The following is a 72089-nucleotide window of genomic DNA, read 5'->3' as shown; positions in this document are numbered from 1 at the left end:
CCAGCTGCAGAGCTCCACTGCATCCAGGTGTCCTGGTGTGGTCTGGATCCCACTGTGGAGCAAAGTGAGGTTGCAAGTTACTCCTCTGCGCTGGAGAAGGTGACCAGGTTTCAAAGAGCTTGATGCTTCCACTTGCTCCATAGCACACACCAGGTGTGACATCTCACGTGTGATCTGAGGTCTGTGCAGGCCAATTACGTAACTTAAATCTTGGCTGGAGGAAGATGTTGTGAGTCAAGCTCCCTAAAAAGCCATTTAAGGATGTCAAGACGCCTTCTGTGTCTTGAAATACAATGATCTAAGGCTCTCCATCGAAGTCATCAGTCACACTGGGCTCCTCTTCCCCCCCTTCCTGCCCAGTACCTATGTGAGTAGGAGCAAGCTGAAGTTAAGCCCTGGTTCACTAAGTGTCAAGCTAGACTTGTCAATGACAGACCCATCCCAAAAAATGCCTGTCACAACCCCCAGGTGTGTCCAGATTGCACAGTTTTCCACTCTGAGTAGTCCACATCATATTAAAGACTTGACAACACCCATGCTTATCACAGATCTTTTTCTTTATTTCCTTCTTTTGCTCAGAAATAAGGCTGGAAGTGCCATGATCTGAGAGAACATGAGATGAAAAGCATTATTAGGGCACAAGACAACTTCCAACTAGTTCCTGCGAGCCTTGTACCCTGCACCGTGAAACAGCAGCGTGATGAAGAACTCCTATTATGAGGGCCAGTGTTGGGAAAGGATTGTATTTGCCATCCACTCAATCCAGGTCCAGGCACTGCGCTTCAAGCAGCTCTTCCTTATGATATATTGCAGGGAATGACGACAAATGCAACAATGTCATCCTCCGACAGGGAGGACTGCCACACATGCTGGGGCAAACGAAAATAGATGGGGTGTAAGTACATATTCGAGCAATAAATGCTGTGGAAGTAAATAATCTCTTATTGCTTCATATATCTTCTCTGGAGATGCTTCCTATTTCTTAACCAGCAAAGCCTCCCTAGCAATGCTGATTTTCTTTCTGCTATTCCAGATGTGTTAACATCATTTCTCCAGCTGAAACTGAGACTAAAATGCTGAATATTCTCCCTTCTCCATGACACACTTCCACCTCCTCCCCATGCTCATTTCTCAAGACCTTTTTTCAAGCTAAGAATAAGGTGAAGCGGGAGAAAGGGACACTCTCCTCTGAATGGGAACTGGACAAAACCACACCTCAGTTTTCCCAGCAAAACCCATTTTTTGGCAGTTATCAAAATTTTTCATGGCATGTTTCTTCGCAGGGGTGGAAGCCATTTTTTCTTCATCCGTTTGGTTGTCTTTCACCATGAAGGAGGTTGCTACCTCTGGTGTCACATTTTGTGTTGGTCAGTATTGGGAATATCAAGCAAATAATCTATCCCCATCATCCACAGTTGTTTGCAGCTTGATGCACTACACAGCCACTACATTATTAATAACAGCAACAAAAACAATAATTTCCAAATTTCTATAATGCTTTTTGTATGAGTAGATTCCCTTAAAACTTTTCAGAGAGATATCACGATCTCCATTTCATATTTGGGGAAACTGAGGGAGTAAACCCCATTTTTCAGTTGTATTATGGCAGAACTAAACTCCAGACCTTTGCAGATGAGCTCAGTTTTCTAATCCGCTAATTCCTATAGTGTTTTATGAAGAAATGTCTGTAATTGGGTGGTTTTGGCACTGCCTTTGAGATATAAACATGCATTCCTCTGGAAAGTTGATTCAGTGTAAGTCAAAGGGTCAGTCTAAACTGGTTTAGGATATAAAGTAAAAGACAAGTTAAAAGGAAGGAAAATGTGAAACTTTTTTTCCCTGGGACATAGTCTCCCATTCACACAGGGCAGTGTAAGTTGCAGTAAGGTGTGTGTGCAGCTTGCTTTAGAGCACATCTATGGACTGAGTTTTCCCCAGTTCCAAATTATTTCATATTATTTCTCTAATATTAGGGATATTTGTTTGGAATATGACAGATGAAGAACTTTATCTTACATCCCATAATACAGTAAGGTGCTTAAATTTGCTGTTTCAAATATTTAAGGCTATTCTACATCCTGTGGCAAATATAATGTGACCAGCAGCAGCCAAGAGGAAACTTGATTTTAGTGTCCCACTTTCTCCAGATTGCAACCACAGGGAATAGACTGAATGGTCTTCAGAAACTCCTTCACTGAAAGAGGAGGGTGTAGTCAGAAGTTTTCTCAGGTCATTTAGGTCTTACCTGTCAGTTTTCCAGGGCAGTGAGGGATTCGGAGCTGTCTCTTCTTCAATTCCCCATCCTCTTTCTTATCTTTGGACCACTGACATCTCTTTCCAGCCCTGTACAAGCTCTAGTGCTTCAATTTCGTGCTTTAGGTGGCGAATGCCCAAGTTAGTCTTCACAGAAACTGTGGTATCTCACAGCAAATTAGGAATGAACTGCTGAAATCGCTCCTCCAAAGAGCTGCCTAGGTCCACAGGCAGGGAGAAGTGCACATAACATAAGAGTTTGTCGCTTATGTATTGTAGGTAGCAGCCAGGTAGTTTCACAGAGATTGTAAGAGTGTTGAAGAATGCAAGGCTAGGCAGAGATCTCTGTGGGACTCCTCTGGAAGTGCTCTTGTCCGAAGACAAATTCTTGTTTCTTTTTCACCCGCTGAGATCAGATAGATGCTTCTCTGCCTATTTAACATGCCAGCTTGGTTTTCCACTCTTCTAACTTCTTAATCAAAATATGGTTCAGGACATGTTAAGGAACTTGCAGGTCTATTGTATCACCACGATTAACAACAACAACCTGTTTTTATTAAAAAAAAAATTAAAAAGGATATTTAGTCAGTTTATTGAGATCTAGTAGCCAGGAACAGCAACATACCATCACTTTAACCAGTACATTGCACCAGTTGTGAAAAAGAAACAACATTTTATAACTACTTGCACATAATCTGGCTAGTACTGCTATGTGCAAGAATCATAAAACAAAACCCATTCATGGCACAGATATTCTTGCAGGTCTATTGTATCACCACGATTAACAACAACAACCTGTTTTTATTAAAAAAAAAAATTTAAAAGGATATTTAGTCAGTTTATTGAGATCTAGTAGCCAGGAACAGCAACATACCATCACTTTAACCAGTACATTGCACCAGCTGTGAAAAAGAAACAACTTTTTAAAACTACTTGCACATAATCTGGCCAGTACTGCTATGTGCAAGAATCAAAACAAAACCCATTCATCGTACAGATATTTTAATAGGGTACAGGAGGAAGGAAGAGGAAAGAAGAAAGAAAAGGAAAGGGGGGAGAAATAAAGGGAGGTAGAGAGGGAAGGAGGGAGGTATTACATGAAGTCCTCTTAGCGCTTAAGTAGCTGGATGCCCATTCACTGCTATGCTAGGGACTCTTGCCCAGGGATAGAGTCTCCCTCTATCACTTTTGGATGATGCTACTACCTGTCTGTCCCACCCTTTGTTGATGGTCACTGCCTCCCACTGTGCTGGCACAACCAAACACCTGCCCCACCTCAGCTGCTCCGTTTCGTGCATTGCCTCAAACGTCTCATGAAGGTGAGTTTCTTTTAGGACACTGGGCTGTGAACAAGCACTACTGGGACATGACCATATTTCTTCTTCCAGCTGCCTCTGCTACAGAGCCTGACCTGTGCTCAGAAGAAGACAGCAAGCATCTGGGATGAGCTGACCATGTCAGAGCTCTTTGCTTATTGAACGTCAGTCAAACATCCAAGATAACCAATGGCAAATGATTAGTCCCCAGTGATACTCATCACTCTGGACATTCACCTGACTGAAGCATTTGTACCTCCTCACAACAGGTCAGTATTTTCCTGTGCTTCCCTTGGCAATCCAGCGCTGGCTCTGGTCTTCCAGTACAGTTTTAGGCACAGACTCACGTGGAAGTCATAGAGATCTCAGGTGCTTGAGGCTTCTGGGGCTGTTTCTGACACTGAAGGTATCATCATTGTTTAAATATGTTTGTTATTCCTCTTATCCACAACTTCTTTATCTTTTTAACTCTCTATACTATCCACTCTATATTTTGCTCATTTTTTGAAACTTTCCACACTCCAGTTCTTCAGAGAAAGACTTTAGTTAGGGCACTGTCTTCAGCTCAGCTGTCTCTATAGCATGACTATTGCTTAGTCAGGCTGCAAACATGATATTAATGATTTTGGTCCTTTACCATCTTTCAGACTGCACAGGCCATACCTGTCAGAAGCCCCATCTGCCCAGGGTTACTGTACAGAGAGATGTTTGATATGCAATCATTTTGCAGTTACTCAGAACTCATAAATTGTGCAAAGACAAATTTCTCCCAATTCATCATGAAAACAATTCAGTTTAAATCTGACTGGATGGGTTTAGTGTAGATGGATTAGGTCCTGCAGTGAAACTGGACAGAAAGACAATTCAGTTCCCAGCTTAACTGCCTTTCTGCTCTACATAAACCCACTAATATACCCATACAAAGTAGAAGAAGCATTATTGGAAATCTTATATTTTTATGGATAGGAATGAATTTTTATGGAGCTGATAATGCAGATAGAAGACACAATTGGTCTAGTCAAAATGAAAGATGAATACAAATTGCAAATCGGCTCCTGAGCTATAAAAATTGGTGTAACCTTCTCAGCAATAACTGATTGTTTAGGAGGCTCAAATAGAGTCACAGTGATGTTTCTTCCAGCCTTATTAAGCACCATAGTTGTCATATTAAACCAATGATGTATGAGTATTTGCTTATTGTAATGAATTCTGGAGAGAGTAGCTGGAGCAGCAATACAAAAGAAAGTCAGACTGAAGATTTTTGATATTTTTTTTCTCACTCCCTGAGGGAAATATTTCTCTCTTTTATTTCACCAACATCAAAGACTGTCTCAAATCCTGATAGAGGCAGAACTTCTCCTGAAGCTAAAGCTCTGGGATCTGATGTCCCTTCCTTTTCAAGGGGCTGCAAGTTTATCTCTGTGTATAAATTACGTTCTTCCAGATTTTTGTTTCCCTGGAAGCAATGGAAAAACATTACTACTTTGTATATGACAGACTGAGGATCACAAATTCCTTTCCAAGCTTTAGCAAAATTCTCTTGGGAAATACAATTGGAGGTGTTAGTGGCCATGTTGTTTGGAGGTCAGATACTTGCAGCAGGGTGAGATTTGGAGGACTTTAGAACTGACAAATGTGTGGCACTTAAGGCTCAACTAAAGGATGTTCAAAGGGAGAAAAAACATATGTGTTGTTGAGGAAAGCTAGAGAAAATTTGAGTGAGGAGAAGCAGATAACTGATGTTTGATTAGCTACATGCTCTATGTGTGTCTTGTTTGCTTTGGAGTGAGCAGCAACACACTAAGATGCTTTGATGTTCTCTTAGGTAAATTGAAGGGGTTTTGTGGCTGTGGCAGGAGATATTGCAAAGACATATCTAGTAGCCGTTAACTTCTAAATTCCAGCTGGCAGATCTGTTAAAAGGATTGAGGTACACTGAACCTCCCTACCTTCTGTGCTTGAACTAATGATGGGAAAGTCAAAAAACCTATTAATTTCTTGACAAAGTTCACTATTTCTTCTTCTGTCACACATGGGCACATAGAAGAGCTTGTATTCTCCTTTGAAACAACCTTGTCAAAGCTTTCCCTTTAGTTTTTCTCCTTTGGCTAAGCAACTCCAGCTCTTTCACTCGTTCTTGCAGATCACACTGACAATCATTGCCATTACTTTCCCCTGGGAACACTCCCGTTGGCCCAATCATCTTTCTTGAAGGGTGATATCAAAACCAGACATGGGATACCACCTGGGACAGGCAGGAGAATGTCACCCAGCTGACACAATCGTGCTCTTTGAAATAGCATGAGCATATATATACTCAGCTTCTTCACCCTATATTGTGTAACTGTTTATTCTGCTTTGAGAAGGAAGTTGAAGTCATATTGAATTATCAGCATTTCCTTGTTGCTCCTCCTTTTTCTTTTTAACAGCCAGGCACTTTCTATTCTTCTCTAGTCTTCTGGATCTGCACCATTACAGGAGATATTTAAGCCTCATCCTGTGCTCAAGACAAATCCCCTTTGCCTCAGAAGGTATTCCACCTGAACAGGGGAAGAAAAGAGGAGTTAATTCAAGGTGTATTCACAAGCATAATTTGTCCTTCCTGTTCCAGTGCTTGTCTTGGCAACTAAAAACATTTTTAGAGAGCTGTCATATGTCATTATTAGAAGAGTTGCAGCCATGAGCTGAATTAAAGCTTTGCAAAGCTAGCACATTTATTCTGTATATTTTACAGATGGGGTCTTTGTCCTCAGGGAGATAAATGCTTGCCAGTATTACATAGGCTTCATCTCTACTGTGTTTGTGATTTTTCCAAGAGACAGACCATGGTCCCTGGGACAGGAGGTGGAAGCTGTTTTACATCTATACTGAGCAAGTATCAGCAGTCTTTGGAGCTCAAGGTGTATCTTCTCCTGAGACTTTCAGAGCTCTTCCTGCTGTTTTTCATGCCTAGAGAACATGCAGCTGCTCCCAACCCACTGGGAAAAGCTCGAGGATCGCTGGAATAGCCTCAGAAGACACAAATGGCCTGAGCAAGCAATGTCTTCTGCAACCTGAGTGAATGCTGTTTTCTAGTTTGTGTCATTCATTTTCAACCAGGGAAGGAATAATTTCACACTGGAGCCAACACTGGTTTGAGCTAACATACACGCAGTTATAGTTGTCATGCTAAATAAGGTAGTATTCATGCTGGATTAAATATGATAATAAATCTAATTCAAGTGGAGAAGGGAGAAGTGGTACGCTTTTCCCTTTTCAAATCTTTCCAGATCCTACAGGTATTTTAGAGGTCTCAAGAGAAGTGAAACTTGTCACAATATAATAGTGGCCTGCTGTTAGATAAATGCCAAGACAGGCATTGCCAGGCTGTCAGGGAGTTATTAATGGAGGTTTACGAGTTGCTCTCTGAAGTCATTCTCAGTGAAGTACTAATGTGCATCTTGCCTTGACAGCCCCCCCACACTTAAACACGACTGGAGAAAAATGGGATCCGTTCTGTTTATCATTCATTTCAGCTTTGCTTGGAGTAGGCTTTTCAGGTATCATAACAGACTTCATGAGTGGTTGCTATTTATTGCTGGCTTAAAACGGGAGGCACATGGCAGAGCTTTTTACCAGCGTGCATTACAAAGCAGAGTTTGCTGTGTTCTGCTGTTGCAGTGATTCTTCACAGAATTAAAAAGGTATGATCCTCTTTGCCTAAATCTTAGCCACTTAACAAAGCAGGAAATTTTGCACGCAATGCATTATAAAGCAGGTCAAGATAACATGAGCTTGCACCTGAGTTTCAGACCCAATGTCTGAGATTATCTCATGTGGTTTCTGTGAATCATAGCACTGATAAGATTAAAAGTGTAGGAATATCAGTCAGTTCCCGGAATAAAATTTGGACTCAAAAATTATGTGATTTAAAAATAATGAAATGCGAGATTTAATCTTTTCCTCTTCGCAGAAAGATGCCCTAGGTTCCAATTTGCCATTTTTTTCCTGTAACAAGAAGGATGGCAAGGAAGACAGAAGAGAGAAAGAGCAGGCAACAAGGCAACTCTGGTGTAATTACAGAAACTGGAGCTTTACAGAAAAAAAACAAACAACCCACACCTAATACTATGCTACTGATATATGTCCCTGGGAGTTGACAACATGATGTCAGACATGCAGAACAGAGCGCTTTTGCTGTCATCCACCCTGGCAATTATTGATTTTAAAAGCAAGTTGAATCTTTGCGAGGGCCCAGATACATGTAAGTTGGATTATTTGGACAGTTAACAGAGGTAGTACATAAAAAACACAGTCACCATCTGCTTCCCAAGTCATCAGAGGGGAGGGGAGCCTCTGAGGAGCATAGTTTAATCTCCTGAAATCCAAATCGAAGATAAGGGACCATGTTTCTCTCTGGTCATTTCAGAGTAGGTGTTTCAAGCCTTTCTTCTGTTTTCAAATGCTGTGGACAGTTTACATTGGAGGTGAAGACCCTGAGGAGCAAATTTCCATCTCTTGAATACAGGCTGGCTTTTCTTAGTTATCTTTTGGATTTGTAGGGTCTTAGAGGTGGCGAGCTCCTGCTCAACAGGGTGCCTAGGATAATTAGCTGTGCCTCTGTTAAATGCTGCAGGGTTATCTGGGATGAATCCAGAGCTGATTGCTCCCAAAAGGATGCTCACTCTGACTAGTAGGTCATTTTGAAGCGCAGCTTTATACTGTTGCTTTTGTCTCTTACTAGTTTGAATTTCCAAGGTGTGCCACCAAATTGGACTGAGATCAGTCTGAATGACTAATCAATGTTAATACTTACTGGTTTTACTAGATTCGCCTTTGACTAATCACATTCACACTGGAATGAACTATTAAAATGAAGGAAGTCTTTTTATAAAGCTAAGTGTGAGTAGCAGGTTGTCATTCATGAGAGTGTCACAGCCTCTCTTTTCTGGCAGAACAGGATGTCTATGAAATACAAAAATTCCTATCCTCAGAGAAGTGTCAAAAAAATCTGTTCTAGGAATAGGACTCTCATAACCTAAAACATCCCAGTGGCATCTTTATATATAATATTTTGGGTTATCTTATTTCTTTGATTATGCATCAATTCATTGTCATTACCAGCACTTGGGAGGGTTCCCTTCAGTAAGGATTTGGTATCAGTAGCCTCCACTGGAGCTCACTGGGGTTGGTTTTTCAGGGTGCAATTATTCTCTAAGCAAACAGCTAAAAGACAACAGATGCACCTTGCCCTGGAAATGCCTGTTCTTCTCCATTAGCCATCTAGAGCTAATCAACCCCGGTCTTGTCCATCCAGCTGTGGAATTGGAGGTCCCGTATGGTAGACACACATAACGAAGACAACGTACTTGACTTTCTGATACAGAAAGCATTGTTTGAGAAAAAGACAGCTTTCAGGGAGGCTTTATATTGGAAAGTTCATGTGATTTTGGGCACTATTCAATGTTAATATTTCCTCCCATGCTGGAGTCAGGTTGGCATGCCTGGACCCGAGGAGATGTTTTCAGGCTGGATTGTGAGTGTCTAAGATGATGAAGCCATTGACTGGGAGATGTCTCAATAGTGAGAAAAGAGGTCAGTCAGCAGTAGCTCTCTTGGAAGTAATCTAGAAGACAAAATGAGGGTGCAGAAGGTCAGAAGTTCCTTAGTAGGAGTGAATAGGCCAGTTGATAGCTAAAATTGGAAAAAAAATGCTTTTATCTTGTGTCTGGCGGAAATAGATTGTGACCAGGCCTTTCCTTTTTATATGATGTTGCAACTTAAAAATTTGCTCAGTTTTAAAGGTAAAAAAGAGGAGAGGAGAGGAGAGGAGAGGAGAGGAGAGGAGAGGAGAGGTACTAGGACTTAGTAAGAGAAGTTGTGAGACCTGACAGCTTAATTCTTATCACAGCTAGGAAAGCAGCAAAATTATTAAACCCCTCTGGTTTTGTTGCTTAAATCCATTTTTTCATAGGCAATCGGTATAAAAATGCTGACAGACTCTAACTTGCCTTATTCTTCAATTGCTCTCAGCGTTTATGGTGTAGAGGTTAAATAGGAGTTAGGGAGAAGTGGCTTTGTAAATCAAAGGTCCTGCAACCACTCACATTTCTCTTGCTCTGGGGTAAGCTGGTGGATGGAGAGGGAGGCAGGGAAAAGCCAGGTGACCTTGTAGCCCTGCCAAAGGCCACCATGATTCCTACTGAATTCTGAAATCCTTTGCTTTCTGCTTCTGTGTCACATCAAAGCAAAAAATGCTTTTATAGAATCGCAGAATGGTTTGGGTTGGAAGGGACCTTAAAGATCCTCCAGTTCCAACTCTCCTGCCATGGGCACAGACATTTTCCACCAGACCAGGTTGCTCAGTGCCCCATCCAACCTAGCCCTATGTCACCTTCAAGGCTCTGCAGCCCAAGTGTGGACTGATCAGTGAGATCAGCACAGATCACTAGGAATATAAAATCTGTACAAACTGTTTTGCACTTGCTTGCTTTTGAAAAGTGTGTGAACCGTATCGGGTGTCCAAGGCAATCCCCGTGCACATTTAGTATGTGCTGTAATTAAGGACAGAAATCCTGCACTAAACTCCAGTAATGTTTCTTTATCATCATCTCCCAAAACCTGCTTCTTCTCTTGTTTGCTGAGCGGACTTGCTGGTGTGAAGGGGAAGTTCCCAGATAGTAGTGGCTGACTTTCCTCTAACAAAGCCTGTAGCTCGCACAGCTCAGCTTTTGAGGAGGGGCAGGTGGAGGCTGTGTTTTGATTTACAAACTCTTGAACGCAGCACTTGATTTAATAGTTTAATAATTAATCAGGGAGGGAAGAAAGAAGGCATTTATAAAGGGTGGATAGGAAATCAATGGCAGGGAGAGCACCTCGCTGCTCTGGGTGAAATAAGGACCGCATTACATTGGGCTGAGAAAAAAATAACCCTGTGGGTATTCGTAGAGGATCAAAGTATTCAGTCCCGCTCAGAAAAGGGCTTTGGCTTTTCTACCTTCAAAAGCAGGAGGGGCTGAAAACATCTCTGGCTTTGTGAGGTGAAAGAAAGAGGACATTTGGCTCTTGGGTGCTCTGCCTGCTAGTGATGGAGGGAAGGTACAGCCAAGATCTTCGTCTCCCATGATCTTCTCATCCTCTCTTCCACGCTTGGTGCCCTGATAGATTGTTCTTTTCCAGGGATGCCACAGAGCAGATTTCTTTAGAAGAAAAGGAAGACATATTCTTTATCTTCAGGAAAAGGACTATATAATGCCTATTTGTGCAGAAATCACAATCAAACCTCTCTAAACTATATCTCTGCTACCTAATCCAGCATGATTTGGGGAAGAGATTATTAACAAATTTAATTTTAAAAAATTACTAAGAAACACAAAGGAAATTGTTTTCTAATGTACTCTAGCTTCTCCTTTGCTCAGAGAAAATGTATTTATCCAACTTATTTGAGCATCTTCAGCTGCCTCTCGGGCTGAAAAACAACTGAACTTGACTATGTCTATATAATTGTATTTATTTATTTTGCAGGTTTGCTTCCAGTTGCACTTTTCAGGGTTAAACAGCAACCAATGAATAGAACATGAGAAGCAGTTCCCTGGATTCATTCTCATTTGAATAAGACACCCAGCAGTCTGCAGACCAAAGAAATGCACCAAACTGTTAATTGATTTTTAAAGGAGAATTATGATGCTTTTAACAAGCCACTTATCTTGCTAAGCATTGTTAGGGTAGCAGTCGACGTTCCACTGAAATGGCTGTTCCACAATGTGAGTCCCTAATTGCTTATAAAGCACACTGTTTATTGAGTATTAGCTCTGGCATTGTTGTTTATTATGGGAGTACATTGCTTAATGCTTGTAAAAAGCCATTTAACTTAAATATGCTCTGCCTTGTCTCTTACCCTCCGATGCTCTCATGAACACATGCTCTCCATCACTAAGTTTGCAGCAGGAAGAGAAGGAAAGTAGAGCTGGAGGAGGTTGCCTGGTAACTGGGAAGAAAATAGTCTGACTCGGGGTGGGGGGGTGTATCGACTATATATTATCTCCTGCGCTCTGCCTACAATTAATAGGTCAGTGACCCAATGAAACATTTCGGATGAAGTCAAACTATTAGCCGGACAAATGTGTCTCGAGTATGGCTGTAAGCCGGTTCCATATGATTACGGTACATTATGTGCTGGCAAAGTAGGCATGAATCATTAATGCACTCAGCCGAGCCCGCTGCGTCCTGCAGCAAAGCAGCCTCCCGGTCCTGAGTGATGCCCTGCGTTATCTTCGTGAGACATGAAGCCTTCAGTTAGCGTGATCTACGGGGTGGTTAGTTTGCAGCAGGGGTGCGTTCGCCTTTCTCTTTCGTGGGCGTTTGTCATTCCTCTTCGTGAGATGAGCAGTGCTTTCAGGGGGATGGGAGGGAAATGCTGGGAGAGAGAAGACAAGGGGACAGATACAGTGAGACCTGTTATGTTATAGCTCCTTTTTAAAGGCTATGAATGACTTTTCTAATTTGCTGCTCTTGTGAGGAATGAGTAGGTAGATTTACCATCCCTTAGTCTCCCCCATACAAATGAAGCAGGCAGGTAGGAGGGTGACCAAGTGAGATGTTTGGCTTCTGATTTCTTCTTTCCCATAAAGTTAGAAAACCTCTTCTCTTGTCAAAGGAATTGCCTGAGCTGTAGGAATGGGTGACAAAGTGATTTTTGGGGTCGACTGAGATTGGTAAGCAGCGGTGTGGGATTCACAGAGCGAACAGCTCTTGCAATCATATCTTTTTGCACCACTTGGTTGGTCTTCTTGAACTCCAGAATCAACCTGCACTGTATTTGTGGTGTTCCCTACCAATGGTCACGTCCCACAACTCTTCACAAAGGGATGCAATTAGTTCCTAATTGTATCAGATAACAAGTGTCTCTGAGCACTTAACAGAAGGATAAACAGTCAAGACAGATCTTTTCCTATGATGGACTTGGTTGGAAGAGAAAACTTCTCTAGAGTGAAATGGAATTGATTTGCCAGCGCAGAGTCATGCTCAGTATTTTCCTACAGGAAATAATAAAAGGCACAGAAAAGAAATATCCTCATTTAAAAACATTTCTTGCTCTAAAATCAAACAGAAATGCTGTTAACCTACTAGTGACTTGAACTCAAGATTTGGTGTACGACTTTTGCATTTTGTCATCTGATTATATGCTTCTTGACAATACAGTTTCTCAATTATTTTGTCCAATGAAGCTACTATACTATTTTGTCGGGAAAAAGAAAGTTATGTGAGACTGATATATCTGATTCAGATTTAGAGGTATGAAAGTGTGGTTTGCAATAAAGTTTTGGCAGTTTGAGACCCAGTCAGATCTTTGTTGTCACACTGCATTATTTCTTAATGTATCATCTATCTTGTCGACCTATTCTAATGCAAGATTTCCCTCTATACTTAATCTCTCAGGCACTTAGTTAGTTAGCAGCAGAAAACAATATCGTGTTCCCTCATAGTAGTCTCAAGGGCTTTGTATATCCTCCAAAAGACCTTTAAAATTAGAAATTACCAGCAAACTTTGTGCCACCAAAGATGTGTAATAGTCAATTTCCCAACTGTCTGAAATTAAATACTGTTGCCCCACTTAATGCCATGATTTGGGTAAGTTGATTTCTAAGGGAGATCAGGAAGCTGCAGCAACTTACTTTTAAGTGAAACTCACTTTGATGGAGACCATTTGGGATTTCAAATAGCCTTAAATGGAAAAATCCAAATCCTCAGTAAAACTAAACGGGAAAGTCTCTGGAGATCATGTGTTTCGATGAGCTCCACTCAATAAGCTTATTAAGAAAAATGTCAGCAAATACGACACTGAAAATTCCACAGTGTATTTCTGCTAGCATCAAAAATTCTACAGTCCGAGAGTACACTGCTCTATATTTATATCAACCGGTTAATTAAATTACACTGTGTTAGTTTAACGCACTGGGAAACAATTTTCCTTTGGTGCTAATTTTTGAATTAAATGTGATGACCGTACGATAGAAGAAGCGAGACTGCATCATTTATATATATATATACATATAGATATATATTTACCTTTAGATATATATAATTTCTTACACTGTTATCACTGTGCTAGATCAACAATCTGTGCTAAACTACATCTCTTCTTGCAGACTGATACCAATTCGTGATGCTGAAATCTTGGTAACCCAAGTTTAAGCACTTTATAAAGTAGAAAAAAAAGGTATTTGATCAGAGCTTATACTCTAAAACCTCTATCTTTAAAAACCTTCTAGTATTTATTTACACCTTTGCAACACTATTTAAAGGAGTTAAATGTCTGTTCATTGATCTGGTCAGGTTTGCAGGTTAGGTTGAATATTCGATCAGCCTGGAGTGGACAGATCTATCTCAGTCAAGATGTTTCAGGTATCTACAACCAAACTAGTTGCCCAGACTAGTTTTATAGTCAGTGGAAGAAATGAATACTTTTAGCATATGATTCATCCCATTGTGAAATAATCATCTAAAACAGGTCACATGAAATTTACTCTTGAAGTGCTTGTTTGTCTCCATTGACCTAAATGGGAGCTGAGGGTTAACATCTCAAATGGTAAGCAGTACAACGTATAGTGGAACGCATCCAGCACGCGTGGCTTGTATATCTGATAAGATATCTTCGAATCTATACCATCTGTACCACTGAAAAACAATGGATTTCTCCACAGACAATCAAGTCACCATCTGCTTGATGCAACCTCCGGTTGCTGCCTTGGAGGCTTAGGTCTGGAAGAGGAAAAGCAACATAAGAAAGTGGTGAATTATCTAATTGCTCATCTCTTTTGCACACCCTGGACCTTGTGCATCTGATGCTTGCATCTGTACTGACAGAATCACCAGAGGCTTTGGAAAGTGCAATTTGGATAAGCTTAAGAATCTGGATGGCTGAACACATGTAACCACAAGCTTATTTATTTGTCATTAGTCAAGATTTTCTCTGATATGATCAATTCTCCAGCTGCAGAGATATAAACAGCCAATTAAAATACCTGGCTTTGCAGGTTATTAGTGATGTTTACTGAGTAGCACGGGTTTCCAAATTTGTTCCCTCTACAGGCCATGAAGATAAAACCTCTGGAAACCAATAAAAACAGCATGCCAGTGTCTGTAGTAGTCCACACTGTGAAGTCTTCTTCGGTTTTAAAGCATAGTTTATTGGTTGATATATTGATGAAGTATCTATTTCCCTCCCTATAGGTCCCTTAACAAAAAAGAAGTCATGAGCTGGACCCATGGCAGTCACTAGACTGCTAAGGGTGTTGCATGAAAATTAACAAAATAAAATACCTGTCTCAAAGAGCTGATATCTTGGGAGAAATCTTCTGCAAACAGTACCAGATAGAATGCAGCTATGTGTTGGGTCTGTTATGGAAGTCTTCAGCTTTCTGGTAGCTGGTGAATCATGACTCCAAGAAGCACTGGGTTTTCCAGACATTGAACTTTTGACATAGTTGTCCAAGCCATAGTCGTCCAGCCAAATGGGGTTGGCAGCCATCTGTCTTTGCCCTATGACACATGCTGGAGTCCTGGGAAAGGTGCCCTCAGGAGGCTCAGCTGACACTACATACCTATATGCAGGCCACAGAATTGAGACGTCAGGGGAAACTATGCAGGTCTTCCTGAAAACACCTGCATCACTTCCCAATATCAAATATCTGCAGAATAATTTATCCACTTCGCTTCTGCCATCCCCACCTCTTATTTCCATGTCCTTTTTCTGGACAAAGTGTTTCTTGGGCCCTGCAGTCATGTTTCAGTCTGATGACTAAAACATTGTCCCTGACTGAAAACTTCAACAAGACCGTAAGTTAGGAAGGAAAGGGCTTTTAAATCAGTTTACTTGCACGTAGCTCAGTAGAGCTGATCCATCATTTCTACTTTGTGTAATGGTGAACTGAGTACAAGAGGTCAAGAAATACATGTTTGGTGGATTACCTCAGATCACGAGACATTCCAATAAGGCTTGTGCAACTTTGATGACATTAGTGCAATTACCCTGATATACACAATCAGAATCAGATGAGCCGATAATTACTCACAGAAAATTGAATTACATGGATTGATTTGAGCTGTGGTCATAATGAATGTAACTGTGTGATATAATTTAGAAAAAAAACATAACCTTGACAAGATTAATTGAGATGGGCTGCAGTTACCTATAGACAAAGTAGGCTGGAATGATCTTCTGCTCAGATCTCACACTGCAGAGTATCTTCAGCTTCTTTGTGGAGCCCTCAAAGTCACTATAAATGTCATGAGCCTATGAAGTTTCTTGGGAAGCAAAAGAAGATCTTTGAGTGACATCAAAATACACGTTGGGTTATGCTGTATTTGCCTAAGTCCCATCCACCTCTCAACACTTTCTCCAAGTTGGAAAGAGCATGTGAGTTACTATTCCAGCAATCACATTTGCCTTGTGAGATGCAGGGGCACGATGCAGACACCATAATGCAGCTAATGTCATGTGAGCTGAGTATATGAATTCTCATTACGCTCAGCAGAATCAATAGATGAACAGCAGCAACAAGGCCAACACTTCCATCTGGTGACACCGACATGTCACTTTTAGAAATCCATGGACTCTCCAGGCTATGACAGGACTGCAGATACCCAGCCCACATGTAGTTAAGGAATCAACCCAGTTGTCTAAGCAGAGGTAGCAAGTGCCACTTGAGCCCAACAAGAATGTCCTGCCAAGCCTCTGGTTGCTTCTCTTAAAGGGAACTGGTCCTCTCTAACCCCAGGCCATGTCTGGCACGCCCGTGGTTACGTCCTGTAGCGTCTCAGCCAGTACCCAAGAGCAATGTTTAAACAGACGAATCAGGACTTGTGTGTAGGAATTCAAAACTGACCCCAACCCATTTCCTTCGAGACATGAAACTTCTGCACCTTGTTGGTAGTGCAACCAAGATGGAGTGACCCTTTCTCTCTTTATTTTTACCAGAAGATCATGAGAGCTAAACCACAGATTTAGGATTTTGCTCTAAATTTTAGATCTGCTATCCTCTTTTCTTAGTCAGTGGAGGTAAACATGTTTTACATCCCCTTTTCATCCTAAACTGACCATTCAAAATAGGTCATACCTGAGAAGTATTTTTTCGCTTCCATTGACTCCACTGGCAAGCTCAGACGTAGGTGCCATTTCATCTGTATGTTTATGCTGTATTTCAGTGCATGGTAGTACTATAGTAAAATTCATTTCTAGCACCATCAGGTAAACAGAGCAGGGTTACCAGCTCCAAACAACCTCTTCTCAAATCAATTTCTCTTTTCTGCAAGGTCTTCTTTAAGCATGGGGCCTCCAGCCAAGCTCTTCCTTCTTTAACCTCAGAATAAGCTGTTAAAATAACTTGTTCAGCAAGTCAGTTGTCAAAATTGTGCTTTGATCTGCCTGCATTTTCCTCTGCAGTGTTTGTGTGGGTGTAATCAATTTGTAAGGAAGTATTCATGCTGCTTGTATTCTTTTCCTAAGCCTAGAGTAGATCAATATATTAACACTTTGTGATAGAAATCTTGGAACTGCTTCTAATACAGTATTAACTCTCCCACTGACCTCTTATTAGCATTACTTGTAGATTGCAAAGGAAGGTACTGAAGCCTAAACTACTATTACTTCCAGAAATAGTTGCCTAAATTCAGACAAAGTTGGTCACAGGATGAGAATGAAAAGTGGGATAAGCACAATGAAAGACGACCCTCACACACATAGAATCACAGAATGTTTGGGGTTGGAAGGGACCTCTAGAGATCATCTAGTCCAACATCCTGCCAGAGCAGGATCACCGAGGGCAGCCACACAGGAACAATCCAGGTGGCTTTGGAAAGTCTTCAGAGAAGGAGACTCCACACCCTCTCTGGGCAGCCAGTGCCAGGGCTCTGTCACCCTCACAGTAAAGAAATTTCTCCTCATGTTGAGGTGGAACTTCCTATGTTCTAACTTAAACCAATTATTTCTTGTTCTGTTGCTGGGCAGTGCTGAGAAGAGATTGTCTCCTTCCCCTTGACACCCACCCCTCAGATATTTCTATACATTAATAAGGTCCCCTCTCCGTCATCTCCTTTCAAAGCTAAACAGTCCCAGGTCTCTCAGTCTCTCCTCACAGCAGAGATGTTCAGTCCCTTAATCACCCTCATAGCTCTCCGTTTGACTCTCTCCAGGAGGTCCCTGTCACATGCACAAGAGCCAACCAACCAAAAAAACCTAATCCATACATGTCCAAGAGAGGTGCATTTTTAGATGCTCTCAGAACAAGCGGTAGAAAGGAAAAGAGGACTCCTGGACAGATCCTCATCTTGCAAAAATTGGTAAAGCCATTCTGAAACCAGCTTATACCATCTGAAAAGCTGTCCCTACACATTCATTTGGATGTAAAGCCAGAAGAAAACTTTCTATTTACAAATAATAGCTTTTGTAAACACACTTTTCTAGTGATGGCTATTTTATTGTCTGACTGATGCACTGTAGGGAACACAATTCTAAGTATTCCTGTAGGCTACATTTTTATTTTGCAGCCAGATGTCACAATAAAAGTGTATAAGAAGAAACGATAAAAATAAGATGCCAAAGTGAGAAAAAATAATCAGCTCAGGGAGGAGGAAAACACATTTCAATCTCCAAAACATCACCAGAAACTCTTAAATTTCCATTATGAAAATAGATGACATTCTTAACGTAAAGGCCTCTCTGATACGCTCTGTAATATTATATTGTCCTGCATATAGTTATTTTGTGAGAAAACTCTATTATAAATGTTCTCTTGCTAAATCTTTTCTACTATAACCCTATAAATACCTGAAGTCTTTTTGCAACTCAGTATATCTTTGGTTAGCACTTCAATGCTTTTTGAGGAAAAATACCATAAGAGTTGTTAATTCTCCATCATATTTGAGGGGTGATTTTTAAGTGTTCACCACATATTTTGATAAAGAGGACCCCAGAGGCAGTCAAAATTACTAAAATTCACAACAACTGCCGAAGCCACAGAATTAGGAAGGTGGAGTGATTTTGTGTTAAACCACTTAAATCCTGACAACGAGACTGTAGCACTATCAGATCACTAGCCTTACTTTTTTTACTTAGGTTTCCAAGTATTCTGTGAAGATGTTAACACTATAACTACTGAAAAGTGGGAAAAACAAACACACAAATATGAAGTGATTTGCCCTAAACCGGACAGTGCCAGAAGTAGACAATAGGTCTCCTGAAGTCTAGTGTTCATCTCACCAGGAGAGAAGCTCTGCCCACAGGAGTCTCCAAGAGCTACAGGAGGATCGAAGCAAGGCATGAGCTGTGAACTAAATATTGCTTGTGACAACAGAAATTGCTGAACTATTTCACCCTGAAGTCCCTTGCCAGACCAACACGATGGCACCCATTTTCTTGTAATCCAGCAGTGAGGTGGCGGACCAGGATTCAATTTCCTTGACTTGTAGGGATGTGAAACCACACTCCCCCTCTCTTAATGGAATGGTTGAGAAGTCACACAGGGAAGGCTGTTACTCTTTCCTCTTGCAGTCATTCCACATGTGTGGGGAGTGCTCCTCTTTCAATCTGCTCAGGGGAAGAAAATGTGAAAAATACGCAGGTTGCTAAGTAGAATTTCTGGAGTCATGGATCTTGGGCCACCATGCAAAACAAGTCTTCTGTTTCAACAATACTTGTATGCCCCTATGAGGCAAAGCCAGATGGTGGGAAAACCTGTGAGAGGGAGCTACTGGAGAACATACTGTTCCCAAACATTATCAAGTATTTACATCCTCCCCAGTGGAGAGAGGCAGTGGACAACACCTGAGACTTCATAGTCTCCAAAACCTGAGCATGTTTACACTAAGTGGCTCCTTTCCTCAGTGTATGAAGGACATCTCATTCTAGCTTTCCTCTTGTAACAAATTATCAAATTATAAATAAAAACACTCTGAATGAACAATTCATCTGACAATTCATAGGAGGTGTTAGGTGCTCCTCAATCCTCCTATTTTGTTTTGGGATTTTTTTTTGCTATAAAAGATATAAGAAATAATTCCCTCTTGAGTCAAGTTGAACTGGTGTTTGCATTTTGAGGGTGGACAAGTGTTCAGCCCCCAAATAGTTATTCGTTCTGCCCAACCAACTGTAATGAGTAATGAAACAAAACAGTGAAGGCAGGCTGCAGCAAGCTCTCATGAAAATCTGCTCTGAGAGAGAAAGCACATATTCCACTCAATAAACGAATAATAAAGTGTCAGGTAGGAAATAAATATTGAAACTAATTTTCCACTAGGGAAATCTCTTTGCAGTAACTAATTTAGATGGAGAATAAAACAAAAAAGCCCCTATATCTCAACCTCAACAATAATCTGTCACCAAGCACCACTCACCTCTTGTCTCTGCTCAAATCTGATGCCTGCATGAGAAGAACAGGTGACAATTCGTTTCCTATCACCTTTTATAAATCAAGTCAAATAAACCATTTCAGAAGAGGCCACAAAGATGATCCAAGGGCTGGAGCAACTCTGCTGTGAGGACAGGCTGAGGGAACTGGGATTGTTCAGTCTTGAAAACAGAAGACTTCGGGGGGACCTAAGAGCTGCCTTCCAATACCCGAAGGGAACTTACAGGAAGGCTGGGGAGGGACTTTTTACAAGAGTGTCCAGCTACAGGACAAGGGGAAATGGCTTTAAATTGAAGGAGAAGAGGTTTAGAACAGATCTTAGGAAGAAATTCTTCAGTATCAGGGTGGCCAGACTCTGGAATAGATTGTCCAGAGAAGTTGTGGCTGCCCCCTTCAAGGAGATGTTCAAGGCCAGGTTGGATGAGGCCCTGAATAACCTGGTCTAGTTGAGAGGTGTCCCTGCTCATGGCAGGGAGGTTGGATTAAATGATCTCTAAGGTCCCTTCCAATCTCAGCCATTCTGTGATTCCATGACTTAAACCACTCTGGAGATTAAGCTTGAGACTGGATGAAGAGCATGGAAGGGATGGCAAAATGTTAACACATTGAGTGCCTACGGTAGCATGGAAAATGAGGTTTGACATCCCCGGAGGCAGAAGGAACAAAGTGGTGGCCACACAGGCTGTCCCTGATGTGATGAATGTGGCACCTGTCCATTCTGGATTCACCTTGTGCTCCCTCAGAGAGGGAAGTTCATGTTGTGCCTCTTCCCTGCACAACCACTCGTGGTGACCTTGGAGGTTTACCTAGCACAAGTTTCTATTGGGATATGCATATACTGTAGGTGCGTCACCCACCTGTAGGCTGGTATTGCAAAGTTGCACTGGAAAACCAAATACTGCCCCTGTGTGATCTGCCTATGCAAGCACCGTGGGAAGGTCACACCTCCCTTCTTTTTGCATCTGTTTCCTTGGAAGCAGAAATGGAGAGAGCAGTACAGTGCATTCTCAGTAAACAAAAGGAAAACAGTAAAAGAAAAAAGAAGTAGGAAAAAAAAAAAGCCACTTAGGATCATTGTTCCTTTCTGCTGAAAGTCCATGTCTGAGGTGTCCCTACTCTGGAACGTATTTGCCTCCATCTCTGACTCCACAGAGTGAAGAATCAAGATCTTGCCACAGCCCTTCCCTGGTATCATCTGTATCCAGCAGTGTCCATCAGATTAGAGTAACTGTTTCCTAAAGGCTCAAAGAGCATTTCCTTTTAAACACCAATGTCTACTCTCCCAGATGCTTCATAACCTCTGGCTAAGTTCACCCTCTATCCATCCTCTCACTCAACTTCTCCCAACTCCTTACCTACCTTCAACGTCTGCTCCTCTTTGCTGTGCTCCAAAACTCAGTTTAGTAACGCCATTGCTCATGTATAGACCTCAAGTATCTTATGAGCCCTCCTAGGACAGCTGAGGTGACCCTCGTGATGCTGATGTGACACGGGACAGGAACAGTTCACTTTTGGCATGGTAGTGAGAGGCTAAACAGTGTTGGGCATCACTGACAATGACTGGCATATGCTTACTCACTTGAATATTCAATTTTCTGTATTTTCCTTAAGATACTAAAAAAAGAGAAGCATATACTAATAAAACATTAACATATTCCCATCTTAATAAAAATATTAATATTTTTAAATAGTTTCTTGGAGATGATGCATGCCTGAGTTTCCACATACAAAGAGCAAAGCATATCCGTCCAATTTGTGACAACTATCTCTACAGCCTGAAAAAAAAGGTCAGAAAGATAGGCTGCTCTGTAAGGGGAGGAAAGTATGGAGGAAAGCACAGAGGAAAACAATTTTATTATACAGGTTGCCGCAACCCAGAAATGTCTATGACTGTAGGTGGTAACATCTACACTAGAGACAGTCATCCAGGGTGCAACTCCACCACGTTAGTGTCCTGTGCATTAGTGGACAGTCCTTGAGATACTTGAGCAAGCCACACAATGTTGATAGATAAGCCATCAGCTACCACGGGAAGTAAGGAATTGGAAATAAAGCATTGTTCATTTCACTGATTTTAAACATCTGATCTAGAGCAGGATTAATCATTCTATGGGAAAGGCTGCATCTCTCCAATGATGTTAAAGGAGTCTAAATATTTGTATCAAGAAAGATAGATACTGGAAAAAACAGTCCTCACCACCCTCACCTACACCTAGAGTCTGAGATCCCTTCATCTCATGTTTGTCTAGATCTAGCATCTCGCCAAAATCTCAACTTACAGGTTTCTGCAACAAGGAAACTTGTCTTCCTGCTACATCTGTAAAGCATCATGTAATTTCTGGTGAATGACACATTAAAATAAATAAATGTATGTTTCTGTGTCTAAGAGTCTCCAGTCCAGAAAATTAATTGCCCATTTCACTTTACAGCTTTACCATTGGCACCTTGAAGAAGTAGCTCATTAACGAGTGAAGGAGAATGCAGAAGGGGGTGGAAATCCAATTTCTAGCTTGCAGTATTTTGCTAAAAATGTTGATAACAATTTCTGCTATTAGTCTCTGTCAGAAATACCAGAGTCATTACTGAAGTGGTGTGGCCAGAGGGCACCATGCATCACAGCTCACTGTGCAGTCTGAAACCCTTGAATAAATACTATAAAGCACAGCAAACCTGTTTGTATTTGAAAGTTTTTGAGTAATTAAAATAGTAGTCAGCTCCATTAGTAGCAGACAGACCAGCTGAAAGGAACTCTCACCATCTACTTAGAATCTCCTAGCTAAATTAGTGTGTTGTGGTCCTTGACCCAGCCTGCATCTACGCAGGTGTTGGCAGGGCTGGCCCAGCACATATTTGACTACCTGACCCAAGCATCAAATCATATCCACACAGGGGCCCCTTGGAGCACTTCTGGGTTCTGTACTTCGTGTTGGGGTAGGGATTCAACAAGCATTTCCCCCCTTTCTGCAATTTCTCTCCTTACACCAGCTGTGCATTAGGTGGGAGAGCTGAGCTCAGCTGTACACCACGATGTCCATCACCAGAAGACCAGGTATGAAGACAGAAGAGCTCTTTGGTTGTGAGGAGACATCCACAGAGCTGTCAATCAAGGTCACAAATCTTGTCTCCCCAAAGCATAGTAACTGTAACTTGTCAGTGGTTGCCTCTGTGTATCCGTCAAGACCATGTTCCTGAGCAGAAAAGCTCATAACATCTTTGAATGTGTTCCCAGTCTAATTGATGTAATTTCTAATTATGGAAATTCTGTACTTTCCCAGAGCTGGGTACTGAAGGGACATTCTGGATCTATGTTTACACAAAGGTATCCATCAGCTGCAACATCCAAGGAGCTCAGGACCAACTGTCCATTGACTCTCTTCTGTGTAAGAGAAGCAATAAGAGAAGCAATAATTCACCTTTTGGGCACACTGCAAAAAATTACTTAATGTTCAGGGAGCATTTTAATGGTATAAAGTCTGGTAAAAATGCTAAGTGTTATTATTGTTCCACTTTGTCTTCCACTTAAATCTAAAGGGGAATTGTACAGCTACTTCCGAAGTGTCTCCCAAGAGTGTTTCTAAAGCAATTATGTCAGCTGACACCGTCGAGCTTCAGAAAATGGAAATATTTCAGAGGCTGACCAATCAGCCCCTTTAAGAGCAGATGAATCTAACGACTTCAAAGCTATTCATTAAGCAGCACAATGAATTGATTACGTAAATTAGCATGCTGCTGACAAGGCAGGGAAGGGAGGACAAGGTGGGAGAGGAGGCCAACGTAACGCACTCCTCATTTGGCAAAGACAGTGGTTATCAGAAGCCCAGGGCTAATGAAAGGGACGGAGCCATTAGGCACATGCAGCTGTAAGGGATTCTTTGTTCCCTCCCCTGAAAAAAGGCTGCTCCTCTTGTTACTAGGGGATTACATTTGTTCTAGCTTCTCGATCCAGGGGTAACTGTCACATTTAACAAGGGAGTACGGCTTGTAGAGAGAGGGAAGGAAGCTGATAAACTCACTTCGAAACCATTAGTGAAATCTCCTAAGCCCAAGCAGCGCAAGGCAGGTTGGTTTTGCTGCTAAAAGGGAAGATATGTGATTTTTTTGTCTGAAGCACCTGTATTTGGGAGAATTACAGCCAGAATTTTTGGAAGCAGGAAGTTTTTCAATGGAAAACGTGAATGATAAAATCTGACAGGATGGCTTGGACCCTGCCTCTGATAAAAACTGCCTGTCCAGGACTACTAGCATGATGCTAAGTCTCATTGCAGCTTCCCTTGAGCTTGGCAAACCTGTGTCAGATCTAAGAGGAGCAGATCCTCTCGTGGAAAACCTCATCAGAGCTCGGCTACCCGCAGCCTGTCCCCATCTGTCCATGCTGTTGTTTGGAGCTTGCTTTCCTCTCTACAATAACCCTTATGCTGTTCCTACCTCAAGTCCCAGCAGACCACAAAATCCTTCACCCATATCTGCAGTCACTTTAATTTCAGCTAGGTCAGCCTTGAGGTGTCAACACTAGCTCACCAGGCAATGCAAGCACCATTTCACAGATCAACTTCTTTCCACTTAAATTGGAGAGAGAGAGATTGAATAAAATGGTCTGATTTCAACGTTGCCTGTTTGCAGCATTACTTCTTCATTCAGGACTCTCTGGACAGTCCTGCCAGTGCTTCCCTGTCTTGTTTAGCCCAGAATAACTCTTAAGTATAGACAAACCCCTTGTCTTTTTGGTAGAAGTAGGTTTTCCACCCATTGGAGTTGCTTCTGGCCCTGAATTAGGGGAAGATGGGTTGAGGCATCTGCTGCTGGGCTGTATTGCAGCAGGATTTGAGTAACCTCTAATTAGAGGCACATAAGTGTGTTGTTCAGCCCTTCAGGCCTTTAAGAATATTCTTAAACTAAGCACATGCTCAAGTACTCTTCTGGATCAGTAGCCCAAGCAAGCACGGGCTGAGTTTTCTGCTGTATTTTGAAGTTGCTGCAATCCATTATTCCAAGTGCATCTCCAGTACTGAAACTAAACAAAACCTCGTGGAAAAAGAAGCTCTGAAGGAAAAGGCACACCTCATTTTGTCATGTTTTGCAGACAGCAATCTGTTTGGTGAGTTCGCTGCTGCTGTTTGCCTAGCAAAGGTTTGCACACTGTGGGAAACAAACACTGTGTTGATTTTTTGACTGACGTGGATTAAGAAAATGTTTTTCCCCCTTTAAAAAGGTTCTTTTACTCTGCAGTTTCATTACTAAAGAAGGAGGAATCCCGAATCTGACATCTGTCCAGATTTCTTCCAAATGTGCAAAAAAACCGTTTTGATTTCAAAAGGAAACCAGTCACAAGATGGTGAGTGTGGTTCAGGGCACAGACCTCCCCACTGATTGCTGGTTCCTGCTGGAGAAAACGCTGGGTTTGATGGATCACCAAGAAAATCCATTATGGCAAGTGAATGCTGATGGCAGCTACACAAATTTAGACCCACTAGCTTTTCATGTTGCAGTAAGAATTCAACAAAATCAGAAACTACCAGACCATCATTAAATTAGGACATTTGATGAAGCAGCTTTGTGCAACAATTGATCTTCAGAGAGGATTTTTCTATCCCTCACCATTGAAGTAATTTGGTGGATTTGTTGTTAATCAAGAAAAAAAACAGTCAGGATAGATTATCTTGCTAACTCTGGCTACCTAGGGATTACGCCAAGCTTGCTGTATTATGCAGTTGTTCTTCTGCATATTTCATTGACTCAGGGAGAAATATTAAAATTTGTAATTTCCATATTGACAGATTATCGTATGCTCTCCAATGATTGTCCTCTATTTTTTATGATCTGTCCATTTTCACACTATTTTAAAAGACAATTTGAATGCCTTAATGCCAGAAAAATCTCATGGGGTTTTGTTGTTGTTTTTTTTCCTCAGCATGGGAAAGGCTGTTTTTACAACGAGAAACCTATCATTACCATTCATTGAGCACCTTCCCTTGCCATTGCAGATAAACACTGAGCTTAACAGTTTTTAGCCTTGAAAAAAAAATAAATTAAATTTCAAATCTGCTCCCAGGAAGTCTTTGGTAACTATCATGTCACCGTAGAGTGCCACATTAATAGAGAGTGTGAAATACAAGTGTGAAGTCTATGATATATCTATATCCTGTGCTTTTATATGTCATAATATTTAGTTATCCACAACTAAGGAACTCACAAGATTTTTGAAGTGCAGTAAGCAGTACTTTGCACATTTTACAGACAGGGAGATGGAAAGATATATGGAATAGATGGAGCAGGAGTTAAGACAGCTCCTCAAGAACATCCCTTGGCACAGATCTACCATCTTCCTATCCCACATACAGCCCAATGACTCCAGATTTGATTAAAATAAGAATGAATTAATAAGGCTGGATGAGCTAAAAGTCTTGATAAGAGGAGATGCATAGTTTGTCAACAGAGAGAAACATGTGAACATTTTTCCACAATAATTAATGGTGGGAATGAGAAGTGAAGCTGACAGTTCTTTTTTAAGCCTCAGTGTTAGTACTGTCTCCAAACGAAGCAGCCTTAGATTTATTTATATTTATTTACTGCATTTTATGATTTTTCATTACTTTGAATATAATTAATCTATTAATAAATTAATTATGAATTTAGTGATTTAGTTACAAGAAGCTGCCATTGTGGTGACCAAGAACAGCAATGGGGTTCCTGAAGTACCTGTTATGGTGGTTTCTGACCATTGGCCATCCCACCTGAGTTCTCTACAAACCCAGGATTGATGTGAGCAAGTGTCGTCAGGCTAGGATAACAAAAGCAATTGCTTTCATTATTTTCTCTGCAAGGTGCAGAGGCTTTCTGCAGATCAGAATACCCCTGGGTAACCTGACATAACCACTCTCCCGGGAGCAGGGGCTTTCTAGGAGGGCTGTAGCAGAAATGGGTCTTGAGACACATTTCTTGAGTCATGCTCTAGTGCTGTTGCCAAAAGACTTTTCATTGAAGAGAAACAAGAAGTATGCTCTCCTAGGAAAGTCTCTCTCATGAAATAAGCAGTGTGGATAAAAGACAAAATAATAGCAAATTACTCATCATGTTTTAGAAGCCATTAAACTCTTCACAGTGATGTGCTCTTCCAATTAAAACCACGTGGCAGGCCTAGAGGCTCCAAGCATCCTTCTAAATAAATGTCAGTGGAAAACCTATCCTTTTTCTGCTACAGAGGAAAAAAATGTTGTAGAGCCAGAGAGCAGTATACCCGTTCAAGCTCTTTTAAGTTTTCATTAGTTCCCAATGAAAGCTTTGCAGACGGAGGATGCAGCAATTAACAATTAACAGCAATTAACAATTATTCCTTCTGCTTGCTTCCTGCTGGAGAAGAGAGACAATTAAAGTCTCTTATCCTGTCCCTGCTCTCCTCCCTCTCTGCCTTGGGAATTACATTATCAGGGAATCACTTTATTTAGCAAAGTAGCTACTTTTGCTTGTAGTAAATAGTGACTGCCTTAGGGCCAGGTTTTTAGAGACGCCTGAAGATGCAGCTGAGTACTTCTGAAAACTCACAAAATGCTTTTCTATGTATACAAATGTGTAAATAGTTGGTCTTGGTGTATGATATAAGAAAGAACAGAGAAACCAGGGCACAGTAATAGATTAAGACATAGCATAATGAAAAGGAGAGGGTGAGTGTCAAAAAAAGAGGGAAGGGATGGATTTAATTTGTAAAGCACACCCCAACACCAGCTTTTACCGTCAAGCCTAAGTCCATCCAGTCTTTTCCATTTAGAACTCCCAGGTACATGTCTGGGATGTGGCTCTGTTCCTCAAGTTGCCCATCAGTGTTAGAGCTATGTGCCACTCTGGGAGGGGAGCCCCACCTTGCACCAAGACTTCTGAGGCTGGTTAAGCCCTTTCTTGAAACAGTTCTTCACTGTGCAGCTCCTGCCAAAGACTTAGGACACACCATATAGGCATAAGCTCAGAAAACAAATTGTAGAGTTTAACACAAAGAGTCTAAGGAGCTGGATGGGTAAAAAATGAGCAAGAGATCCCTGATGGGACAATAAAGGAAATCTGTTTCTGCTAGGCATAAATCTGTAATGCAGAGAAGTTAACAGCTATCCAAGAAGGAATCAAATGGAGAAGAGAGAGTTATATTCTTAGGATATAAGGAAGAGAATTAAGATAATATAGCATGACTGTCAGAGAAACAATTTGAGCTCATTTTGGACTGGATGGTAGGACAAGTTCTCCAGAGATGGACATGAATCACCATGTCTGGACTTGTATACATGCAAAGTCTCTTGTTAAAGGAAAAATATATCTTTAAAGATGGTATTAACATGGGAGACCTCAACATCCTATGTGCAGACTGGAAGACAAAATGCTCCTTCCAAGAGTTGGGTCTCAAGTATCTTTCATGTGATGGTCTCCTGGACAGATGGTGGTAAGTCCATCTGTGAAGGAAGAAGAAATTTTAGAAGAGTTTGTGGTAAAAACAAGTCTACATTGAGTTGATCCATTTTCTGTTAAACAGAAGGGTACATCAAAACTGGTCTGCAACAAGGACTCTTGATTTCAAAGGCCGCCCAGTGTTCCTTTATGCAGGTTATGTAACAACTACTTGAAATGGAAGTCGGAAAAAAATATTGGAGCTCCAAAGTCAACTAAATCAATTTTCATCCCCAACTTACCTTGTGGTAAGCTTTCTCTCACTTGAGATTTCCAAAATTAAGACAAATTGACCAAGTTAGATGTCCTCTGGAGACGTCTGTCTCTCCTTGCTATAAAAGACACCTCATCCTGTCCTAGGTAATGGTCTTAAATAGGTGAGATAAACTGCCCTCTAGATGTGCTTGTCTCCTTCCTTGGCTACAGAAGGAATTTAGATGTTGTGCATATGTCTGAAAAACTAAAATTAAGTGATGTTTACAGACCACAGTGGGAGGAAATGAGAAACCTATGGGGGAGGGGGTTGAGGAAGTAAAGCGTTGATTAGCAAAGAAAACATCTTAAGGTTATGAAAATTTAGCAGGCTATATTTCAAGTAGTAATTTTAGAAACATTTGTAAAATACATATGTCACCAGAAACATCAACCACTAAGAAAACAGCTTTTTAACAAAATTAGCAATATCAGACAGACCTGAAGGCCTTTCCTACCACCCTGCAGAAAACACCTCAAAACTTCTTCCAAAACTTCAGAGTTTTGAACTATCAGGGCACTCAAATTTAATTATGTGGTTATGTGACTGGATAGTTACACAGTCATGTTGGTGAATTTCCTCAGTTTTTTTTGGCAGGGGAAGAGGGGAAACAGCATTTAAAAATGGCAAATGGAGCAAAAATACAGGAAATCAAGCTTTCATTCATCTGAAAAGTGTGGATAACCGGTGACAAAACCAAAGTGGTGTCAGTAGAGAAGGACTGGTTAGCTTTTATGGAGCAAATACGGGCACATCAGCAGAATGCCTCAGACTGAAGAGATCTAAATCAACCTAGTCAACCACAGGGTTAATAGTTTAGGTCTCAGAAACATCTTTGCATGTCTCTGCATGCAAAGTGGTAAGCTCAGTTTTTCAGTTCATCACTTCCACGTGGTTCCTTTGCACTCCTTCTGTATGTCTTTGAGGCATCTGGCTTTTGAATATGCTCTTTATCTAGGATGGAGATCTCCTGGGTTTGGTCTGGAGGAGCTTAGTTCAGTTTATGGGTGCTTGAGGGCAAGGTGAGCTGTGTGAGACACAACAACCATCCTGCTCTGAGTGTACTATGAAGTGTCTGCCCTTGTTGCTAGGATTATGGCTACTCCTGTACTGGATTTCAGTGTAAACCCACGTGCAACTGAAAAGGATGACCTTTTCCTCCTTTCCCTTCCAAATGCTTACTCCTACCCATCTCAGAATACTGATGGAATAGCTCTTGCATCCAGGCAGATAGATAGATAGGCAAAATGAACCAGCTGAACGATAAGATGGCTTTTTAAAGTGGGTTAGTCTTTAGTCAGATGAATTTACCAACTGCCAAAATACTGACGCCTCAGAGGTGAGAAAGCATAAATGACATGGGGAGCAGATGAAACCACCCATTGAAAAAGAAAGAGTGCTAACACTAAGGTGAGAGTGTAACCTTGACTTCTGGGTTAAGCTTGTTAAATTGCTCTGTGTTTGTCATGGACCACAAACCTGTATGTAGGCAGTTATGACAAGTAGATAAAGCACAAAAGTTCATACCACTATTTTTTCACACCTTTATCCTCAGAAAATACCAACTTGCTTACATCCAGAATGGACTGGGTGACTCAGGATGAGATATTGTTGAATAATACTGTGCATCTCGCTAATACCGTTCCGTAGATGTAAGAGATACTCTGTAATTAATCTTTTAGAAACAGGCAATTAATACTCCAAAGGCTATAATTTATATAGCTTCTGCCAACTTTGTCATCCAGATCAGAGGATAAAAGATGGGGGCTGCAAGGAGCTGAGAAGGAAGCAGCCCACAAATCTTCACTGCAAGCTCAGCAGTGAGAAAGCGACCATTAAACCACTCATCAATCTTAGAGGAGCTGCCTGGACCAGTGTGGCTATCACCCCATGCCTTCCTCCGGAGACAGAAACAACAAAAGAGGTGTAGATCTTGGTTGTCCCACTATGACTAGTGGAACTCTCCATGTGGGTGTCTGTAAGCATGTTGGTTGTCTATGATTGCACCTGGTACTCTCAGAGGAGCCACACAAGCAGATATCCAGGTGGGACTTGAATGGTTTGACTCAACATAAGTGTCTACCACAATCCGAGAGACCTCAAAATGCCACTTTTCTTGGTGCCGCTCAAAGAAGGTGTGACTTTTCCTTGGATTTGCCCTCCCATTCATGTCTTGGATGCTCTGGGGTGTTCACTAACTCCAGCTTTGCCTGGAGTCAGGTGAGATGCTCTCTGCCCAGGCACCTGAAAATTAAATAATGCTTATCCTAGTGCTGCCCTGTTCTGTGCTTAGTGGCTTCAAGGTTCAACCCACAGGTTGCCTGATGGGCCCAGACTTCACTGTTCTCAGCTTATATAAGACAGTCTTGATCTGACTCTTCTCTGGAGTCAGTAGGGATGAGGTTTCTCAACAAAACGCATGATGCTGCATCCTCAAGCCTTTTTCTCTACAGTCCCATCAGCCAGCCTTCTCTTTGCCTGCTCTTTTCTTCTCCTAGTCACATCTTAAAACCAGAGTGGTCATCACTTAGTGCAATAACTAAGGGAGGTACTAATGAGCTGCAGGCTGAGATACCCACTTAGTAAGCTAAGATTTCCATCAGTATTGAATCTGCATTGTAAGACAGTGTCTAGGAAATGTTTTACGGCTATTTGTTTCCAACTCTTTATTCTTGGAAATGTCACTGAATTTCACCATTATTTCAAAATTTAAAGTCTTTTCCTTTTCGCTTCTAAAAATTCAGCAAAGTATCAGCTGAATCATCTGAATCAAAGCTGTCTTCATATGCTTGTCTATAGTACTGACATATGGAAAAATGCAGTAAATGCTTCTTTGTCTCATGTCTGTAATAAAAATTAAACATCTTGGTAAAAATTAAAGATAGATTTGTCTGATATAAGTTACAGTTTAGAATGTCTTTTCCTATTCTACATTAAGGGACTCATCTTCAAAGCAAACTCCACAAATCCTATTAGCAGCAATAACAGAATTCGTGCGAGTAACTCCCCAAACACCACTTTGAACATTAAGCCCTTTACTTAATTCAATATCAGATAAAAAACGATCTAAGGAAATGCAAAGACTTGATATTCTGGTTTGTGTTTCACAATGGACTGGAGACTCTCACACACAGAGACACATGCACGCACATAGATATTGCAGCTTAACAACTGTAAATGGAAGCAGAAAAGCTGTTTCTTATTAAAGGAATTAAAAAGAGAAGGGAAAAAAAAGAAAAGAAAGGAAAGAAAAAGTCCCCCCAAAGCAACTCCAGAATGCCTGTGCAATAGCAACTCCATTCCCAGAAGAGAAATAAAACCTTGAAACACATTTCTGAAAATGTTGCACTGGGTTTCCGATGAATCATAGCAGAAAACAATATCCCCTCACACTGGGTGCATCGTTCAGCAGTCTGCAGTTAAATTTCCAACCTCTTCTCCACTTTCTATCATCTCGTGTTCCTGTCCTATTTCCTATCCCATCAGGCACTAGGCATCCTGGCTCCCAGCTCTCTTTAAATCAAAGGAGAGACTGTCTTCACTAGATACGGGCCAGACCCCTCCATCCCAAACTTTAGTCATTGATGCCTCTCTGCCTCTTGGTGAGGAACTTCTTTGAGATTTGTGGCACAATCTTTTCCTCCTTACTGTCAACAAATATTTGGGGCTGAACTAGACCCATTCTGCTCTGCCTTCCCACAGCCACAAAAATTCAGATTTCACTCAGAAATGCCATAACCAAAGCACCATCCCGACCACTCTCCTAGGGTCACCATGTTCCCAGCCACCTGAAGGAGAAGGAAGATTCTGAGGTGCATTGGAGACCCTTTGACTTAGTTCCGTGAATTAGCTGGAAAATGTCACAGGAAAGGGGGTGGCTTCTGTGTCAGCAAGAGGACCAGAGTGATGTCTTTCACTCTTTTCTGAGGTGAAGGAGAGTTGTACATAACAAAGCGATTGGCACTTAAAAAAATTGGACTTTAACTTGTTGTCTACAATAGCCCCAGTATGATAAAGCTGTTAAGAATAGAGCTTTTGCATGTGACTAACATCTTCACTTTCTCATAGGAGTAAACTTAAGAGTTGTAAGTTTCGTGGTGAGTGGAGTCAAGGTCCCTGGTGTTGGGTTCAGACCTATTCGTTTTCCTTCCTTTCTTCTACTGTTCTCCTTCTGTTATGCGCAAATTCTTCATTTACACGAAGAACACTGACTCATGGTGATTTTTGAAGACATACATGCATTAACAAAAAGGGGGTCTTAGAAGTTCTGTTTGAGTCAGAAGAAAAACTGTTGCTGTTAATCCGGGGCTGAGTCAGGAAAGTGGCTGATGTCTTCTTCTCCTGGGGAAAAAAAAAAAAGGCAAGTTCCAGAGAGCCATCACTTGGGAAATCCCACCTCAAGCAGGGTTATCACGAGACAACATCTCTTTCAGGAGCTAAGGGCTCTTCCTAGCCCTCTCTCTAGTTAGTGGGAGCTGTCCACTAAAGAGAGCGTATCATCATGCCTGGAAGCAATGCATACTCATGCATTCCCATCTCAGGTCCATCACAGGTATTGCATTCCCTAAAATGGCATGAGAGAGTATCCAAACGATTCAGAAGCACTTGAGACTGATGATCAAGCCCATCTACTCCGCTTCATGGCTAACAGCTGTAGTACCATTGTCTGCTGTAATCTCCAGATCATATGCTCCACCTCCCCAACTAAAGACTCATCATGGAAATTATTATCACAGTTGCTTACTTGAAATCTAATCCATCTTAACTGTGATTTCTCTATTTTTACTTTTATTAATTGCCACATTAATCACTAGTCATATTGAGCTTTTAAAAATGAAATGGACATTCAATGGCAGCGTCAGCTCGGTAGTTTTGCCTGGTGATATTACGCTTCATCGTCCAAATGCCATCACTTCTTTTTATATGCTTAGAAGTGCTGGGGAATTGCTTGTTGCTAGAGGTCTTATTTTGACACCCATCCGAAGGTCAGGTTAAACAAATGCCAAAGAGGAATAAGATTTGTCTAATTGGTCCTGCCTTGTAGAGGGGAAACAGTCAAGCTGACACCTCAAGGTGTCCTGCAGAACTATTTTTCCTTGGTTTTAAGATTTTATGGCTTATTAGAGAAGACAGTGTACTTACAGCTTCAGCTGAGATGCAGTTATAAAATCAACTTATGGTAATTGAGTACAGACACTAGAGCAAGAGGTGTACTATTCTTAAGTAAATATTGTAGCAGTAGAGGGACTTTGAGAGTCATGAGAGACATGGATCTTGAAATTAAAAAAGCAATAATAATGCTGACAAAAGTAGCAGAAACTGCAATTAAATGGTTGTTAAGAGTTCAGAGGGTTGTGATCAGTGGCACAGAGCCTAGCTGGAGGTCTGTAGCAAGTGGTGTTCCCCAGGGGTCAGTACAGGGTCCAGTCCTGTTCAATATCTTCATGGATGAAGGGATAGAGTGCACCCCGAGCAAATTTGCAGATGACAAAAAACCGAGAGGGGTGGCTGATGCACCAGAAGGCTGAGTTGCCACCTAGAGTGACCTGGACAGGCTGGAGAGTTGGGCAGAGAGAAACCCTATGAAATCCAACCAGGGCAAGTGTAGGGTACTGCACCTGGGGAGGAATAACATCACGTATCAGCACAGACTGGGGCCTGACTGACTGAAAAGCAGCTCTGAGAAAAAAGACTTGGGAGTCCTGGCGGACAACAGGATGACCACGAGCCAGCGATGTGCCCTTGTGGCCAAGAAGGCCAATGGCTTCCTGGGTGCATCTAGAAGAGTGTGGGCAGTAGGTCAAGGGAGGGAAGTCAGCCTCTCAACTCTGCTCTGATGAGGCTGCACCTGGAGTGCTGTGTCCAGTTCTGGGCTCCCTGGTTCAAGAAGGACAGGGAACTGCTGGAAAGGGTACAGAAAAGGGCTACAAAGATAATGAGGGGACTAGAACATCTCTCTTATGAGGAAAGGCTGAGGACTTGGGGTTTTTTAGACTGGAGAAGAGAAGACTGAGGGAGGATCTTATCAATGCTTGTAAATTCTTAAGGGATGAGTGTCACGAGGAGGGAGCCAGAATTTTTTCAGCAGTGCCCAGTGACAGGACAAGAGGTAATGGGTGCAAACTTCAACATAGGAAGTTCCATATAAACATCTTTACTGTGAGGATGGCAGAGCACTAGAACAGGCTTCCCAGAGAGGTGGTGGAGTGTCCTTCTCTGGAGACATTCAAAACCTGCCTGGACACCATCCCGTGCAATCTGCTCTAGGCAAACTTGTTCTGGCAGGGGCATTGGACTAGACGATCTCCAGAGTTCCCTTCCAACCCCTAACACTGCGATTGTTATTAAAAACAATGGCAATTTGTCTTGAAAGTCTGCCTAAAACCCTAGGAATGAAACATACCTACCTACTTTTTTTTTGTTGTTCATTCTGTATGCAGAAAACACAGTGTTTCCTCAGAGACCTAACAATTCAACTTGATGTTTGTAGGTGTAATTGACTACACGCTGGTGTTAATACTGCTGCTGACATGAGTGCTTGATAGTGTCCACAAATCAGGTGAAGTATCTAGAAATCTTTCCCAAATTAATTGTGCATGAAAAACCACAACACTAAAAATGGAACTCATCTTCAAAATCTTGGCCCATGATGTCAGAAGCAAAACTGGTAGATTTTTTTTTCCCTGAGATAATTTTATATGGCAACTATACTTCATGTGCTGGTCATTAATTTCAAGGAACTCAGCTGGAATACCTCGCCAGCATTTTACTAAAATCACTTTGCATTACATTCTCCAAAAATTAGCTCTTTGCAGAACTCTGAGCATGTCTTCCATGAGCTAGGGCAGAAACTTAAAAAACAGTGTCTGACCTTTGCATTATTTTTAAATTACTATGTAATAAGCTGCAGCGAGATGCATGGATTCATTTTCACCTCTGAATTCTGAAGAATATCTTAAAACATTCAAACTTTCGCTCTTTTAGGCTTATGTTGTCATCAGACTTAGCTCAGAATTATTTCCTTGTATAAATCCTTCCCATTCTCTACACTGCCTTTCAGCGAGAACCTCTGTGGTCTGGCAAGCCATATGTCAACACAAATTACTATCCATTGGTCTGATGCTTTATTTTTAAGGCTGTTTGGACAGGTCACTTCTCTGATTACCTGTACTTTTGTCCTTACCATACCATGAGTAACACAGGTTCCATTCCAAGACTTTGCTGGCCTTGTTAAAAAAAAAAAAAAAAAAAAAAGGAAAATCCTTCAAGTAGTCTTTTGTAAATCACCCTAAACCCACTTGCTTGCCCATGGTTGTATTTTTGCCTGAGTAGCCAGTCTTTATGAACTAAGAGCAAAGTTGGACCATGCTGTTTAAGTTTAAAGCTGAGTGGGCTACTCAACTTTGACAGATTCCCTTCATCGGGGAGGATAACAGGAGAACCATGGAGAAAGGCTTTAAGGTTGAAGAAAAACTTGAAGCAGTTCAATGAAAATAAGAATAATACTGACAGTAACAGTGAGGATGTCAAACTGTATACATCCAAGAATGCAAATATGCTCAAAGATACAAGAAATACATCAATACAGAACCCACTTCTTCCAGATGACGAGGTCACGAGCAGCAAAAAATTTGTCCCAGACTGGACTTGGCAGCACATGGCAGAACCTGAACACAGGGTCCCAAAGACAGTCCAAAAGAAACAGAAAAGAAGTTGTGCTCTGTTGCATGGTGCTCCTGAGCAGTGTGGCAACAGCAGCACAGGAGGGGATGACGAAGAGTCAGCAACAATCCTCCCAGCACAATAAACATCAAAAAGCAACCTGGGCTCTTCTTAGGGGCCCTTATATAGTGAGCACCATGGGAAGAAATACCATGATTGGTCCATTTGGGTCACCTGACCAATCCTCTCCTCCCTATAGGCATAGCTGCTCCTCCTCACCCACTGTGTCACCAGCAGGCTCAAGGAAATTTTGTCTTGGTGCTCTCAAACCAGGACACCACAGAAGGAGCAATTTTGGGATTGATGGAGCAAAACCAAAACAAGAGTCTTTCCAGGTCTTGTTAGCTAATTCAGTAGACTCTGTGCTCACTTTTTCCCGTGCACACACCGATGGATGCAGCAGTGCTGTCTCGGGTGTGCACTGCCCCACTTTCACCAGAGCCAAGGGGATGGCTGATGAGACCAACAGCAAATGCCCGGTGGCCAAGCTAGCCCAACAAATAAACGACTTTCTGTACAGGACTTAGGGCGGCATTAAGAGATCTGAAAGGTGAGATGACTCACTTGTGAAGCTGGAACTTATGCTTCTCAACATGGTCTGTAGAGAAAAATGTTGAATGAAACATGTATGAAATACAAGTATTTCTGTTGCAAAGCATGCTGCTACCTCTGCAACCCACCTTTTGGATGCCATAAATAGCTCTTTTTCACCACTTCACCCCATGTTCAATGGCTGCTGTGCACCCTGGCAAGTTTTCTTTTCTCTTTCTGTACTCCATGTGCTGTGGCCCTGCTGTAACTCTTGTCACCGCCAGCTCCTCTCTCACTATGTCTTTTTTTGCCTGTTGCTCATTGCATTACCTTCAACCCCGTCTTTCACACTGCTCCCTGTCACTCTCCTAAAAGGACCTGGGATGCGCTTGTCCACCCATCATCTTTCTCATTTCATGTCCTGCCATGCTGGTTCTGGGAAGAATTTGCAAGCACATAAATCCAAAACCCGTAGCTCAACATCTACGGAGGGTTGAGCCAGGAAGGCTGTGTTGCACGTCCGTGGAGGTTTGTCAGCTTAGTGAGGGCAAGACTGTGGTCCACGCAGCTTGGGCACCATTCATCAGGGATGGATTGTGAAGCATGAAGAGCACACAGACATGGAGACACACCTGGAAGTCATACCATTGTGTGTCTATTATGCTCTGAGGGATGCAACCACAGCTGATGTCTATCAAAGGCAACCCATGTAGATTGGGTACTGGTTCAGGTTCCCCTTCTCTTAGTACTAACCTAAATGAAGAGTTCATCTTTTCTAGATGTCTTCCAAACGCACCAAAGTGAGGCAGTTCCTGAGGGAAATTTGATTTGGCCACCTTCTAGGGACAAAAAGGGAGCCTCTAGAGATGTGTCTAACATCACAAGGGACTAATCCAGACTGGCCTGTCCCAGAAGATGCATGAGGTCACTCAAGATGGAGATTTGTTGGCGTTAGCAGTGAACCAAATACATCAAAACACAACCCTCACTGCCCAGCCAACTAAAAAACTACCCTGGAGAACGATATGACTTATTGTTACTTTATTAACAACGTGGTTTACAATTGTTTCAAGTAAAAAGGGGGTTTATTTCATTTTGAATAAAAATTAAAATATAACTCTGAATATAGATTTTCACTATTTACATGAAAACATATATACAGAATAAAATCTTACAGCAAACTAACAACATGCCCTTTGCCCTGTGAACTTTAAAAAGTAAAAACACCAGCATTGATTGATTTATACGTATATATATACACATACATATACACACACATATATATACATATATATATATATATATATACATACACACACATATCTATTCGTAACACACCAAAGGGATTATCTACACAAAGTTTGAATCAAACCTTCAATACAAACTGGAATGCAAAACAATTTAAAAGTTTCCAACGAGCATCACCGTGAGTGGACCGTAACTGCTGGTTCTGGAGCTAATTTCTGTTGTTCTGTAAGAGACAGAAGGGTTGAAGCACTTGCCTTGTCCTACCATGGTACACGAGAAGAGTCAACCCTCTTCAAAGCCTGCACTTGCGACTTTCACCTCTGCTGGACCATGCTGTAGTAAATGCTTGGCCTTTACTTCACATCCCTGCCTGAGCTCATGAAAGTGTCATGATACCACCCACCAGGAGAGTGTTCTTTAGCAAGCAGATCCCTGAAGGTGAAGGCTGCCAGAATAACTGTGTGTCAGCACATCCCGACTGGGTTTGGCAAAACAGGGATTGGAAAATATAATCCATACATTTACAAACAGATATAACATCCATAATCTGTGGTGAGATTGGAGGAGCAACAAGCAGGTGGCATGACTCAAGAATGAACATTTTCATCCTGTAATATCGTAACAAAGAACTCAGTGTCTGTAGACCCACAACCTGAACTCAGAGCAATTTTGCCTTTTCCTATGGGAGAGAGCTCAAGTTCTTGCCCCTGGCACTTCCTATGGAGGTCTGATAGGCGTAAGAGGAGGGTTTTTTTCAACTCCCAAACCCAGAAGATGCACAGGAGTTGGGTACAAGGAAGAAAGGCTGATTTTTTTTCTACCATCCAGCCAAGGAGCCTAGAGCCCCATGAACCGAATATCTTTATCTCCACCAAGAAAACAAAATACAAAACTTTCAGTATTGTAGCTCTGAATGTACTGCCAGCTTCCTTTATTCCTCTCACCTGGTCCCTGTTGGGACTCATAGCATCTCTACTGTGGACAAGACTCAGAGAAGCCTACAGCCTCATGGATCATAGTTGTGCTTCCTTATTGTGAGCAGTCCATCTTCTTAAAGATATCTCAAGCCTAGAACTCCAACCTCTCTTCTTCCCTGAAACCCTTCCTCTCCTATCCCACATCCTTAACAGTCAAGACCAGGAATATCTCCGGGTAAGTAGTCGACAGCTTGTTGAAGCAAGATCTCCTTTTCTCACCCAAGCTGCTTATCAAACACTCCTGTGCTCATCCACGGTGTCATCATGGATAAAAATCTATTGTGCTGTGCCACGGGCCATTACAGAGGCTGGAGTTTTAAATCAGGAACATGAGACCTTTTTTTTTAAGTAAGAATTAACACAAAAGACTAAAACAAAGAGGAAGGCCATGAGTATTGAAAACTAAGACCTATGGCAGGTTTGTGCAGTTCATGTGCCTTCCACTGCAAGAGAATTCCAGTGCACAGCACCAAACCATTGCAAAAACTTTTTCTGCACGATGACTGACATTTTAAGAACTACTGGGCTGTAAAACTCTTGTCTTTGATGACTGGCCCATATTCTAAATGCAGCCATTAAGATAATTTGCATTTCTTGCCGGAATATTGTACCAGAGAATAAATGAGAACAATAAATGCTTTTGTTCCTTTATTGGGAGTTCATGAGCTCCTAAGGACACAAGCCCTCCCTTGTTTAGTCTGGCAGATTTCAGTCAGATTTCTGTCTGCTGAGAGAAGGGACGGTTTAAATATTATGTTAATTGACTGCACACTTTTCCACTTCCAAGTGGGAAAATTTGCTGAAGATCAGGCTCTACAGCCCACACATCTGTGAGGTTCCTTCCACTAACCTCAGGTACTTCTGGATCAAATCCTGAGTAACAGATTCCCTTAGCTCTGGGCCAGCTGATGTGATGAAAAGTATTACTGAGGGGAAAATACACATACATCAACATTTTGAAAGACTTTTTACATAAATAAACTGTCTAAAACTTCTCCAAAACTCACATGATTCTGGGGTGGGAGGGAGGGTGTATTTGTTGAGTGTATCTAAGTTAAAAAATCTACAGCTACCAAAAAAAAAAAAGACATTGCTGATTACAGAAAATATTTCCTGGAGTAAGAAATCAGCTTTATAATCTCAAGCAATGGAAAATACAGCATGATATATCTTAGCACCAAAATGGAGCCCTTGAGACTATATTTATCCACATGTAATAAAGCTGGTTTTAATAGTGTTCAGTTGCAGCATGTTCTTCTCTTTTGGCACTTGAAGTTGGAAATGGGAAGAACAGTCCGAGTTCATCACTTTCCAGGCACGCTGCACCAGAAAAGTAAAAAGTATTTGAAGTGCCCTGATGGTACCAAGTTTCTAAAACATTGAGATGACACTGCAACTTTGCAGATTCAATTTTGTGCCCTGAAACGATGATTAAGTGTCCGGTTTGCCTTCCAAGAGCTGAGATGGTGTTTGCTCCACATCACACAACGAGGGACCACAAAAGGTTGAAGGTTAAAGCCAAGGAATGGTTTAAAATTAAGGCAGATTAGCTGTTTACTCAGAGTGAAATATTAATGGAGTTTAGCTGTTTAACTTAATGAGAAACTTTGTAAATGTTAGCAGACATGCAAATACCTCCAATAGTGTGAGTCAGGCCATTTCAGCAAGGGCACGTATCTGCTAGATGCTTCACTAAGGACTGAGTGTGGAACCATTTGCCCTGATTTCAGCAGTTACCAAGGGCACACAGCATTTTTAGAAGGTTTTCTGCACCTTGCAGGACCAAACTATCAATTGCTATTGCACATGGTTAACACAATGGAGCTGGAGACCCTGAAATCCTTCTCAGAGCTGAGAGGCCATCATGAGAGGTAGAAAAAGCCAAGGTTTGGTCATCCTGGCACTGAGAAAAAAAAAGTGGGAGTGTGGATGGGAGCTGTGTTTTCGAGCTGTAGAAGCTCTCTAACAGAAGAGGGCATTTTTCTTCCACGTGGGAGGGAAACATTCATGATAGAAGAAGGAAGGCAGGACAACCAGCCAAGGAATCATGGACATTTCCCTATGTTAGTGCTTTAAACCAATTTCCGAGAGTGGGACTTCGGGCAGACTGGGAATTGGCTGATGCTGTCAAGGGGCTGGAAAGGGAGCAGGGACCTGCCCATGGATCTGTTCAATCTGACTGAGTGCAAGCTTAAAAGAAGCCAGTGCAGATGAAGATGGGCAGGTACTACACACTCCTCAACCTCCTTCTGCTGCAGAAATGCCCATTCTTGGTCCTATGCCTGAAAAGAGGCAAACAACAGGAGTCTGCACACCCTTCCTGTGGAAACAAAGTGGTCTGTGTGAAATGTGCTGAAGCTCAGCATCCAATGGACCAAAAGCAACAACAAGGTTGCTACACAGCCCTTCGTAATGGTCTTGGATAATTATGAGTTCAGCGCTTCACAGTGGTGGCCTTTTGTAGCTGATAGCACAATAAACTTCAGGCCTGGGTGCCCAATTCAGAACAGGGTGGGGAGAAGATGTGGCTTCACAAATGTCATTGGTGTATCTCTGAAGTCGCACCAGCTCTGAATTTAACTCAGAACCCTGGCTAGACCAAAAAAAAATTCCTTCAAGTGGTTTATACTTCTATATTGCAAAGTAAAATGGTATTTTACCCCAGCAAGATCAGGTTTCCAACATCTCTTTTGAAGTACATTACTCAAAGCCTTGCTAATGTTCCAGAATTGAAATTAAGTCCAGGGAAGAGTAACTAGTTCCTTCTGATTTCTGCTCAAGCTGTAAGTGACAATCCAAGCATTCTGTCCATTTTCCACTTGTTAAAAAAATTGTCTAAAAAGTTTAGCTCCAGCTTTTCTGGAAGGCAATCAGTACAACAGAAAACAGCAGCCCAAACCCCTATTTCTTCCCAACCTGCAAACTAAAAGAAATAATAAAACATTTACCACTCAAGGTAATTTTAAGATAAACATTTCAGGTTATCATCTTCTCGAGAAGGACACTGTGACAAACGAAATGGCACTGAAGAATAATACATTGAAAGACAAATGGTAAGGAGAGAGAAACCTCAGGAAATAAAAAAAGCCGGCGCAAGGTAAAATTAAAACTCTTTTTTGTTGTGTTTAATAGTCGAATTTTAAATATGATTTAACTTCCCTGAACAATCAGTAAAGACCCTCATGTGCTGGGCTTGGCCAACACCAGAGCTGGTTGCTCTCAGAGTCTGCAAGTGCCCGCTCCTCGATCGCACCTCCATGAGTAGCTGCCATAGAAATATCTACAGTTACAAGGTTGAAGGAGAAAACAATGACATTTTTGCAACATATCCCAGGAGGCGTTAAATGCCTCTGACAAATCCCAGTGGCCAGAAACTCCAAGAACATCAGAGTAGCAAAGGATGCCCAGAAGGTGGATGTGGTTAAGTAAAGGGTCAGTGCCGGGATGCCGTTTAGCAAACAGCCATTCCGCTTCCCATCCTCAAAATGTCCTCATACACCAGTTATCCTGACAAGCAGCTTTCTGGAAGCTATCTCCTGCTCAGGAGATCTTGACAGATGTCATACCAACCATTGGAGGGACTGGGCTGAAGCAAGGAGGACCTGGGAGAAGCACCCTCCCTGTCTTTCTCAGCTGTGCTCTCCTTTTGTTGGGCACAAAAAATCCTTTTGTCTTCAGAGACGACACAAGGAGTTAAGTTTTTAGGGGACTGTAAGATGGATCCAAAGTGGTTAACAAATCAGTTGTCCAGACACTGATACCGTCAGTAGGAAATCCAGTCTAGAACACAGTTTTTGCATGTTTGCACCATGACAGACCTCTGTTCCTGGATTTCTGAGAAACAAAAAAAAATTTGATGCAGAGGTGACTAGTTTTCCCTTCAGCTGATTAAAACTTGAACAACAAGATCAGAAGAAGAAACAGCTGAGAACAGATCCAGTCCTGCTGATCTCTCCTATAAGAAAGTTTTCGATGAAGTCTCAGGAGCCAGCAGGGTCAGCCTCAGCCTGTAGCAGTTCCACCCATCACATTCCTGAGTAGCAAATCAGGAAATTCACTGAAGGACGGACTAGAAACTCCCCAGTGATACATGGCAAACTGAGTCAGTACTTCTTGCTTAATATATGCTCTAGGGCAGATACAGATGTAGTCCAGAATATTTATTTCTGAGGCTTTCTCCCCCTTTAATCCAAATAATTTAAGGAGGAACCCGGTGAAGGAGAAAGCAGCAGCTATAGCTTAGTGTTAACAAGTTCTTCTAAGCGCACTGTGGTCAGCAAGATTATCTGATCCAACTTTGCTGTCACCATAGAGTAGGTGCTTGAGGTGGAGGTTATTTGGCCATAAGAACTAGCTTCAAATTTAGGGCTAGAAATAGCATCTCTTGTGAAGAAGTCTTCAGTGAGTGGGCTTTGGTGTCGCAGCACTGTAGCATAGCTGCATACAGCTTCCAAGCTGAGTTCCCTGAGGCCAGGGAACAGGGGTCTTTTTATGGGTTGAGAACAAAAGTCTGCTGAAGTCAGTTTTCCTATGAAACCAGGCTCAAACTCAGCACGAACCATCCAGTTCACTCTTGAAGGAGCCATTCACTTGCACCTTAAAGTCAGAACAAAATGCAGATTTGATCTCAGATTGGTTCTTGCTTTTGGAGGAATTTTATGTCACTGCACTGCCACCGACCTCTGCTGAGTTACAGTAAATTCAGACTCAGCCATGGGACTAATGGGGTCATACATCCCTGCAAAATAAATGGCAAATAGTTCTATAAACACAACTGAGGCAAACCCAAGGAGTCTGACACATTTTTCTCACCTTCTCACCAAGGAGTCTGACACACTTTTCTCACCTTCTCTGGTGCTTACCCTGCTTGGCATGAAGCAAGTCCCCAGTTTTAACAGCCAGAGTGGCACTGGCACAGTCTGGGGGCTTTATAGAGATGGCATTGGGCTGGATCCTCAGGTGGTCTAAAGCACCATGGTGTACACAGCCTGAAAACATTGATGCTTTTTCACAGAATCATAGAAGCTAAAATGGTTTAGGTTGGAAGGGATCTCATCTAGTTCTAACCCCTCTGCCATGGGCAGGGACACCTTCCACTAGATCAGGTTGCTCAAAACTCTGTCCAAACTGGTCTTGAACACTTGCAGGGAGGCGGCATGCATGGTCTCTATTAGCAAGCCCTTCCAGTGTCTCATCACGCTCACAGCAAAGAACCTCTTCCTTACATCTAACCTACATGTACTCTCTTTCAGTTTAAAACCATTGCCCCTCATCCTATCACCACACTCTCTCAGAAAAGTCCTTCCCCATCCTTCCTGCAGGCCTCCATTAGGCACTGGAAGGCCACTGTAAGGTTTCCCTGGAGTCTCTTCTCCAGGCTGAACAGCCCAAACCCTCTCAGCCTGTCCTCACTGGGGAGGTGCTCCAAACCCCTGATCATCTTCATGGCCTCCTCTGGACTCGCTCCAACAGGTCTATGTCTTTCTTATGTTGGTGACCCTAGAGCTGAACACGGAACTGCAAGTGGGATCTCACCAGAGGGGCAGAATCACCTCCCCTGACCTGCTGGACATGTTTCCTGATGCAGTCCAGGATGTGATTGGCTTTCTGGGTTGCGAGCACACACTGTTGGCTCACGTCAAGCTTTTCATCAACCAACACCCTCAAGTCCTTCTCTGCAGGGCTGCTCTCAATCCACTTCTCATCCAGCCTGTATTAGTGCTTGGGCTGCAGTACTTTGCACTTGGCCTTGTTGAACTACACAGGGTTGACACATGCCCACCTCTCAAGCTTGTCAAGGTCCCTCTGGATGACATCCCTTCCCTCCAGTGTGTCAATCACACCCCACAGCTTGGTGTTGTCAGCAAACTTGCTGAGGGTGCACTCGATCCCACTGTCCATGTCACCAACAAAGATGTTAAACAGGACTGGTGCCAGTAACAACCCCTGAGGTGAGGCTCACTGGCCTGTAGTCTCCTAGGTCTTCCTTTTTCTCCTTTTTAAAAGTTGAGGTTATGCTTCCTGTTTTCCTGTCAGCGGGAACTTCACCAGACTGCAATGAGTTCTCAAACATAATGGACAGTGGCTTAGCCACTTCATCTGCCAGTTCCCTCAGGGCCCAGTAGATGCATCTCATCTGGTTCCATGGACTTGCACAACTTAAGGTTCCTCAGATGGTCTCAAATCTGATCTTCTTCAACAGTGGGCAGTCCTTCGTTCTCCCAGTCCTTGCCCTTGCCTTCTGTTTGGGTCATGTGGCTGGAGCACTTGTCAGTGATCTGAACAGCCTCTCTTTTTTTTCTTTTTTCCCACCCTATGGGGCTCAAAGTCAGGTCTTTAAAGTGACTTGGATTTAAGAGGACAGGACTGACTATGGAAGCTTTCATACATGTTCCTGTACAAGAGCGCAGTGCTGTACAAATCCCACCACAGAGACATTCAACTTATCATGCACAGCCAGTACGGCTCAGGACCGTTACTGGGCACCAAGTCTTGGTGCACCCTTGTCAGCTCGCTGAAGCTTTGTCTGATACTGAGACCGTGGCTTGAGTCCTCTTTCATAAATCCCTCAGGAATAATAAACAGCCTATGACTAGTATAAAATTTCTTTTCCTTTTGCAAGACTGGAGAAGTGGGAGAGTAAGAGTCCACTGGTCACTAAGGTCAAATTTGCAGTAAATCCCAGGTAACGCTACAAACAATCACTTACATTTCAATATGAAAAAAGCTAAAAGAAACGTTCTCATCCAGAAATTGACCTGGACAAACCATCATCACCTGGGAATGTCCAAACCTCCTCCTCGGAAATGTGTCTGCCATCATTAGCTTTGTTTTAATGAATGACAAACTGATCCGTGCTGGCCTTATACCTCTGTGTAAGGAGTTGGTGAGGCTCATGAGGAGAGATGCTGGCAGTCTTTTGGTGTGCTTTACAAGTACAGAGAAATTAGTTCAATCTGTGGCTAGTTTTCTGTTCTGTGGTTTGTTTTTGTTTTTTCTTTCCTACAGATTAATTCCCAGTGCTTCCAATTCCACGTGTTCTTGGGAAAGAGAAACAGGATAAGAGAAAAAAAAACCCTCGAGCAAGTTGAAATGTTAAAAAAGAGAGGGAAAAAGAAAGAGAACAGAAAGAAATGCAGTCAGTTGGCATATTGTGCATAGAAAGCAACTTTTACTCGCTCAATCTGGTGACACAGTTTGATGGCTGGACCAAGCTTCAGTTCCATGCACTCTTGCACTGTGGGCAGTGTCAGCAGCAGAAGGGCTTGGCCATCGATGTCCTGGGGAAGAAAAAAGACAGGAAAAATGCTTTTGTTTGCGGACTCTGGAGGACAGAAAGCATAACCAGGTTTGGAGAAACAGGCCTGGGAGGTTTCCCCAAAATATTAAAGGTGATTTTATCCTCTGCCCTTTCTCCCACTTTCATGCTGCCCACCTCCTTTCTTTGGGATACCTCAACCTTATCCAGAAATTGCCTAGTGTGTCTTCATAGGCTCCCACCTTGACCCTGGTTTGGAAAAAAGCATCCCAGCTGCTGAAACACAAGGTCACCCTCTGAAGGAACTTTGCAGGGTCCACAGAGATCTGATTAGTCCTATTTTAGACTGAGATCTGATTAGTCCTATTTTAGACTGAGGAACTGAAACAAGAGGGAGACTGCAAAGAGCCCATCAGGAGATAAAGGACGGAGCTGAAGGGAGAAACTGATGCTAGCCCCACTGCCAAGTCAAACCCTTCTCTCACCTCTTCTGGACCATGCTCAGCACAAGTTTATGCCTGTCCTGCTCCACGCTGCATCCCCTGGTCCACCCAGGACCTGCTTTGTTTCACTCAGCTGCTGAACAACCAAGACAGATGGGCCTGGACCATTCTGAGCCCTTGCAATCTCTCATGTCCCAGAATCACAGAACGGTGTAGGCTAGAAGGGACCTCTGGAGGTCAAGTCCTTCCTTAAGGCATATCTGTGAACTAGCAACTCAGACAAAAGCCATTTTATTAGGGATTTCTCAAGGCTTTATGATTCTCTTCTTAACTAAGAGCTCAAGTCTTCTTTATTCTGTAATGGACTGAGAAGCAGACAAGCAGGCTACAAAACTGCTTTTTACCCCTCAGGGAGGATCTGACTCCGTGTGCAGAAGCAGCGTTGTAACTCACAGGCAACATAAACTCCCCAGGATGGCCCTGATTTGGCAGCATTAAACACGAGGAGGATTTGGACACCTTAAGCACTGCCTTGAGCAGGATCGTCCACAGCTCAGGTTCTTCCAGCACTGAAGCTTGATGGCATCGCCCCTCGTGCCAGAGCTTCCTTATGAATCGCAAGGAACAGCTCCAGTCATCTGTTTTTGATTAAAATCCCCTTAAAACTCTTTGGCAAAGGAGCGTTGGGATTGGCTTTCAAGCCCTGGCGTTACTCCAGGGTGATTAACAAATGGTCGGAGCACGCTGCGACGCAGCAACTACAGCATCTTGCCTTGGAGTGCTTCAGCCTTACTCTAGACTTGCACTTCAACTTCTCTCCCTGTCAAAGCAGCTGCACTCGGGTACAAAGTTATTCATGGTGAAGAAGCAGAGAGAGCTCAATGTGCAGTTGGCCATACCACTGACTGCCACTGGCTATGGCTAATTAACCATACTCGCCTCCTTCTAAGTAGGATTTCTTAGTGCTGCCCTTTGCTTTCAGCGGTGCCTGTTGCCAATTACCCACGGAATGGCTGTTTCTATATAATTTTTACACATGTACACCGACCTGAGATGAAGAGCATTGGCTCCTGCTCCTGTAAACCAATCTGTTTAATGGGGGGATGCTTGGCATCTCTTAAAATTAAGTCATTCAAGGTCCTGACTGCCAGATCTCCAGAGGTATGCAAATTGGAAATAGGTGTCTACATACCCAAAGTATCTACTGACAAAATTCAGGCAGGCAGTTTAGGGTTCAATCAGCAGTTTTCTGCTTCCCAGGTCAATATTTTAAAGCAGGGTGGAACTCGTGGCCAGGAGAGACAGTTTGCGAGGCACCAATTAACCACTATCTGTTGGTACACCGAGGTGTCTGTGTGACACCAGGACGGTGCTGTGGACCTTGGCATGAATAAAAAAAGTCTAAATCTCCTGTTTTTCACAAGCACTCCTACTGGGGTGTTCCTGGTCTCTCTGAGGATCTGACCAGGGTCTGATTCAAGTTTCCAGGGGCTTCCATGCCTTGCCAAAATTTCTGCTTTAGCTTGGCCTGAGGGAATCTAAAGTCTGGTCAGAATCTCTTTGTCAAAGCCCCAGGTCCAGCTAGCAAAGAGGCATGTGCTGCTCTTTTTGTGCTGCTCGTGTAATACAAATAAGCACCACAAACACAAAGAGAAGAGTTACATGAAGACCTCTACCTGCTCCTGAAATATTTTGGCAAGGGGTGCACAGTCAGTCAGTTTAATAAACCTCACAACATCAGTAACGGTCCACTCCAATGGATTACTGTCCAGGATGAGCTTCTCTTCCTCTTCTTGCTTAATTTCCTACAAGAAAAAACCCAAAAGCTCTCATAAAGAAAACTATGTTGTGCGGAGAACCAGGGCAAGGATGCCCTCCTCAAATAAAGAAGGCTTGGCGCTGAAGTTAATTTAGGAAGAATATTGGCATTAATTGGGAGGGATAGTGAGATACACTAACTTCCTTGACTTGTGTGCCCTTCTCCACCTCGCTGTAGGAGTGGGGCTGCGGTCTCCGGCTCCGCCGGGCTCTCTCCGTGGGAGGAGGTCTGTCTGACTCGGTGCTGCTCCGTAAGGTGACCGCTCGCCGGGGCCTGGCAGAGGGGACCTCAGCAGAAGAAGTATCCGTCTGGTCATCCCGCAGCTCTGAGCTGGTTTCCTCGCTTCCCGTCTCGTCCTCCATCGCATCTGGCTCATCGTCTTCGCTCTCCTGCACGAGGACCATCAGCAAGAAACAGCATCCAGGCTCAGCGATTAATACAGCAGCAAATCGAAAGGCGCTGGGTCAAACCACACACCCGTGCCCACGCCAGTCCAGGGTAACACTTATTTTAAGCGAATTATCTCATTTTCATTACAGTGCAAAGTAGACTAGTCCTCGATTTAGACTTGTTACAAAATGTAGAAGAAAAAAACCCAAATACATGGTGGGCAAATCCTTGGTTTGTTTCTAACAAAAGGTCAACGGCAATAACTCATCTGGCATGAAATGCTCCTCTGTTGGGCTTCCGTCTCAAACCTCATGGCACCGCGTACACACGTTAGAAGGGAAAATGGAAAATACTACAAAGGATAGAATGATACTCAGGTTGTTCAAGATGAAATAAAATGAGAAATAAGCTTGAATTCAAACCTTCACCTTGCTTGAAATTGTCATGGGCGTCATTACTATTAAAGTATGGACATTTTGTATATTTTAAAAATATACAGACATGCATAATTGACCTTGATTTCTTAGCTGGAATTTCTGTAAAACCTAAGACAGGATTTCACTCAGATTTCCCTGCTTTCAGCCCAACACCTCACTGCTAAAGGTGAAGCACAAATTTTCCTTTAAAGGATATTACACCAGATTCTTGTTATTTCTTTTACACAGAGCTTGCAAGCACAAATCAGCTGATGGAAACTGTGTATTTTGCACTTTACATATATGTAAGTGGCCCAAATGGCTTCAACACCTTAGTTCTCATCTCAAGTGTGAACATGCATCCAAACCATATGCTTAAGACTTAAATGAAAGAGCAATTTTAGACAAAGTTAGTTATATTGGCTGAAAAGCTGAAAAACTTGGCTAATGGTTGATTTAGCCTTAACATGAGTTTAAATTCCTCTGAAGCGGGTATAATCTAAGGAAATGAAGCAGAACTACACCTAAATGAGGACAAAGTCATGAAGATGTAAGCAATCAACTGACTAAAATATCCCCCTCCAGCAGAAGGAGAGTGAATTTAAGTAAATCAGTTTTATTTCACATTGCACAAAGCAGCAATCACTGGCACTCAGCTGAGGAAACGAAACCACACATCAACTTTGTCATTACTATCATGGGAAAAACACCTGGGTCCACACAGAACTAAGTCCGCTCCAGGTTGTATGCGGACACAAATCATTTTTGAAGCTTGGATCCTGTCATATCACACAACATACTGGAGGGATTGAGGCCTCAAACACCATATATTTGGGGCATAAACCATTCGTGTGTATACTAAAGCTTCTAGAACTTCTACTGCTTGATGTTGTGAACCAAAAATATTATGAATAGGGTTCCAACCAGCCTGACCTTAGAAGAACAGAGTAGCAAGGAGGGATTCCAAATGGAAAATGGAACTGTTGAGGTTTGCTGAGAAGTCCCTCAAAAGGAAGATGCAGATGGGGGGACCAAAAAAAATCACCAAGGGGTTTTTGCTGACGCATCCCAGTGCAACACACACCTCTGCAGAGCCTGCAGCATTCAAATCGACAGCTGACGACCTCCTTTTCTTCTGCACAAAGATGGATTTCCGCCTTTTTCGGCGTCGGGCTGGCTTAACATGTGCACTTTTCATGTTGTTATTTTCCCCAATTGGTGGCTTAATGATTTTTTTCCTCTTCCCATAATAGTAAGCTGGAGAAATGAAGCAAAAACACCCATTCAAAACTGTAACTACCAAGAGAAGGAAACTTTGTCTTTCTTCTTGCTACTGATTCAGTACTGCACACTAAGTGCATTTTTACTAGAAACATTAAAATACATTAATTTGGAAAATTATGTAAATATACGATGTCATTCTGCACTAACGCAGTGTTACAGCTCTTATGTATACACATTTACTGGTGATGACTGAGGGGTTCAGAATTTAACCCTACAAACTGCACTCAGGAAAAGCTTTTGGTAAGCAGAGCAGTGATTTGGAAGGAGAGAGTCAACATGTTTCAGATTTGATCCAATGTACTTCCACATGACTTAACAGTCTTAGATATACTTCTAGTTGCTAATGTTTTCAGCAGAGGTGGGAGAGGGCCAGCTACCCTGAATTATACATGTTTGTTCAATGCATCAGGGAATGTGGTTTTATTACCTTTGACTATTTCGTGGCCCAAGTTGAAATTAAGGGTATGAGAGTCCTCTGACCTTATGTTAGGTGCTTGTGCAAGATGTCTTTCAAAATGCTCTACAGCATTCTGTGGGGCTGGCAGGTATGCTGCCCTTCACCAGGCAGGGCATCCTGTAATAACTAAAATGGTACTTGGCACCCATGCTAAGTTCACAGATGAACTGAGCCTTTCATTAAATCCACGGAGTTATGAGGAACAACTCCTTTAGCCACTTACAACCACCCATTCTGAGATGAGACAATCTCAGCTGGAGCTCCCTTAGCTGCAGTTCTCCATCACTCCATTTGCTACCAGTGGGACCAAGGAGTCTAGCTCTACAGAAATGCACATTCAGTGATCTGAATCTCTCCCTGAGCCCATTTCTCCTCCTGCTCCATCACCAAACAGAAGCTAACTGGTTTAAACCAATCACACTGGTTTCTTGCAACCTTTGTGGAAGAACACCACTCACTTTCACTTTCCTGACCTGTTTAAGAGCCAATAATATCAACACCACTGACAACAAAAAGTGCTGAACACATGCCTAACTGCAGCCTTCCTGAAGAGGTAAGAATACGTTTAAATATTAAACGCCCTGAGCAAAAAGAGTCAGTGCTCCCAAACTCCTTCCAGCACTTCAGCACTGTGATACTGGCCTATCCTGGTGCATATGCTGGAAACTCTTCACTGTGTAGGACAGGATTCATCTCACCTAACGAATCTGTCTCAGATGCAGGAGTTTAAATGCCTGCTGGCCAGTGCAAGTTCCTTTTATGTGCTCCATATATTCACTTTACATATGAAGAAAAGTCAAGACTCCCCAAAAGTAATGACTTTCGAACAGGCATATTAGGATGGAGTGAGACGGACAGTTTTCTGGAGATATCTATTTCTCTGTGCACAATACTAAGGGAGACTATGGTGGCCTGGTCAGGATTAAATCATAGAATTATACAATGGTTTGGGCTGGAAGAGACCTTAAACATCATCTCGTTCCACCTCCATGCCAGAGTCCCCTGGTCCCACTAGACCAGGTTGCTCAGAGCCCCGTCCAACTTGGCCTTGAGCACTTCCAGGGATGAACCATCCACAGATTCTCTGGACAACCTGTTCCAGTGCCTCACCACCTTCTCTGCTCTTAGAGGAGATGAATCCTACTCAATATTAATGTATTACACAACTCCTTGTCTCCCGCTGCTCTGATTCCCAGCTAGCAACAAGAAGCCTTTTTGGCCAGTACTCACTGTACTTGGTTTTAGTATGAATGGAGCAGTTCTCTGGGCAGACCTCGGCCACCAGCACAGGACTGAACAAGTTGGGGCAGCACTCCAGCTTGGCACAGACTCTTCTGCAGAAATCCGCTACCTGATCCGACGTCCGCACAATCTTAACAGTTGCCCTGTATGTCTTCCCTCTATATCTAGAAAAGAGCACAGTAAGACCTCATGTCACCAATCAAGTGATTTCTGTTGATGCTACAGATCAGCTTCTCCTCTGTTAGTGAGATACCTTCCCTAATCACTTTTTGGAGAGTGTCTTTCTTGGGAAGGCATGCAGAATAGGTCTACTTGTTTCAGTGGCTCCATTTTGGATGGACTTGAGGAAGGAAAGGCAGCGTGAAATAAATCAGAGGTGTGGACATGATTTTGGGAAGAAACGTATGTGCAGACTGGATATATCTGCAGAGACGGAAAAAAATCACAGTAGGCTTGGTGAGGGTACTATACCGGACAGTGAGCCCATACTATGAACTGATATAAATTCCTGGGGAGGAGGATATAGTCTCTTCATATATTGCCCTGTGATGAGAAGTTCACACACCTCACAGAGCTTTCTGGTCACCACCCTGTGTTTGGGCTATTTCTCAGCCCTCAACACAGCTTTCACCTTCTCCACTACCATCTTTCTCATGGAAGTTCCTGTATCACATTTCAGTTTACCACAAGCCCACGGTCATTGTGCCAACTGTGGTTACTGGGATACACATACCCTGTAAAAGTATCCAAGTGGAACTGTACTCTCAGCCATACAGGCACCAGATGACTTCACTCTTATAAGATATGGGCAATACAAAACTCAAGGAACTACTCAGGATTCTCTTGAGTTCTTTAATGGGGCTACAGCAACAGGCTCTAAAAACTGACTCCTACAGGGAATGCTTAGAGCAGAAATCTGCAATTAATGATGTGTCTTAAATTTGTTATCCATGTGTTACTGAAACATTTATTTCAGGTTTTATATGAAGTGTTTCTGAGCGATAAATGGCTAAGAAAGATACAGTTACATCCCTGCTGTAATACGTTGTAGATGTGGACTCTGAAAAACCAATTACCCCATAATTTATTAAACAGCAGCATCAAGCTAAGATAAGATTTTTAAAACATCTCTTATGCCTCCTGAGGAATGCAACACAAGAGACAATCGCATGAATGCCGGGTGCTCAAGCATTATAAATGTACTTAGAGGAGAGAAAAGTAACACACGAAAATGAAAAAGGAGAGACAATGAAAGAAAGATGACTGGATGGGAGGCAATGAAAGACAAAGATAGAGTCACCAGGAAAAATGAGACAAAGCATTTGCGAGCGTGTTAACACCCACAGCCCCCTAGCAGGAAATCAGCTGCTGACAGTCAGATATGGAAGAGGAGGAAAAGGTGAAACAGAGGAGATATGGCTGGAGAGTTAAAACATGCAGCATGCACCTGGACCCTATTCCTTCTCTGAAAGGTATTACTGAGTTGCACAAAGCAAGTGAGAAACCACTTTTTGCTGTTCTCCCTTGCAAAAGCTCTTTCTGGCAACACTGGGATATGGGAAAAGGGGTTGAAACTAGGGGACATAAAGTGTTACAGAGGGGTACCCAAATGAAACCTGCGTCTGAGAATGGCCTGGTGCAACTATCCTCATGTTGCAAAAGACTCGGTCCAAACTACCGCTTCAACACAAAACTCTCCATAACTAACACCTGCGAGGCACCAGGTGTTGATACCCCTATGTGGTAACCAACCAAGGATATCAGGTCATGGAGACAATCCTACAGTCAAAGGAAGGAGAGAAAGGAAAGAAAAGGAAAGGGTCAAAGGAAAAAGGAAAAGGTCAAAGGAAAAAGGAAAAGGAAAAGGAAAAGGAAAAGGAAAGGAAAAAGGAAAAGGAAAAGGAAAAGGAAAAGGAAAAGGAAAAGGAAAAGGAAAAGGAAAAGGAAAAGGAAAAGGAAAAGGAAAAGGAAAAGGAAAAGGAAAAAGGAAAAGGAACCTAATTAGTCCACTCTTCATGCAGCCTGACAGACCTGCACAGATGATGTAAAATGGAAAAAGTATTCCTTTCCAGTATAGAGCACTGTTATCCCAGCTTCCCTGTAAAAAAGGTGCACAGGCAGGCTGGCTAAAGAAAGTTTGGCAATATCTAATATCAAAAGACCAAATTTCCACAGGCATTTAAATATATCTACTTATAAAGGTTTATATTCTTTTCCATGTGTTTGAAAAGGCTCCTGCCCTTATTACTTCTCCAGGAGCCATTAGGTTTAATGATGGCCTAGATCACTAGGTCAGTAAGCCCAACTCCTGTGACAGGCTGCAGAATTTCATTGTGCTACCTTCACCAGAACCTCAACAACTTTGGTTGGACTAAAGCATCACTTCCAGAAATGCACCAGCCTCCCCTTGAGGAGGGTCTCCACATTGGAAGAATCCTGGCAGTGGGAGCACCTGTACCTATACCTCACGAGTCTATGCCTCATTTTATGTCTGCATGTGTCTGGATTTAACTTACATTTATATGTCCTTGTTCTGACTTTCACTGCTGGGATGAAAAGGCTGCATCTGGTTTTGTTTCCCTGCAAAAGCGCTGTAATCAAATTGCCTCTTGATCTTCTTTCTTAAAAGCTAAGAAAGCTGCCTGATGGGTATTATTCAAGGATGGCTGACTTATTTCTGTGTGCCTCCTATTGTGTGTGGCTGCCCAGAAAGGACCCATTGTACCAAAGTGCCTGCTGAAAGAATAAGATGAAACCAGGAAAATGAAAAACTGACTGATTTCACAGTCTGGTTTGAATGCAACTCACATAGTAATTAACAGAATGGATGGCAAAATGGAGATCAACATGACTTCAGCCACCAGTCTCAATAACTCTAAGGTGTTAGTACTGGTTGCAGTAATATTTTTTACATGATTTTGGCCTTGGCAGCACGTCTTTTGACTATAAACCAGGTTCTACTAATATTTTCCACATTCCTCACACACTAAAGATTTTTAACACAAACACTATCAAATGTAATCTGAGCTGTTCTAAGACAGTCACGTGGAAAGAGCTCCTTTGGATATAACCAGAAATCCCTTTTCCATTAGCATTTTTCAAAAAATTACCAACTGCTGATACTCCTACAGATGTTTTTCATACTGGGACTCCTATCTTCCCAACCACTCATAAGCAGTAAGCAACCTGCCTGCATAGCATGGCAGCACTGGAAACTTGGAAAACAGCCATGACAAGCATAACATTTTCAGCTTTCTTAGAGATCACCGTTCTTTTAAAAAGAAATCTAAAGCCAAATAAATCTCCCGTTCCTCTCCCTCCTCCTCTGCCCTCAGATCCCCAGAACTGGATAAACCTTTTTGGTTAAACCACTTCCACAAAAAATATACTTCTGATCTTTGCCTATCCATGAGGAACAGTATTAAGCTAATAGCACATTGCTGGCAATATCACTCTCTTGTTGAAGCTTCCTTGGTGACAAAAAATATCAGAGGTTCATGAGAACAAAACGTTTTCTTGGATCTCCAGTTAGGGACCACTGTGTGATGACATGAAAAGTCCAAAGACACTTCAAACAGCAAGAACACTGAGACTACACTCATTTTCAAAACTCTCATCATAAGGACAACTCACGGTTCTGACAATCCTTGAGACTAGTGTGAACAACTCCATGGCTAAAAGCCTCAGTTTGCTTTTGAGGGACCAAAAACTCTCATCTCCTCTTTTGCAAGAAATTTCCAATTTGTCTTACTAGCTTCAAGTCTGCCAAATATTAGAAGTTATCTTCCTCCAAAGCTATTTAATCATCCAGGGACAGTAAGTTCTCTTGAAGACAGGATTCAGAAAGGGCTCTGGAACTGTTCTGCTTTAAGGACATGTCTCATTAAATCTCTTCCTGATTATGGTAAGAAAGGGTTTAAGTCACTCCACTGATCCTCATGACTTCTATCTCCAGTATCTGGCACAGAAAGCCACCTGGTCACACTAGTTCACCCTTGCAATGCCTCAGGACCCATGTGACGGGCGAACTAAACCATATAAGCTTTGTACTGATCACCGAGTTAGTAATTGCCTGCCACTTAGACTTCAGATCATTGATTGAAACTCTTTGGATCCAGTTGTCCAGTCAACCTTCCACTCATCCACATCTCCACAGCTTGAGGGTGGTGAGATGCTGGAACAGGTTGCCCAGAGAAATCTTGGATTCTCCCTCCCTGGAAGCATTGAAGGCCAGGTTGGACGGGGCTTTGAGCAGCCTGGTCTAGTGTAAGTTTTCCCTGCCCATGTCAGGGAGGTGGAATGAGATGATCTTTAGGGTCCCTTCCAACCCAAACCATTCTATGATTCTGTGAAAATCAACATCAACTTCCACTGTTTTTTCCCTCAACTACCAAACCAGTTATACCAGGCACAACCCGCACTTCATAAATCCATGCTGGTTCTTGATAGCTACCAATTGGTGCTGCATGATGTTCAAAATGGCTTCCTTTGAGGGTTTGCCTAATAACCTTCCCAAGAACATTAGATTGGACAGCCTGCAGTTACTTGGATTCTCCTTCTTGCCCTTCTTGAGGAGGGGTGCAATGTTTGTGCTTGTCCAGATGAAACTTTCAAACATGACAGTGAGTAGCCTTGGAATGGCATTGGTCAGTTCTCTCACACAGAGCTGGCTGCATCCCATCTGGTTCCACGCACTCATGCACATCCAGTTTGCTTGTAGTGTCTTAAGTTTCTTTTCCATTTACTGTGGGTAACTCTTTGCTCCCTCAAACAGTAAGAGAGACCTGGGAGGCCTGAGAGCTACCCTTGCTAACAAAGGCTGAGGCAAAGAAGACTTCAAACACCTCAGTGTCATCTACCACAAGAAAAAGGCAGTCTCCTAAAGCATGCACAGTGAAGAGACTTTCTCTGAAACGCAGCATCATAAATAAGCAACGGGTGTAAATATCCCTGGAGTTCTGTGACCAGATTTGGGCAGCTCTCAAAATTTCATTTCATGGAGGAGCCCAGGAATACTCATCTTCGTTATTTTGATTAACCGGGCTTCATGTAAGACCCAGGAGATAACTCTGTGCACATACTGGCATTGTTCATGTCCAAAGAGTGGCAAAAATAGGTAAGTCCAAATAGCCCCATTTACAGCCCTTTAAAATGAAAACTCTTAAAAGGCATAAAGTCCCTCACGCATTTGATGTAAAATTGGGAAGCCAAATCTAGATATAGGCGCTGAACTTAAAGCATCAAGACTACAAGGGCTGAATGCCTACAGTTTCATCCGGCCCTTATGGGAACTCAAAGGATCAGGCCTGACATTTCTAATCATCACCAATAAATGAGGTTTGATTATTTTCACAGAGCGCCAGGAGCACTGATGGGAAGCGACTACCATTGCACACTGCAGACACATCTCTTTGGACACTCTAAATTGTTTATCTTCTTTGCAAGTCTAGTGTAATTGATTCTGTGCCGGTCACTCACGACAGCAGAATAAACTAAACGCAGGTTGCCCGAGGACTGAGATAATGCATTCCTGGCAGTGCACGATTCGGCACGCGGGCCGGTGGGAAAAGCAACCTTCTCTTCACCGTCCTCCTCCCTCCCCTTTGCTCTACCCCTACCGCAGCCCTCGCTGCGAACAAACAACAACATCGCTGAGATCCAAGGAGTTGTCAGTTTACATCAGAAGGCAGGCGGTGACACGACATGTCACATTACAGCAGAGACACTCCAGCTGGCTGTAGAGCTGTCATCGTTAGCAGCAAGCCACCACTGGGAGCTGGTGTAGACGGAAGTCAGTGTAGACAGCCGTTTGCTCATTACGAGTCTCTGTTTAAGATTCTGGAGCCCAACTGACTGTCGTAGCTGATGTAAAGTTGTCACATGCCACTCGCACATCCTGAGGGATCTGATTTCAAGAGAATGTTTTCTTTTCTGCTTCTGCACAACCAAATGCAGTGAAGACCCTAGTATACTTTTTGATGAAGCAACTCAAGCAAACTCAGGAAGGATAAAAGAAAGAAGTCCTAGGGCAGGCGAACAGTCTTATGGCATGTCAACCTGCTGTCACCTACTCTTAGAAGTACTCAAAAGAACCCACAGGCAAGCTGGTATGACCACCGAGCACCACTCTCTGAATGGAGCTTCAGGCCCAGAAGCCAGGGAGCTTCAACAGCAAGGTGCTGTCCAGCCTCATGAGCTCTGTCTCCTCAGGAGATATTTTGTCACTCCAAAACTTGGGAGTCCCAGCTCTGTGCCTGTCGTGATCCATTCTATAGCCTGATAAAATTGAAAGATTGCCTGGAGAAGATAAGATTCTGGGGGGACCTTATAGTTTTAGACTGGATCTTAGGATGAAATTTTTCAGTATAAGGGTGGCAAGACTCTGGCATAAATTTTCTTGCCCGGAGAGGCTGTGGCTGCCCCCTCCCTGGAGATGTTCAAGGCCAGGTTGGATGAGGCCTTGAGCAACCTGGGCTAGTTAAGGGCATCCCTGCCCATGGCAGGGAGGTTGGATTAGATGATCTCTAAGGTTCCTTCCAACCTAAGACATTCTATGATTCTATGATTTTATGCTGCCTGACTCAATGAAGAGCTGAGATTGCTGCCTCCTGGGGTAGCCCTCATACAGGAACCCGTACACAGCCTGTGACTGGCTGGCCAACACAAAACACAAAATCTCCTTGTTGGAAAGCAGTGGTATGCTTTTATCTGGCAGGTTATGTAGATATAACGTATCTCTCAGCAGAATGGCTGCCCTGCCAAACAGATGGGAGAAGGAACAAAACACAAGAGTGAATGGGGGGAAGGAATGGAAACAGACATGCTCACTGCAGTATGAGCAGCACATCAGGTAACAGTGAGGCAGGAGATGGGACTGATGTGGTACGTATGAGTGACAATCTCTAGCAGCCCATGTACTTGCAACTGCGTTGGTCTTCTTGGTGCAAGCCCAGTGAAGTCAGCAGGCTGCCTAGGGTCACAGTGGACTGGGGTATAGATGTAGGTTACTACCAATAAGACACCTCTGCACTTGATAATCAGTTTTCCAGGTTGTCTCCCGTTAGAAATATTGCAGCAGCCTTAAGAACTGGATATTGCTGCTTTTGTACAAGGCAGATATCCACACTCACATGAGAAATCCCAACAAAGTCCTATTCTGGATACTGCTAATAGCAAAATTGCCCACAAGCTCCATTTTTTGCAGGACAAGATAGTAAGATGGGACATTAAAACTTGATTTCACAACTGCTAACTGTAGGAGCATATTATCTGATGTTTGCTAGTACAAAGTGTGGGAGTCTGGAATTAATGCCAACCAGGTCATGCACAATGACTTGTTTTTAATGAAAAACCGCATGTGGAAAGATGACTTCTAGATTTCCATCTACAAAATTTCAACTGACAAACACAAAAACATGACTTTCCACACAGGTGAAAGAAGCAAATTAAAAATGGGATTTTCTAGTAGCTTTTCATTTCTATCTGCAATCCTTCTTTAGAAAAGCAGTTTCCGAGTATGCACGTTCTCAATTCTCTCCCTCAATCGATGCCGACATGAACTTCCTGCATATCTTCATGGCCAAAGATCAAATACAACAGCAATCAATAGTGCCATATTTGACAGCCAATCATTTCAAATAACCAAGAGAAAATTGCTTTTATTTGAAAAGGAGTAACAGAGTTCAGTATAAAGACTCAGATTCACGGCATTTAACTTCAGTACTCAAAGAATCAAGGTGACCAAGTCAGTTAAGGCAGAAGCTGTCTTTAAAGAACTATTTGTTGACTTCCATCTTGAAGTGGGAAGCAATGCTCTTGGATGGGCTCTGAAGAGAGCTTACGTGAGACTCTCCTCTTTCAGAGAGTCACCGCTTGTTGAAATATATCCTAAGTGTAGTGCCCCTTATATAAAGAAGACATAAATGGGTAAATTTTAAAGTTGAAAGGGCAAATTGAGTATTTTCTAAATACACAGTTTTCCTAAGTGTTGTTTAGTTGAAAATTGAAGCATATATTCTGGAAAGGTCTCAGATCTTGACCTGAATCTCAGATCTGTTAGTATTTTGTCCTCATCACTCTCCCGCTTAAAAATGTGTCTCTGCTATTTTGTTTCCACTTTTTTTTTGGTGCCATTTTTTTTCACCACTTTTTTTCTGCATTAGAGTGATAGGCTCTATATTAAAAGCCGTAATACTCCTACATTTAGAAAGTCAGGAATTGAGTTAATTCAGTAATAGCCAATCTTACAGGAACAGCTTATCATAAAACTCAAGACTTGACTGAAGAAACATGGCATTTTTCATCAAAATCTGGACAGCTCTTGGAGAAGGACAACAGAAATGAACCATTCAGATGAATATTCCATTTCTTAAGTTGCTATAGAATGAATCAAATAATTCAATGAATCAAAACAATAATTAGAAAAGTAAAACTCTCACAGTAGAAAAAATCTCTTCTTTCCCAACACACCCCCGCCTCAGTCAGTTCCATTTTTGAAGCCTCCCAAACAAAGGAGCACACACTGAAGACTTACTTTGCTTTAAGCGTTTCCTCTTGGAAATTCCACTGAGGGTCTTCCACTAGCTGCAGTTCTCGTAAAACACTCCCTGGCTTGTAAGCTGCATTGATCACCATGCTGAGAACCTAGTGAGAGACAAAATCGACAGCACTGAGGGATTTTAAAGTAGCCCTAGACCACATTGAATACGATTCTGTGTCCTGCACAGGCAGGAGCAGCCTACAGGTCCAAGGCTGCACAGGGTAAGTACTAGAGATGATGAGAAGAGGTCCCAGATTGGATGAATGTGCCAAGCATATTTGTAGGCGACACATCAGTCTGATATGGTGACTGCATTAAATGCTGCTAGCGAACCCTGAAACTCTCCCATTAATCAGTGATTTTTATTTGAGACAGACCCTCTCACCCAAAGCAGACACTATTTGGTGTAGTCATACTGGCTCAATTAAATACAAAAATGAAAATACTTCTGGTGGCTCAAGCAGGTACAAAGTCAAGTACTGTTACACACTGAACACTAAAGGGAAAATTCGCATACTTGAGGTCAGCAAAATGCTTAAGCGTCTGAGCGCTGCGTGCCATGGCTCTATTAACAGAATATTAATGAAGTCTACACAAAAAGAGTTTGCAGGAGGTGTGCCTGAATCCCAGTGTGTGGCCACTCTGGACAACAAAACACATGTGCCAACCCATTTAGTTCAAAGTCTCTGAGAATAAAAATGATTCCTACTACTGGCTCAGGGAATCCAAGCTTTAATAATCTGCACTTGGCCTAAGGAGACAAATACAAGGAAAACAAACCTCTTAACAGCATCAGACCATGCGTTTGAACACTCTGCATTGATGCCCATGAATGACCCCACAGTGAGTCTGGATTAGTTTTGATATAATTTAGCTCTTTACCTAACGCTTGCTCTTAATTCTTTGGGGGTCTGCAAATGGTTTCAGTACGATGAGGATTAAGTTTCCCCAGCACCCATGAACATGGTTGATAAGAAACAAAACTGTGTCATAATGCAAAAAGCAACGTGTCTATGTTTGGTGTTGGGGTTTGGTGGGGTTTTTTTTGGGTTGTATTTTGTTTGTTTACTTGTTTCTTTGTTTTTTTTAAATCCAGCAATTTGTGGATTTGCTGGCATTTTGAAAACTTTGGGGGATGAATCATTTTCCAGCAACGGCTTCACTTAATGCTGCAAAGCACCATGTAAAATGACAGTGGTTTGAGTTTGGATAGGTTGCTTGTTAGAAGCAAAATCTGATTACTCGAACAACTCTTCAAAAAAGTGCAATTAGCGATACCTAAAGCAACTCCTAATAATAGCACCAATGTCTTATACAGCTCTGATCATCTGCACATCCAGAGCACTCTGTGAGGGAGCCCACACTCTTCCTCACACAAGCAGAAACAACTACACAGATTTACTCACAGCTCTCCAGCCGGCTCCCATCTCATTGCACATCCCATGATACTAGTTACAAAGCCAGACTGATTCCCAAGAGAAACAAAGAAAGCTTCTGAGTCAGCCCATCCAGTTGCTCACTCACACCTCCTCTTGCCTGCCTCTCACTGTACAAGTTGATGGGACACTGGCCTCTGACACACAGACGCAATGCAGGGAAGCACAAAGGTGGGGTTTCATAAAGCATCAAGTGCCTGGGTAGCTCCCATGCTCATTCACAACTCACCATACGTGTTCCCCCCTTGATCAGCAAATCCAGTGAGTTATTTAACGCCTACACAGGAGCTTGTTCGGTCTCTTCTCCCACATAACAAGTGACAGGACAAGAGGAATTAGCCTCAAGCTGTGCTTAGGAGTGGTTTAGATTGGATATTAGGAACAACTTCTTCCCCGAAAGAGTTGTTAAGCTCAGGAACAGGCTGCCCAAGGAACTGGTGGAGTCACCATCCCTGGAGGTATTTAAGAGATGGGTGGATGAGGTGCTCAGGGACGTGGTTTAGCGGTGGACCTGACAGTGCTAGGTTAACAGTTGGACTTGATCTTAAAGGTCTTTTCCAATCTAAGCTGATTTACGATTCTATGACTATGATTCTACACCCACCCTGCTTGCCGGTGGGAAAGCCAGTAGCAAGGAGCAAGCATCTCTCGCTGACCAATTCCCACAAACAGTGCTGTCTTGCTCCTTTATCAGGGTGATGGTGTTTGTATAAATTGTCAGAACAGTTAGGAAATAAGCAAGAAAAGAAAATCCAATCCTGCAAATAACAGTGTGGCCAAGTCTGGGCATTATCCCAGACACCTAATCAACTCCAGCCTTCCAAAGACAGCCACAATACCAGGATTTTTCTCAAAGCTGGCTTGCCATCAGCAGGACACTGTAAAATTCTGAGCTCAGTTTAAAAAAAGAGTGTTTTGTAAGAACAATCGTATCCCTCTAAGGGAAGAAAAAAATGGTTTTTTAAAACTTCTGGCTTTTACTCTTCTTGCATCTCAAATAAGTAACTTGGTCTGGTATTTTACCCTACAGCAGAAGTTCATCACCATGTTAACAGTGTTACCTTCCAACAACATTATCTCTTCATATTAAAAAATAGAGAGAAACAAGAACACTGGTTCTTGTGCAAAAATTAACTGTGATTAAAGTAAAATCACAGTGAAGAAACCTAGACCAGTTTCCAGCTTGCCAGTTTCCAGGTTTATCTGGAGATGGAAAGTTGCTTCACTCATATCAGACTGGTCATATTTTTATCTGCTTCACTAAATTCCCTTTGGCTGTGATCAGCTTGAGAATTTTATAGAATTGCAGAACCACAGAATTTTTTTGGTTGGAAAAGATCTTTAAGATCATCAAGTCCAACCGTTAACCTAGCAATGGCAAGCCCACCACTAAACCACATCCCTAAACACCATATGTACATGTGGTAGTTTATTTTCAGCTCTCAGGCATGGTTTGGGTGCAGCCAGTAGTGGCTTGGAGCAGAGGGATGGATTAGACACCACCAGCCTTTGCTGCTATGCTTCTATGAGGTTTTATTTGGATACTGCTGAATTTTGGATTTTCAGAGTTAAGGAGGTGAGAGTTGTCTTAGTGAGTGTGATCACACAGCACCACCACAAGCCTCTACTCAACCTTATAAGCATGTGACAGCTATGAAGTTTTCCATGTCATAGATTTTCAAGTGCAAAAGCCGTTTCTGAGCATTTCTAGACATGCCTGATTGCCATGTGACAGTTCAGTACCTTGCTTCCCATCACAGCTTTATGGTATTGACACATTTCCCATCTCTTCCTTAATGGACACAACCCTGGATGTAGCTTTCTTAGGAGGTATCACTTGACAAGGTACTGTCTAAAATAGCATCACACCTTTTCTCCAGTTCAAGAGTCCAATGATCAGCATCCTTACAAGGAGAAATTTGTTTTCCATGCTCTTTCTGAGATATGAACACTCATCTCCTACCTAACAGGAGAGACCCTAGCTCCCAGGATAGCCTCAGGCAGGACAGTTAACAGTTATTTTATTCTACTTGGAATAATGATGTGTCTGTGGGACAGAGAGCGAAGGGGAAAAAGTAGTTCTTTGGGATTCTTTTATTAGATCATCAAGGATCTAAAAGAGAGTTTTTGTCGTAGTCAAGATTGTAGCACTTAAATATTGACATGCTTAAGACAGTCAATGACATGTCAAAAACATAGATATCCAAATCCTAAATTGGAGGAACTACTACGAATGAGCTGAAGTCCACAGAGCAGCCTTGAAGAGGATATTAGTGAACCCTCTAGCAGAAATGCAGTTTATATCTTTCCAAGACTATAGAGGTTTCTGTCATTCCAATGCCATATCTGATCACTAATGGTAACGTTATCACTCCAGCTCAATCATACACCTAAGGCTCAGCACAAGCTACTTAATTTTCTGAGCAGTGTAATTTAATTATGCAAATTTCTCCTAAGAAGTCATGCTGCGCTTCAAAAAATTCAAGTTGCAGAGTGTAATAGCTTTCCTTCACAAACGCTGTCTGATTTCTCCTGTTTGCTTCAGTTGGACAGTCACATTACCCTTCTGTCCCTTTTCTTTTTAAATATAGAAAGAGCAAAGTGTCTTTAAAATAGTAAGACCAGTAAGCAATAAGGCTAATTAACCTTTATGGCACATTTCTCTAAGATACGGTGGGTTATAGATCATCTGAAGTCTGAAAAAGACACCTCATTTTGTTTTACAACGGTGCTGTGGTAAGATCCTGGCATAGATGGAAGAACTGTTCAGAAGTATTTTTTTTTATATATTCTGACCCAGGAAGTAAATCTAAAGCTGACAATGTGTTTATTTTAATTTAACTTAAAGCTGGCATTTATCACGTATCTTAGCTGCTATACAGTCACCATTTTTCAGCCCAGATGTAGCTGCTGGACGGCAATAGATGATGTCTCCACTGTATTTGGCTCCAAGTTTCAACTTCTTTTCCGAACAAGTATCTCGAGATTGATATAAGCTTTGCAGACGGTGTTAAACAGGCATCACCACCTCACTTGCCTCTTGGGGTGAAATAAACCACTGGTCCCAATAGAAACGTCTGCTGGCACCAGGCATAATGAACAGCTAGGCTTTAAAAATAAGTCTGGGACTAAATAGCACAAGAGTTACTTGACAATCAGCTAAGGCTTTGTGTGGATGCAAGGATACACACACACAAACAAACAGAATTAAAATCAGTTTTTTGACCACATTGCCAAGTAAGTTGCAATTGCTCCCAAGATTTTGGTGGGAAGTCTTGCCCAAGGGCTGTTGTTCTGGAAGGCACGTTAGCAGTTTGCTCCCTGCAGAGCTCACCACCTCTGAATCCAACATCAGGACAAAGCAATTGAGCAGAAATCAAGGGGATACAGGAACAACGCAAAACTTGGCAGAGATGCCTTTTCTGTTGGAAAAGAAGTGCTGCAGAAAAGCAACCCTAACTGTCCTGCTTCTTTCCCAACAACCCAGCTGAGAACAGCCAACACCAGATACTCCTACTCCATGCTACAAGGGTATCTCCTAATCCTGTTTATTCCAGAAGCAAGCAGTACTGATCCATAGTTATCTCACTATTAGCATGCAGGTGAGCAGAACCAGTTTGTTTCGAGCCGGATCCAGGGTGATGCTTCACTGCATCAGTGATGGAAGTAAGGAAGGACACGACTTGGGTCAGCTGAGAACAGCCAACACTAGATACTCCTACTCCATGCTACAAGGGTATCTCCTAATCCTGTTTATTCCAGAAGCAAGCAGTACTGATCCATAGTTATTTCACTATTAGCATGCAGGTGAGCAGAACCAGTTTGTTTTGAGCTGGATCCAGGTGATGCTTCACCGCATCAGTGATGGAAGTAAGGAAGGACAAGACTTGGGTGGAAAAGAGGGCTGAAGAGCACCATGCACTACCCTTGTACTACATTTTTTGACAAACCCTCATGGCTGAGTATGAAGGAAGGAGGAGGATGGGCAGAATGCCTATGCCTCAGCAGTCAGCCAGGTGCTAGTGGGGAAAGGACATCTGCTTTCTTCTTGCTTTAGCTAATCATTTAGCCCAAAATGGGGCAGGAGTTGGTTATCTGGCTGATTTTAGTCTGGGGTTTCTATCAGTGCCAAACACAGCAGTGTCTCCAGCACGGAGACTGCTGCCCACTGGGAACTGGCTGGTGACCAGAACAGATTTTTAACTGGAGCATCTCTAAAGGCAGTGAGTTACAGCAGGAGACCAGGATGACTATAACAAGGTCCCACCAGACCACTACTTTCTTTGTAGCTCTTGCTTTGGGTTGTCTTTCCCACCTTCCCCTCTGTGTTGCCAAAGTAAAGCCCGTGTATAATTTATCTATTCCAGCCAAGTTATGCTGATGCATAATTTACAATGGCCTGCAGTTTTCCTATATAGTGAGAGACAATTACAATGCATTTGCTCTCCTGAGGCCACCTCAGCAGTGGGTATAAAAGAAAGGCATCGGCACCAAGACTAGGTTCAGAAGGATGGGGACCCTTGTGAGCTCTTCAGCTGTGCAAAGCCTGGTAGCTGGGGTCTGGGGCTGGAGGAGATATCTCCTGTACTGTTCTCACCACTCAGCTCTGCAGTCCTTTTGGGTGTTCTGGCAGCTGCTACTGGTCTTAATCTTGGGGCAATGATGTCTTTTTTGCCACTTCCTGCCTCCTCCATGCGCTGGGTATCCCTATCCTTCCCCTTCCCATGGTCCTCTGAGCTGCTGACATCCCTCCTGTCTCAGCAGCAGTTGATAAGAACCAGATGTATCTCCCCTACAGGAACACATTGAATATCTTCTCTTCACGCTTTCCAAAATTTGGATCTGGTCTCCACAGCCCGAATGAGCTTGAATTTATCTGAAAAAAATCCCTGACCAATGCCAGGCCGTTGTCATTGTCCTGCTCCTTTGGAAGTTGTTCATGTCTCCAAAAGCAAGACAGCCATGTCTCACTGACACTGCTATCTGCTCCTTCAGTAAGCAATTCTGTAAGGAGGCTGAGCAAGAGAAATTGGACTTTCTCTAGGAAACTCAAGTTGGTCTCACTCTTGAGCAATATGGAGAAGCTGGTGTTAGTCTACGCAGTAAAGCCCTAAGATACTAGGGGAAGAACTGGCAGAAGCTTTGCACTGCTTATATTTTCAAAATCCAAATTCCAGGAGGAAGGAGGAAGAACCATTAGCATAAGTATTGCCTGTTCATGCCTCATGTTCCCCCCATGCTGCTTTTTCACTGCCTTTTTTTCAAGCAGCAGCAGATTGCTAATGCTCCCCATCAGCAAGCTGCTACGGACTTGCTTTCAAATTTGGCAGCTGTCAAGTTTTGCTCTGCAACCACTTTATCCTGCTTTCTGCTGAGGGCTATTTTTGACTTGCTTTTTTGAGACCCAAGCATCCCACCTGCACAGGCAGCTGGATTACTGGCCTCTCTTCATGGCCCAGCTTTCTACCATGTGAGACAACCAGCAGTGCTGCAGTGTTTAAGACAGTGCACGCAGGTGACGTGGAAGGGAAAGGGGACACAGGAGTAACTCCACAGTACAGCACAGATGTGTTTTCAAAAGTGGTTGGTGATTTGGGAGGAATCTCGCCTTTTAGGTGTTTGCGTTAAGGGCTGGGATTCATCTCATTTCAGACAACTGCAAACACCCTGAGCTGGGCACCAAGGGTCTTGAATATCCGTCAGATGAATGGAATGGACACCAAGAAGTTCCCATGCTTTTGCACCAAGGGGAGCTCAGATAGGTCCCTTCATCCAAATGAAGTCGGGTTCATTTAGGTACAGATCTGAAAGCTGCAAGATCTGGATTTCTGGAAGACCGAAGTCAAACTGAAATGGTGTCCAAGGCACCAGTGGCATCCTGCTTACCCAACAGTACCATCTCGCTCTTCTCTGCCACCTGCGGTCACCTTGCCCTTCATCTGTATATGACCTTTGTGGAAAATATTTATGTATTTTTGCAAACAAGATAGCTTTTCTCTGAGATCAACATCAAGTGCTCAACACTCTTGATTTGGCCCAAAGCAAGCATGGATTGGGTCAGGATGAAGCAAACAGATGGTGGTGCTCTGCCATCCCTGCTATGTGGGACTAACCCATCTACATTTGGCAAGAGCTGGGCACACCACAGCTTCCGCTCGGCACATCCCACGCAGTCCTGCTTCGCCTTCTGTCCTGTTCACTTTGGATCTTGATGGTTTGGGCCCCGGTGGACCTTGGTCACATATACAAAGGTGCCCCCCACACTGAAACAGCTGGCTCAACCGCATCATGGATGCCAAGAAATAGGTGGTGGCAACGACCACAGAGGTCCTCTTTGGGGATGGTTCTGGTCAGAACACGAACTGTCACACACAGTTAAATGAAACTTGCTCCCAAAGAAGAGAACTCCTCACGTTTCAAAAACATCACTGCTCCCATCGAAACTCACAATGCATATACCTACCCTCTCCTCCCAGCTTGTAGTTTTGACTTACGGAAACCACTACAGAGCTCCAGGACAATTTTAGGTGCATGTTCTTTTCCAAATACCGGGCCTGGCAACCCATGACCCATGCATTCCCCTGAAATCCCCCCAAAAGATAGCTGAGCCGTACCTCTTTGAGGACCAGCACGCACTTGCCAGGCCCGACAGACTGAGGTAGCTCTGCTATTCTGCCTTTGTTTAAATATGGACCTGAGAAGCAGCGGTGGTTGATGTAGAGCTGGGGGCAGCAGTATCTTCCATTGATGGTGCCTGCAAGGAGAAAGTAGCATTGATGTGCGTGTAGCACCTTTGTACAGTAAATCAAGGGCCCCTCCTCCTCCTCCTAGAAGTGGGAAAGAGAGGAGCAAAGGGGGCAGAAAAACACTTCCCTGAGATAGAATGTAGAGAAGCCTCAGCTACTCAAATCTGTCCAACATCGGTTAACAGCAACCGATTTGCTGCACGCCTGCCCAAACGGAGAATCGGGAAAAGATTTAATCCATAACATGACCCAAGGCTCTTTATTAACTCGCATCCGAGATGGATTCAGTTGCAACTTGCTAGAAAGGGAATGTATTAGCTGCCTCTCACAGATATGGAATCAGCTCCAGCAGAAAGTTCAGGTGGAGAGCTCTACAAACCCCTCTGTGGCTTCATGCAGTGCCATTCCCCTGATCCAACATGGGTCTACAGAGCAGTTTTCTTCATGTGGGCCAATTACTATGGGCTCCTTTATAGCCCATGCAAAGAAGTGGGTACTTCTAGATGTGGTTTATGTGCCATCCAAGTGGTTATCCACTTTTTGGTTATCACATCCAAAAACAGTTATTTGATTGTAACGGGGCCCTGGGACGTTAACTCTGGTATCAGAGTGCATGCCCTGCAGTCTGCTAAAATTAAGTAAATTAATTCCTGCCCCTCCTGCGGAATCTAGATGAATATTGCACACTCAGAGCCTCCTGCCATTGCTAAAGGGGCAAAAAAAATTTGCCTTTAGCAGACGTTAGCAGCCATACCACACAGTCCTGATGCCAGCACCCACTAAGCCCCAGTCTATTGATCCCAATTAAAAAGGTGTATCCATTTCCACCATGGCTTCATTAGCCTTGCCCTAACAGTGTTAGATGAAAAGGCCAAGCTGCAGGGGAACTCTGGTAACCCCAGCAAGATGTGGCGCTCACATGCAGAAGAAGACGAGACCCTCACATGCTGTACACCAGAGACTCCTCGCACTGCTGGTAGGTCCACACCCCCTCACACCCTCTGAGGATATGGTCCCATCTCCCCACCCATGTGACACTCTTGCTCCCTTTTTGGGGCCATCCCCCTCCATACAGGCAACAGGTCCCTGAAATAAGGATCTTTTCTGGTGCTGAGCAGCCTTACCTGTTGTGTCTGGCTGAGGAACTGGGCAGAGGTCATGAGGTATTTTCTCAACAGGCACTGTGGATGGTAACCTGTCAAACAGCAATTCAGCATATTTAATAGTGTCAGTCAGTGCAAAGGGGTACACCCAGCCTTCAGGTTGGACCCAGAGACACATCAGCATCTGCCTGGACCAAAGAATGGAGATACTTCAAATACAGCCCCGCTTTGACATGGTTTATCATAGCCCAGGGCCAGCATATTGGTGAAGAAGGAGCCAGATCCACCCCTTCTCCAAAAACATCCTTTGGTCTGTGAGCTTTAGCCCTCCAGGCTGCAAATACTCACACTTCAGTCCCTTCAATTTTAGCTTCTAGAAACTGCAAGGGCTTGAGAGGGAAATGCCCTCCTGGCACATGCTCATATTCCATAAGCATCCCTTACTGGCCATCAGACACTGGGTACACAATCCCAGTTACTAAAATATTTCCATTGCAATGACTTTCCTATACGATCACAAACATTTTAGATTTAAAGGGATCCCTTGGGGACTCTGCTGCAGTGTGTGGGCAGCAGTTAGTACAGTCACTCAGCTGCTCTGTATTACTTCCCCTGGGAGACCTGATGCATCTCTATAAAAATACGACCCTCAACAACAAAAACTTACTGCTTTTCTGGCTGCACAACTGCAATCCTTCTCTTCCTTCGCACTGCAAAAAGGAAGCAAGGAAGAAAAAAATAGTTTTGTATTCTTCCGTCCTATAAAATACACCCATAACGCATAAAAAACTGTGTAAATGCACTGACTGTAAAATGACTCCTAGCACAATGAAATGGTACTTAATTACTATCGCCATCTTTTCTTGGTATTTTTTAAGTAAGTCACTACATCATTAAAACCTACTTTAAAGATGTAATAATACATTTAATCTTTCCTCTGGAATGCTAATATCATGTTTTACGGGATCAATATAAAAAAAAATTAAAATAAAAACACAAATATTTTTCCATAAAGAAACACATATGGATAAGATTACATTTTACAAGCACAATTACCTCCAGCATAATTTATCCCTAGCTATAAATTGTGATAAGGCTGCATAATGTTGCCATAGCAGTATTCTCCCAAATTAGGCCCCGGCTGCCTGATTTTTAACTTAAGCATATTTAACTCTTCAAAAGGGTTGACACATTTTAAAATTTGCCTTTCAGATGTTAATTAATATAAACACTGAAGTTGATTTTTTCGTCTGGTGGCTTGAGATCGGGGTTGGATAGTTCCTGTGAGGAACAGGGCACCAACACCAAGTCATGGAGCGCTCATAAACTGCCTTCCAGTGCAGATGGAAAGGGAAGAAATTGGCCTTAAAACACGTTGGAGGTCAGACAAAACACTACAGGCTTCATCGTGCTGAGAGAGATTTAAATTAAACACCAGGGAAACTTCTGAGCTGGTAAGGGCCAGTTAGCTCAGTCAGTTCAGCGTGGCGCTAACAACACGAAGGTTGAGGGTTCAATTCCCATTTGGTCTCCACGTGTTGCGTCATCTAGTTGAGAGGTGGCGTCCCTGGCAGCAGGGAGGCTGGATTAAAATGATCTCTAAGGTCCCTTCCAGCCTAGGCCATTCTATGATTTAAGGGCCGTGAAATACTGGGATGGATACCCTGGGAAGGTATCCTCCATCACAGGAGGCCAGTAAATATATTTTCAGTTCAGATAGCGCAAATCCTGGTTTGGAGAGGGAACACCTTGAATGACCTCTTTAAGTCCATTCCTCCCTATATTTTATAGGGTTTGTTTTCAATTTGAGGTCATACAGAATCACAGAATCATAGAATCATAGA

General features: G+C 42.7%; 1 protein-coding gene across 1 annotated transcript; it reads right to left on the bottom strand.

Annotated features, from left to right (window-relative positions):
• Nucleotides 1-46251: 46251 nt before the first annotated feature.
• LOC104272132 (scm-like with four MBT domains protein 2) lies at nt 46252-70955 on the bottom strand (the record flags this gene model as incomplete). Its single annotated transcript, XM_009867042.1, has 9 exons — nt 46252-46392; nt 48490-48618; nt 48773-49021; nt 50523-50695; nt 52410-52585; nt 60955-61064; nt 69011-69150; nt 70267-70337; nt 70913-70955. Coding segments are annotated over 9 exons (1232 nt in total), but the record flags the coding sequence as incomplete, so codon positions are not given.
• Between the last annotated feature and the right edge of the window lie 1134 nt (nt 70956-72089).

The sequence above is a fragment of the Apaloderma vittatum genome, unplaced genomic scaffold (assembly GCF_000703405.1).
Source record: "Apaloderma vittatum isolate BGI_N311 unplaced genomic scaffold, ASM70340v1 scaffold6563, whole genome shotgun sequence".
Lineage (NCBI taxonomy): Eukaryota > Metazoa > Chordata > Aves > Trogoniformes > Trogonidae > Apaloderma > Apaloderma vittatum.
This window is presented reverse-complemented; position numbering and strand designations above follow the sequence as displayed.